At 37.6% G+C, this 72089-nt stretch overlaps 5 protein-coding genes across 8 annotated transcripts; 2 read left to right on the forward strand and 3 right to left on the reverse strand.

Moving 5' to 3' along the window:
- The first annotated feature begins 7284 nt into the window (after positions 1–7284).
- fgf18b (fibroblast growth factor 18b) lies at positions 7285–15296 on the forward strand. Its single transcript, XM_079861163.1, has 5 exons — positions 7285–7748; positions 10487–10526; positions 10630–10807; positions 12037–12143; positions 12322–15296. Exons 1-5 carry the CDS (start codon positions 7717–7719, stop codon positions 12604–12606), a joined length of 642 nt encoding a protein of 213 aa, XP_079717289.1. The 5' UTR covers positions 7285–7716; the 3' UTR covers positions 12607–15296.
- A 120-nt stretch (positions 15297–15416) lies between these two features.
- On the reverse strand, positions 15417–30130 carry fbxw11b (F-box and WD repeat domain containing 11b). Its single transcript, XM_079861162.1, has 13 exons — positions 30022–30130; positions 27304–27363; positions 25301–25541; positions 24198–24384; positions 23884–23974; positions 23435–23572; positions 21857–21975; positions 21455–21704; positions 19387–19505; positions 18948–19058; positions 18211–18289; positions 16344–16508; positions 15417–16257 (listed from the first exon to the last, which is right to left on the reverse strand). Exons 1-12 carry the CDS (start codon positions 30058–30060, stop codon positions 16347–16349), a joined length of 1596 nt encoding a protein of 531 aa, XP_079717288.1. The 5' UTR covers positions 30061–30130; the 3' UTR covers positions 15417–16257; positions 16344–16346.
- A 467-nt stretch (positions 30131–30597) lies between these two features.
- On the reverse strand, positions 30598–37621 carry etf1b (eukaryotic translation termination factor 1b). Of its 3 annotated transcripts, none has more exons than XM_079861164.1 (11): positions 37382–37621; positions 36924–37032; positions 35635–35810; positions 35259–35398; positions 35036–35174; positions 34757–34947; positions 34543–34672; positions 34225–34395; positions 34060–34124; positions 32103–32250; positions 30598–32023 (listed from the first exon to the last, which is right to left on the reverse strand). In XM_079861164.1, the coding sequence occupies exons 2-11, from the start codon at positions 37007–37009 to the stop codon at positions 31941–31943; spliced, it is 1329 nt and encodes a 442-aa protein (XP_079717290.1). In that variant the 5' UTR covers positions 37010–37032; positions 37382–37621; the 3' UTR covers positions 30598–31940. The 3 variants fall into 3 exon arrangements, with proteins under 3 accessions (XP_079717290.1, XP_079717291.1, XP_079717292.1); XM_079861165.1 differs by having other exon boundaries at positions 36924–37029; positions 37382–37490; XM_079861166.1 differs by having other exon boundaries at positions 35946–37032; positions 37382–37483.
- Positions 37622–38586: 965 nt separating this feature from the next.
- trpc7a (transient receptor potential cation channel, subfamily C, member 7a) lies at positions 38587–53909 on the reverse strand. Its single transcript, XM_079860650.1, has 12 exons — positions 53408–53909; positions 46634–47396; positions 43839–44021; positions 43589–43753; positions 43268–43484; positions 42300–42533; positions 41834–42098; positions 40669–40864; positions 40358–40579; positions 40207–40284; positions 39844–39919; positions 38587–39564 (listed from the first exon to the last, which is right to left on the reverse strand). The coding sequence occupies exons 1-12, from the start codon at positions 53806–53808 to the stop codon at positions 39425–39427; spliced, it is 2940 nt and encodes a 979-aa protein (XP_079716776.1). The 5' UTR covers positions 53809–53909; the 3' UTR covers positions 38587–39424.
- Positions 53910–59308: 5399 nt separating this feature from the next.
- Positions 59309–61455, forward strand: avd (avidin). 2 transcript variants are annotated; one of them, XM_079861700.1, is made up of 4 exons: positions 59309–59452; positions 59522–59751; positions 61044–61164; positions 61250–61455. In XM_079861700.1, exons 2-4 carry the CDS (start codon positions 59592–59594, stop codon positions 61290–61292), a joined length of 324 nt encoding a protein of 107 aa, XP_079717826.1. In that variant the 5' UTR covers positions 59309–59452; positions 59522–59591; the 3' UTR covers positions 61293–61455. The 2 variants fall into 2 exon arrangements, with proteins under 2 accessions (XP_079717826.1, XP_079717825.1); XM_079861699.1 differs by having other exon boundaries at positions 59313–59452; positions 59541–59751; positions 61250–61454.
- The last annotated feature ends 10634 nt before the right edge of the window (positions 61456–72089 follow it).

Here is a 72089-nt window from a genome sequence, read left to right on the forward strand (position 1 = left end):
GTTGAATAACACCTGCTTCTCAGCTGTGTCAACTGAAGGATTCCCACAGAAGACAGACAGATATTTATGGAGTGGCTGAGGAAATTATCCAGCAACCACACTGCTATTGACACACATGTGATGCTCTGAGCTATTCCCATCTAAGCCCAACCAACTCACCACCAGTCATGGAGAAAACAAAATATACAAAAAAAAAAAAAAAGAAGACCAATATATATCGCTATTATTTCATATTATATTATTTCCCATAATAAATATATTTATATTGTTCATAAATGATTGCTGTTACCCAATAAACCTCAAGATTGAGAACAAATGAAAAAATAAGCATTTTCTTTCCCCCGAAGAACATTTTGTATTATTTTGCATTTGGAGGTTTAAACAAATATTTTTGGCCAGAAAAATAAATAAATAAAATTGAAAATATAAAATAAATAAACAAATAAATATATATTATTTTATTTGTTTTAAATGTATTATTTTAATTAATTATTATTTTCATTCGAATTTTTAAGAATTTTAAGATTTAATTAACATGCATTTTATATCCTATTGAAGTACATTTGTATTATATTTTGGCATTTGGAGGTTTAAACATATATAATATAAATATATAAATAAATATATATAATATTATTTTTACGTAGTTGTTGAAGTATGTAGAACATATCAAATAAATAAACAAATAACTACATATTTTATTTATTTTAAATGTATTATATTTACATATTTTAATTAGTTATTTGTTTTTTGTTTATGCTGTATGGGAAACATAAACCCTCTGTAGATCAGAACGGAACGCCGTTAAAAAAAAAAAACGCAAAGCATGTTTGTATCTAGAAATAGCGACTTTTTTCATGTCAACAATTATGAAACATTTGGCCAAACTTTTAAAGCAGTTCTCTATACGTCCGAAGGGTGGCAGCAGCACTGCTCCTGACTCAGACTTACTTATAAGTGAAAACAGATGAGGCACGTGGCAAAAAGCCACATGTAATGCATTTAAATCAGATTTTGCTCTCAAAAATGTTTTAGAGCTAAATGACTATCAGAGAGTCGTAGTGTAACCTAAACCACAAACTTATATGAACAGTGAAATCTTATATAAAACTAACCCTGATCTGACCCTGATCAAAACACAGGTTATGTAGATGCTTAATTGCACATGAGAGAATGTAATATTGTAAATAGATACACTATCCTGATCTATGTAATTACAGATTAAGCAGTGTGGATTCTCTAATCCTCTAATGACAGGCATCTCAATAGTTGGATGCATTTGTGAATTGAAGCCGTTTTGATTCCAGCTATTGTCAATCAGAATAACACTTACCTGGAGTTCCAGGAATCCTTTTGTCTCACATCTGCTCATAATTTCACAAAATAGTTGAACATCTCTTTGAACATCGTTTAACGGTTTCAAAATATGTTCTCTTTGAACACTAAATCTACATAATGTGGTGGAAAACAAAGGAGAAGACTAAGATAATTCAGTGTTATGTGCAACATCATCTGCAGGTGGAGTCCAGAGGAAAGCACCACAGACTGGCAAATGCACAGCAGGTGCATTAGGGTTTGACCTTGATACAGTTCACCTTGTGTGTGTGTGTGTGTGTGTGTGTGTGTGAGAGAGAGAGAGAGTGTGTCCGCAGGGCTGTGCATGCGCGTGTCCTCCCAACATCTGTCAAATGCATTATATTTCATTATCTAGTCTTTCACAACAACTGCTCTACCTGCATACAACAAAACACTCCTACACTGATACTTTATTAAAATGCATTCTTTTTAGAAAACATGAAAGCTGTTTCACATCAAATGTTTCATCCGTTTAGTAGGCCAGGAGAGAATAGCATGTTTCTGATTTCGGAATATGTAAACCGCTAAGTTAAATATATGTAGTCCTTGTACTAAAATTTTGTTTCTGGTTTCCTTGTAAATAATAAAAATATAGATAATTATAATACATTTTAAAATGAATAACCACAGACATTTCCAGGCACTTAAATGAGAAAAAATAATTACATTTACAATTTACATTTACAATATTACATTTTAATATGTTAAATAAATAATATTATTTTTAATAAATAATAACCCTGGTGTCTGATTATGTGAACAGCTAACAACATTTTAAAGTTAAAATCAAAATGCTTTGTACTGAAATATGATTATTATTATTATTATTATTATTATTAATAGAAATGTCCAGGTACTTCAATGAGTAAAATAAAATAAATGTAAAATACAGAATTTATAATTATATAATATGTATAATATAATGTATTATATAATTGTATATAATAATATAATTTTATTTGTATGAAAATAAATTAAGGAAAATATTTTTTTTATAAATTAATATGATTTTTTTTTTATATTTACAATTATTTAATAATTTATTATAATTATTTCATAATTTAAAATAATAACAAAAGTATTCAAATAACATCTTTAGATTATTGAATATATTTATATATATATATATATATATATATATATATATATATATATATATATATATATATATATATATATATATATATATATATATATATATTAGGGCTGTCAAACGATTAATCGCGATTAATCGCATCCAAAATAAAAGTTTGTTTTTACATAATATATGTGTGTGTACGGTGTATAATTATTTTCTATATATAAATACACACACATGCATGTATATATTTAAGAAATATTTGCATGTATATACGGTGTATATATATTTATATTATATATAATTTATATTATATATAAATATTTTATATATAAATAACACATTTTTCTTAAATATATATGCATGTGTGTGTATTTATATATAGAAAATAACTATACTCCATACACACACATATATTATGTAAACACAAACTTTTATTTTGGATGCGATTAATCGCGATTAATCGTTTGATAGCCCTATTATATATATATATATATATATATATATATATATATACACACACACACACACACACACACACACACACACACACACACGTACACTATGTTATGGATTGCACCTGATCTAATTTTTGTTTATCCATCTCATATTTCATCTCAGCCTTCATTCTCTTGATTTCAGGGCAGTTAATCCTTCTGAGTCAAAGTTGTTGCTCAAACCGCTGGGTTAAAACAACAGTTCCCCAAAATATACAGACGTACTCTGTAGAATAGCATGTCTGCTAAGGCACCTGGCAGCCGCGCAGCTCTTGCAAAACTTGACGATAATGCAACCCAACATTCCAGCATCAGAAAAAACACACACACAAAAAAAACTGCTCCTCACAAGACAAGAAATTTTCCCTTTTTTTCCTCTCAGCGTATGTGTGTATGTTTATTTGCCAGGAGCCCTAAGGTCAATGATGTTGTAGCAAATTAGAGGTGAGTGACAGCTGGCTAGCATGGCCGACAGATTTGAGGAATTCGGGCAGTCTGTGAGGACGGCCCTGCCTGAATGTTAAACACTTTTTCCACAAAGCTCAAAGGAACAGTTCTACCTATTAGCAATTCAAACGCACACGCATTCTTTTTCCTCTTGCTACTTACAGAAATGGTTCGTTCTGGATTCAGAGTTGTTTTAGGCAGTGCTAAAATCACTTTTGCAGGCAGATTGGATTAATTAGGTGTTGAAAGTACAAAATGCGACGATAATACTCTCCAAAACATGCACGAAAATGAAAGCGCGTCTACATGCGTATGTGTCTGTGTGGTTACAAGAGGCCTGTGGTCGGCAGACTAAAGCAAATCCATCTCCAATATGCAGAGAGGTAGAGAATGTCCATTTACGTACGTGCAGTTCAGTGGCTGCGGTCATGTGCTTTCGCCAGCGCACAGAGAGAGGAGACCTGTGGTTTTAACCCAGCCGGATCACACCAGAGGAGGGGAAAAGAGAGGGAAGGAGGGAAGGGGAGAGGAGTGATGACAGCTCATGATGTTATACATTGCAAATGTGACCGAGTACGGGTTAATAAGCCGTAGAGTGAGGAAAGAGTCCAGAGATGATAATGCAGCGTATGTAAGGACACGGAGAAGCTAAAAACAGGCTTGTGAAAGCAGCGAAAACACGCGAGGTATTTGGAAGGCGTTTTAGGGGCGCAATCGCCAGCATGATGACATCCATCACAGCTGAGTTTCAAAAGAAAAACGATTTTGGCGTCGGGTGCGAGCCAAACAGCGTGTTTCTGTTACCTACAGTGACCTTCTTTCCTTCTGTCATTCCACAATCTTCCTTTCCCTCCATTATTCAGCTCCTCGCTTCCTTTTTCCATCGCTCTGTCCCTTTCTTTTCACACTTCACTCCCTTTTACACCTTCTTCTCCCTTCGGTTTTGCCGCCGCTTCCCCTTCCTCCCTGGCCCTGCTAATCTATTCCAGAAGAAAAGGCTACCATGGAGAACGCATAACAAGTGCTCATACTTCAGCACGGGCCAAGAGAGAAATAACACAGGGAAGGAAAAATGGGAGTGGGGTACAGACAGGCAGAAAAAGGAGAGAAAGTGTTTATTCAAACTCAAAGCTGACTCCTTTGTTGTGGTAAGGACCTGTCTTATATTAGAAGTCTGAACTCCCTTCAAAGTCTGGAAAGATGGAAGATGAGCCAAAAGGAAGAGAAAGAACGAGACAGAGGGAGACGAACAGAAGAAGGAAAACTCCTATTTTGTCTGAAACTGGTAGAATTGGACATGAGAAATGAGTGGAGGATGAAAAAAAAAAGAAGAGTTTGGTACTTCATTGAGAGAATAGACAAACTATGCCTGGTTCTGGACTGCGCGCACATTCAAACCGTTCAGCCAGAGCTTTGACTGAGCCTTTGATTTCAAATATTGATATTCATAAGCACTATGGTATCTGAGAAATCACATAATCAATCTACAGCATGTTGACGTCCACAAAAATTCATTTCCCTCCTTTCCTAAAAAAATCTGGCTTGAAAACATAACTATTTTATGAGGCTTATGAGCAAAAAAACATATTCATGAAGGTCCACGCCTTATCATCAGTTGGGTGTAAAGCAGATTGTATGAATGAGATTGTACTAATTCATATGAATTTGCCAAAACTTAAAATAGTTATGAATTGCCATGAGAGTATGTGGGCTAATTCATAAATGTTCAAATAGTCACTGTTTTGTGTGTTAATATAATAATATTAATAAAATCTTTAAAGGGATAGTTCACCCAAAAATGAAAATTCTGTCATCATTTACTCACCCTATATAAGACTAACCTATCTATATAAGATATTTTAAAGAATGTTGGTAACCAGGCAGTTGATGGCAGCCATTGACTTCCTTTGTATTTCTTTTTCCATTGAAAGTCAATGGCTACCGTCAACTGTCTGGTTACCAACATTCTTCAAAATATCTTCTGTGTTAAGCAGAAGAAAGAAACTCATACAGGTTTGGAGGTGAGTAAATGATGGCAAAATGTTCATTTTTTGGGTGAAGTGAACTATCCTTTTAAACTGTTCTTTGTAAAGTAAGTTATACAACTTTATAGCTACGACAATGCAACACCATAAACCACAAACCTTAAAACAAACATGATTAAATAATTAGCTTTACAGCTCAAATAATGCACAATATTTAAGAAATTGTATGTGTATGTGCCTCTGAAAAGAACTAAAGGCAGATTTTTTGAAGGAATTAGAACACTGTAACCTTGACTTTTTCTTTAAAACAACAACAGATGAGTAATTTTGTGTGTGCATCTGTGTGGCAATCAACAAATAATGTTCCTTTAAGAAAACTAAAACAGATTATTCTGAAATTCAAAGAACTCTGAGAGAAAGTGCATTTGATACCTTTCACATGAAGATCTCTGGACTTCATCTAAAAATTCAATCTGGGTGGAGGGCCTGAAGTCCAGACACTGAAAGACAAAGAGCAGAAAAATGCTGGAACAAAAGGTTATACAATCACAAGTTCACAACGGTGAGTGTCATCCAGTCAACCAGGCTTCCTAATTCAGTCTAATGTGGCTGTTGACACACCCGGGTGTGTATACGTTGAATATCAGGTCATTTTGACCTGCTAATTGCTCAGTATAATCTCCAGTGGAGCTAAAATATCAAACCATTTCGCTAATCAAAAATGTTTGTTGTCTCTGGAAATTGTGGGATTTTTAAAGTGAGAGGAAATGAGTTATTGTATTTTGGAAATGTGACACGGCTCATTTAGGATGTTCAAAAACCGCCAAGCGGCCCATGACCTGTCTAGTTACCCGCTAATTTACATCTCTCTCCTTCACTTGCACATATCTATTGCTCCTCACGGATGGGGCACAGGGGTGCTGGGGCGAGAAAAGGGGGGTTGAGGAGCATGCTGTGCTGGCGCTTGTTGGCTGACCCTGGTGTCTGCGGTTCTGTCGTGGTCAGAGGAGGGGGGAGGGGGGGGGGGGGCTGTGTTTCTGAAATCCCTGTGAAATGTTCATTTTGGAACGACTTGTTGCTTGCATACCTCTCTCACACCCTCTCTTCTATTTTGAAGTGTTCAAATATGGCCTAATATTGCTCAGTACTCCTTTTAGGCTGTACAGAAATCACATTTGTAAAGGATGCACTAAGTAAGTGTTTGTTTAGGTTTGGCTGGTTCTTATTTGCCCCAACATTACCAGTGTTTTTGGAATTTATACTGACACCTGTTGGTGTGGATGCATGAGGTTTGTTTGCTAACGGCTGTTGCTCGTAAACAAGCTTGTGTGTGTGTGTGTGTGTGTTTTTTTTTTTTTTTTTTTATCGTTTCGTTCCTGCTCATTTGTTTTTCTCTATCTTACACTACACATGTCCATATAGTGGACATTAGATTTAATCACAACAGATTTTCATGATTGTATTTGCGGGCTGTAGCCTATAGTTGGTTTGTGCAGCATGACACGGCAATGTGATGTCAACATGGCGGCGACCATGAGGGGGCGCCCCGCTCCATGTAGAATAAAACAGTTTTTTCCCACATGACTGACAGGACTGGAGTCTGTATCGCACATGGTATTTTATAAAACAAAATTAATTTCATAATTAGCAAAAAATATGACTGAATGCACCTTTAAACGGGACGTCCATACTTTCACGAACATTTTCCATTTACGAGTCCTCTTAAAAGGTCACTCGGTTTATAAAAGCAGTTTTAAAGTGCTGAAAGTTTTCATTACTGGACGGTCGAACCGCTTCTCTTGCATCGCCCCACCTTGGTGATGATAAGTGAGCTAGAAACATCGTCCCATCACCATCCCTGCCCCTGCGCGCCGCGCACCCCGCCCATCTCCGTTCCACTTCAGCTGCGCTTCCTTCTCATTCAGCAAACGCACTGTCCTGTGGCGAGAGAGGGGTCCTTTCCACCCCACAGCCAAACAAAAGAAGCCTGGAAAAGGAGAAAATCTAGCAAAGACTTCTTAAAGGGCAGGAGGACCCCTGAATTCTGCGTTTTTGTGTGAAGACAGCAGCGTTCTTAAGGATATTGCAAGAAGGAACACTGGGAAGCTTTTTAATATCCATCTATTGTCAGTGTGTCATGTGGAGTGTGGGGTCACACAGGAGGATGACCTGTTTTTCACCTGTCGTTCTCCAGTGTCCATCTGAACAGGTTTGCTCGCGAGAAGACTCTCTCTGAACAATCCTACAACGCGCGCTCAGATGCTCACCTGGGTCTGTGTCCGGTTTTGGCTCCAGTTTTTAAATCCATCGCCTCAAAGATCTCACTGTCCGGGGTGATTGAAGCGCTGGAGCGATGCAGTCCATCCTGTCCGCTGCTGTCCTGCTGTAAGTTTCACGTGTAAGATCATTCAGTATGAGTTGAAGGCTTTTTCTGGTTAGTGTCCATCTACTGATAGGTCCAGCCTGAGCATTTGTTGTGTTTCTCATCTTTGGCTCAGACGACATAGACTCAGCAGATGCTGTGTTCTCATAATAACACATCCCACCTATAGTCTCCTCAGATAACAGCACTGATGATGATGATGATGATGATGAGACTTTCTATGTCTGAATCCTGCTTGCCCTGTTCTACAAAAGTCATGTGTCAGTCAATTACAAATAAGGATGTCTTATATATATATATATATATAAAAACATGGACAATTAATTCTTGAATAATTTGCTACAAAATATTAACATTTTACATATATTATTTGTAACGTTAAAAAAAAAAAAAAAAAAGTTATGAATATCACAAATATTGGTTACTCCATTTGACCCGAAAAAAAAATTCTTAAAATGTCAATGGATTTTTTTAAAAAGTAAAACAAATGTTAATCGTGGCACAGTATAAAGGGGTCCCTTCTGTTTTATGTTTTTCTTGACACATTGCAACAAAATGGCTTCCTGCTTGTTGGTTACACAACAGTGACTTTAAAGGGTTAGTTCACCCAAAAATGAAAATTCTGTCAGTAATTACTCACCCTTATGTTGTTCCAACCCCATAAGACTTTCGTTCATCTTCGGAACACAAATTATGATATTTTTTATTAAATCTGAGAGCTGGCTCACTCCTCCATAGGCTTCTCTGTAATTGAAAATTGCCAGCCCAGAAAGTTAGTGAAGACAATGTTTAAAATAGTCCAAGTGACTACAGTGGCTCAACCATAAGTTTATAAAGCGACGAGAATACTTTTTGTGCGCAAAAATAAACAAAAATAACGACTTTATTCAACTATTTATTTTCTTCTGTGTGGGCCTCTGACTGAGTTCACATAGTGTAACAGCGCAGCGCTTCTGGGTTGTACGTCAGAACGTAGGCTAACTATTGGTCAGCATCACACACATGACCAGCGTCGGCCAATAGTGAGCCTACGTTCTGACGTACAACCCAGAAGTACTGTGCTGTTACACTACATGAACTCACTCAGAGGCCCACACATGAATAATTAAATAAAGTCGTTTTTTTGGTGTGTGTGTGTGGGGGGGGGGTTGCGCACAAAAAAGTTTTCTCGTCGCTTGATAAACTTAAGGTTGCGCCACTGTAGTCACTTGGACTATTTTGTTTAAACATTGTCTTCATTAACTTTCTGGGCTGGCAAGTTTCAGTTACAGAGAAGCCTATGGAGGAGTGACCCAGCTCTCAGATTTAATAAAAAATATCATAATTTGTGTTCTGAAGATGAGCGAAAGTCTTACAGGGTTGGAACAACATGAGGGTGAGTAATTACTGACATAATTTTCATTTTTGGGTGAACTAACCCTTTAATAACCCTTGATTTTCTTTTCAATATTTTAATAACAATTACTTTACTGCTTTAAAAAAAAAAAAAAATGTAATCATGTTATACCAAAAATGTTCAAGTATTACAGCTTTTTAAATCTCCACCAGTTACACCACTTAGACATTTACTTTAAGTGCCAGAAAAAATATCAAAGTTATGTGAATTCAGAAATTGAAAACATGTCCCATCATAGATTAGGTGTATTCAAGCCATTGCATATATGATTAGCTTTTATTTATTTTGTAATGCTCATACACTGTAAAAAATAATTGCTGTGATTATGTATCACAACTTAAAATTCAACATTAGAATAAGAAATAATGTGTGGTTTCAACTTAAAAAAATGTGTTTGTGCTTGACTTAAAATATTAAGTTCAGTTAACTTTAGTTAAGTTGGATATTTAAGTTACCTCAACAAAATAAGTTGTTATAACTAATTGCAGATTTTCTTTTATTACATTGTAATAGATCCACACAAAAGCATCACATTTACCCATTTATTAAAATCAGTAATAATACTTAGTTGAATAAGAAGCGTTCATAAAATAGGAGAGACCTGTATTGGTTGGATCAGGGTTCATTGATGGGTCATAATCAGGCGCTGTCACAAAAGTGTACCCTTTGAGTGTTTGATCTACATTAATAGATTAAAACTTGCGAAGGTGAGGTCTTTTTATGACTTTTAATGTCAAAACAAAAAGCCCTTAACCCCATTCAGCTAAAACAAGGATTTAAAATAATTAGAGGAAGATAAAATATATTAATAAAGATGGGAAGCAATTATATTATGGTATAAAACTTGAAGGCCTGTGATACATTATGATGCCTGGCTGACATCATTTAAGAAAAGAGAGGGAGTGAGCTTGGTTGGCATATGTACAAAGTATTATTAACAATTCATAGCAGACCTGAACATTGATCTTTAAATACACGCAGACACTCACATGTGGTGTTAGTTTGGGTTAAAATAAACATTTTCATCTTTTTTTCCCCTTGTTGCCTCCCTCTTAAAACTGTAGTTTTTTAACACTGTGCTAACCAACCCTACAATAAATACATTTAAAAAAAGGGGGAAATATTTTGTTATACTAAATGTATGGATTGTATTTTACCTCAGGACTTAAGCTTTCATTTGCCTCCAGTAGGGTTATCTTAATGTTTGATTCACCAGAAATATTCAACAAAGAATGAAAAGTGTGCTAACCAACCTCATTCTCTCCTAAATAGGTTAGAAAAGCAACTCTAATGAATGCAAATGTCACAGAATCACGTGTGTCTTTTCTATTTCTCTTCGGCCAGATGCTTCCAGGTCGTGTTACTGTTCTACAGCCCATTACAGGTGCTTATAGTCTGCAATGTGTTACCGATAATAAAACCATATATCAATTGATAGTTCAAAAGTCAATAAAAGTGATTTGTGGCTGACTCGTGTGTTTGTGCAGGTGTTAGCAGTGGAAAATGTTAACTTTGGAGTTCACGTAGAGAATCAGACAGGGGTGCGGGATGGCCTGAGCCGGAAGCACCATCGGGTTTACCAACTATACAGCCGGACCAGCGGGAAACACATCCAGGTGCTCGGCAAGAAAATCACTGCCATGGGAGAGGATGGGGACAAATATGGTAAGAAACAATCTGAATGTGTCGGCCTACCTGTAACATTTAGATTAACACTCTTTAAATAACTGACTGATAAAAAATTAAATACATTTGTGTGTGATACATATTATAATTATAATGTACATAAATAATATATTTAATAATATTCTGAATTTATATTAAATGTTATTTATTTTTCTGTATATACTACTGTTCAAAAGTTTTAGATTGGTAAGATTTTTTAATGCTTTTAAAAGAAGTCTCTTCTGCTCACCAAGGCTGCATTTATTTGATCCAAAATACAGCAAAAACATTATTATTGTGAAATATTTTTACAATATAAAGTAACTGTTTTCTATGTGAATATATTTTAATATTTATTCCTAAGAATCAAAGCTGAATTTTCAGCATTATTACTCCAGTCTTCAGTGTCACATGATTCTTCAGAATTCATTCTGTAATATGATTTGCTGCTCAAGTAACAGTTATCATCAAATGTTAAACACATTATACAAAGTTCATTATCAATGTTGAAAACAGTTCAAAAGAACAGAATTTATCTGAAATAAAAAGCTTTCGTAACATTATACACTGCCGTTCACAAGTTTGGAGTCGGAAAGTTTTGAAAAAAAAAAACTTCCAGCAAGGATGTATTAAATTGATCAAAAGTGACAGTAAAGACATTTATAATGTTATAAAAATTATATTCCAGATAAATGCTGTTCTTTTGAACTTTTCATCAACTGTTTTCAACATTGATAATAATAAGAAATGTTTCTTGAGCATCAAATCCGCATATTAGAATGATTTCTGAAGGATCATGTGACACTGAAGACTGGAGTAATGATGCTGAAAATACAGCCTTGATCACAGGAATAAGTTACATTTAAAAATATATTCAAATAGAAAATTATTTTAAATTGTAAAAATATTTCACAATATTAGTTTTGCTGTATTTTGGATCAAATAAATTGACCTTGGTCAGCAGAAGATACTTTTAAAAACAAATCATACCAATTTAATATCCATGAATAAATGTATATTAAATAAATCTATAAATATAGTAAATGTTATACCATTATATCCACAACCTTTGTACCACAGCCTGAAAAAAAAAAAAAAAAAATCATCTGCCAATTACAGCTGCCTACAGCTAAACACAGTTTTTATGACAATACATCTATTGCTTGTAAGTATAATTTACGTCCTGTTTATATTCCTGTCCGTCTGTCTTTTTTGTCTTTCTTCACAAGCCCAGCTCGTGGTGGAGGCCGACACCTTTGGGAGTCAAGTGAGAATACGAGGGAAAGAGACCAACTACTACTTGTGCATGAACCGTAAGGGGAAGCTTGTGGGGAAGGTAAGTCACTGAAAAATTACTTAATACAATCATTCCCATTCTGAAATGGGTTCAGACTGTAACTTATTAATGTGAAAGCCCTACAAATTACACATCTTTGTTGAGCTGTTGTTGAAAAAGCTGGCAAAAAAAACAAGCTTATTTCACAATGATTCCAGTGAGATTTCTTCCATTTCAGAAAGACAGCAGCGTAAACGGAGGCTGCGCTTTCATCGAGATAATGCTTGAGAATAACTACACTGCTTGGATGTCGGCGCGCTATGTGGGCTGGTACGTGGGCTTCACCAAAAAGGGCCGACCGCGCAGGGGCCCGAACACGTTACCCAACCAGCGAGACGTGCATTTCATGAAACGCTTCCCTCCAGGAGAGCAGCCCGACCTGCAGCCCTGCAGCTTTACAACAGTCAGCAAGAGAAGCAAAAGAGTCCAGCTGACCTCCACCGCTCCTCCACCACTCCCATAATACAACAAACACTCGTGCGCAAAGATCCCTTCTTACAGAGGATCTAGAGACGCTCTTCTCTGAAACGCAAGTAGGTTAGACTTTAGGACCGACCTCTTCGCAGTCACGGTCAAAGGACGGGGTTGCTTAAACACTGTGTAATCATGCAAACATAACCAAAGACTCCTGGGCAAGTGTCCAGTCACTAAACCCTGTCAATAAGGGGACCAAGCACTTCAGAGGCCAAAGAATTCCCCTCTAATGTCCTTTGCCACAGATTTGTCCCACCATGAAAGAGCAAAGCACTCTACTTGCGTGAAGCTGTATGGCTGGAAGTGCACGTCATGATACGCATCAGCTGAGACTTGCCGACTTGGATGCTCATGACCAAAAGGACCTGTTGTGAACTCATCAAAAAGTCAGCCTCGGGCCTGTAAGAGTTATGAGATTGTAACCAAGAACCAAAGTCTATCACAGTCAGGAAAAACTTCTTAGACTCTCCTTTGGTTTTGCCCTCTTTGCCTTTCACATTTCACCAGGAGCATCGAGGGTCGTTCATATTCTTCAGCGTTGAAGGAACCAGCAACCAATGAAATAAAGTTTCTTTTCAAGAAAGCGAAATACACTACCATTCAATAGTTTGGGGTCAGGTTTGAGGGGCCATTTACACAACGCAAAACATTTAGTGCGTTTAGGCCGTTCATTTACACGGCAACGGCATTCTGGCGGCCTGAAAACGCGAACTTTTGAAAACGATCCCATTATCGTCTCTGTGTAAACTACAAAGAAGCGAATTTGTAAAAACTGACGTCATGCGCATGTGTATTACACGTTTAGTCTATAGACCTTATTCAGAGCAGCGGCATTATAGGTATGAAAGCGAGGCTGTGAGGGATAGAGTTAACGTATTTTCAATGGCATCCGCTGTAAAAAGCTCCTAGATCACATATTTTTCTACAGCTCATATTGCCTGGGAACTTTTGTCTAATGAAGTTTGTCAGAGATATTTTCGCAGTGTTTCATCAGCAGAACAATCTAAAAACACATTAAACAACAGTACAGCCAACTGAAGAGATGTATGTCTATCCCTCACAGCCTCGCTTTCATTCCCATTAATAATCCAAGCTGCTGTGAATAAGGTCTATAGGCACGTAGTGTTTCTTTACACATTAACTTCGATTCGCCAACTACTGGCCTGGCATGAATACAGCGTTTTTAGTCGTTTAGTCGCGGATCAGTGTGAACGGGGATCGTTTTGACAACGTTGTCGTCTGTGTACGAAAAACGCAAAAGAAAAACGTTTGTTTTTAGTACATCGTTGTCATTTAAACATACCTTGAAAGAAGTACAGTAAAAACTGTAATTCTGTTATAATATTACAATATTAAAATACTATTACAACTACTATTACAACCTTCTATTTTAAAATGTAATGTAATCCTGTGAAGCAAAGCTGAATTTTCAGCATCATTACTCCAGTCTTCAGTGTCACATGATCCTTCAGAAATCATTCTAATATGCGGAGTTGCTGCTCAAGAAACATTTCTTATCACCAATGTTAAACACAGCTGTGCTGCTTATTATTTTTTAAGAAAACTGTGATAAATGTTGACCCCAAACCTTTGAACTATAGTGTATTAGCAGCACAGAATGACAAATTCAATATTTTGACTACTAAAAAGAGTATAATGTCCATTAGAGCTGAACGTATTGAAAGACAGCCTATAGAAGTCATATTTGACCAATCGCTGATCTACACTGACGCTCTTGCTTTTTCAAAACAAAATATCCATTACAGGCCACAACGGGAGTTGACTTTCACTCTAGATAGTTAAATATATCAGAGTTATTCAAACTGACCTCGGAGCTTCCAGCCCTGCAAGTGTTGTAATGCAAAACGTTGCTGTAACTGTAGCAAATTACTCTGTCCCTAAACCACTTGGGGCTGGTGAAATCTTGAGAGATATTTTGATACTATTCATGTTATTAAAATATTTATTTTGTGGATGCATTGATCAACGGGTGTTATCTTTCCATGACACATTTAGTACACCTTGTATTTTTGGGGTCAAAACTCTCACTGCATCTCCAACACTGTTTTATCGCCACCTGGTGGAGCCAGAAGGTATCAACTACAGCCCTAAAACTCAAACACCAGCTTCGCATTGAAATGGACTATGCAAACCATCTCACATACAAGAGCTAGATTAACTAGTCATAAGAAAGCTGAACTCTGAGCAGCAGAACTAAGTTAGTCAGAAGTTTTGTTGTTTTGAGGGTTTGTCTGTAATCTGGTCTGCTACATTCTTGATCACCCATATTGGGCAGTAGTCATCTCTCTCTCCCCCTCTGCAGAATGACTTTGATCCTCCCTCTTTATAATGTCTCCATCTGTCTCACGTCCACCCTTGCGTCTCACACTCTGACAGTAGCCTGCCATCATTCATACTAATGCCTTGTTCCAATGGAACTCCATTCTGCAGTTCGCACAGGACAGAATACAGAGATTCTTGAGATTCAAGACTAAAATATTGCTCTGCATTCAAACATTTTAAAATCGTTACAGTGCTGAAATTATGTATTGTGGCTGTTGCCATGGTGGCGATCATAAGACGAAAATGACAGTACTGCCAATTTCCACATATTCGGAGCAGGAGGTAAACTTAAATATTTGAACAGCGGCCCTATGCTTTTGGAAGGTCTTGGCAGCCGTCACGGCAGGTTCCTGAAATTTGGGCCTGTTGGAAAGCCTTTATCTCAAAGGGGCGAATCATGCGTACGAACACGCACACTAAAAACACGACGCGCTTGTGCAAGCTCCTTAACACTCCTTCACAGTCAAGTACTTTATTCTTATTAATAACGCTTTTTTCTTTAAAAAAATCTTTTCAATATACAACACCATTTTAGACAAGACATTTCTGTTTACAACTAAATTCAGATCAGTTATGGGTCATTCAGAACCTAGACAAGCAGACAATGAAAAGGGGAACGAGACGGACAGCGCTAAAACGAGAAATGGAAGGACATATCAGGAGAAGTCAAAAACTACAATTATTCATACGATTTCACAAGAAAAAAAATATGAAGTCAATTTCCCAACTTAAAAAAAGGAAAAGCATTTAAAAAAAAAAAAAAAGTCAGAAACCGAGGAGTTGACCAGCACACATTATACGTCCCATCGCTCGCTCATTCATGCAGAACAGTCCCGAGAGAAGGAAGGCACTCAGACCTTGCCTTCACCCTTTAGTTTTTCTTTTTTTAAATCAAAAACAAAACAAACAAAAGATAGATACAGAGTTCATGGGCCCAGGGGGCGGAGCTGGGGCAGCCGTCACCCTGTACGCAGTGGCGGGGGTGAGAGGGGGGCTCCACGCCCACCCTCAGGTTCTCTGCTTAATGGCATCGCGCTCTCTCTCCACCGTTTCTCCACCTCCTCCTCCGCAGAGAGGGAGAAAGAGAACTAACGCAGTTTGTGTTTTGTGGGGCGGCCCTCAGTATGACCGAAGAGGGGGAGAAATAAAACGGACAGATGGAGAGAGGAGGGTGAAGGGGAGGGGGGTGGTGGTGGCGTTCCTCGACCTTTGATCCTGGCACACTTCCACAGAGACTGGGTCACCCGAACAGTCCCCACACACACTCGCACACACTCCGCACGCCACCAGAGCTTCCCTGTCAAGAGATCACATGCATGCGAGTTAGTTTTAATTTTGACGTGTGAATTTGAACGAAATCGTACAAGTCAAAACATGCGTTACCTGCTATCTGGATATATAGGTATACGTGCGGGACGGCGATCGTCCTTCCGTCTGCCCGTTGGTTGACACGTTGAGGAAGTCCCAGATAAGGATAGTGTCATCGTGGGAGCTGCTGATGATCTGGAACTCATCGAATTGGAGCCGGAACACTCGGCCAGAATGTTCCTATACGCAGACAGACTATTATTGAAGCGACATCGCTGCTGTGGATCAAAATCAGGCACAGACTGGAAATGACGTGATGCAGTTCAGACCATCTATGGTGCTATAAATGCGTCACCATGCAGAGGGCGGGTTAACTACACATGACAGGGATGCGGGACAGATCAGAGATTATTAGGCATTAATAACAGAGTAGAGCAGGTAGGCATAGGGCTAGGTGATATGGCCAATAGATCATCTCTTTATTTTTGGCTGAATGACAATATAGGGTATACATCTCTGCATTTTCTAATTTTTCTCATTTTTAAATCTGCATTTAAAAAAATTATTACTTTACATCCTGCCCAATGTTGTCCAACAAACAATGCTTATATTGAAGGCTATGAAAACAATGTAACCATGTTATATATTGCGCAAAAAAAGGTTAAAAACAAAACATCTAAAAACAAAAATTATCCCTTTTAAAGCAGAAGTTGACTAAAAATGATAAGAAAAGCACTGACTAAATGTTAATTGCTAAGAGGAACACACATTGACTCATCTGAGCTTAATCAAATGTAGGCTAATCTAATTACCTCATTACACTAGGCACTTTACAGTTACCCCTATCATAAAAACACACTTACTTGTAGGTTTAAAATTCTACATATGGCAAATTTAAGTCCAACAAATATTTTAGCAAAATGTATATTTTAGTCAGAATTACTGCGCTCCTATTCTATTGCGCTTCATCTGTTCAATGAAGTCTGTGAAGTTTAGCGGAGACTCGCTTACATAATGTTCGTCCAGTCATGACAGGAAAATAGAAACATTTGCAAGACTGTCTAACATTTACAGAAGTAGAACATACCTATAAAATGCAAGTAATGCCTGGAGGAAAACACCACGTCTCAAATGCATTAAACAGCACAAGTATCTGTCAGAGCAGCTGACAGGGAAAGCTCCTTTAAACTAATGCACTAACAATATAGTTAATAAGTTATTTTTAAGCCCTTAATATAAAGCATGTCTCATGTTTAGGACAAAATGATAAACTCGATATACCGACCTTCCCTAGCACCAATTAATCAGATGATATTTGAGCATTTTGAGATTATCAGTGACAGCGCTGTTTTTCATCAATTCCAAGTGCACACTATAACTGTACATTTTTAAAGAGACGAGATATTAAAAAAAAAACTAAAAACAAAAAAAAAAAAAAACTTTAGTCATGCAGTGTTTTAGCTTGGTAAAATATTTTCCATTGTTTCAGTGATCTTCAAATTTACCAAAATTAAGTAAATATTGTCTAAAGACAAATGTTCACTCAACTTTAATTTTTTTTTTTTTTTACATTTATTATATAAAATACTATATACACACACACTACTGTTTAAAAGTTTGGGGTCAATAAATTCTTTTTTTTCTACTTTCTTATGCCAACCATATTACAATTTAAAATAACTTTATTTTAAGAGATTTTAAAACGCAATTTAACTATGGATTAAACTATGGAAAACAAAAAATAAATTCAAGATTCCTTGATGAAGAGAAAAATCAATGTTGAATATTAATTAAAATACAATATAAATTACTTACCTCAAACGTTATTTTATTTATTTTGTGTGGAATTTACAGAGCACCCATTTTTCAGATTTGTTTAGAGATAATGAATTGAGCCCATGTATATTCTGTAGTGTTTTGTGTCAGGTGGCTGGGAACTCACCACTAGTGTACGTAGACACAGAGTGCTGGCTGGGGCTCGTGGATCGAGAGCAGCTTGTAGGTCCCATACTTTAATTTTACTGCACACACACACACACACACACACATATATATTAAAGAACATTAGATAATGGACAAAAATATTACAATCATAAATCCACAATACATTGGTTAAAATATCCTTCTCATTCTGTTGTAAAGCAGCTCCACAGCCGCATTTCACGCATAATCTACAGATAATCTGTGATTCAATTGTGGGCTTTCCAGGATTAAAAGTGACTGCTCCCTCGGCTGTGTGGGTATAGTGTACTGCTCAAGTATCAGATTAATGACTGGAGCACAGGGAGCAGACAAATGCAACTCCGCAATTAAAGATGTGAGAATAAAGGGATTATTCACATTAAGGCCAGGAATAAACCAGCCATAATCCAGACAAAAAAATAAAAAAATAAAATCTGGCCAAAGTAAATCCTCCAGACTAGAATGCATTTCAACAAAAGCATCTTACTTTGTCATGTGTTCAATCTCCAACGCTACAAATTTTGAAATACTGTTGTTGTTTTATGAAAACTTTTTACAGGAACTTCCTCAGTTTTTTTTTGGCTGTTAGCAAACAGTTGCAAACAGTTGTTTTTCCACATTCTGTTATTCTTCAATGCACTGTAATGCAATGCAATGCAATGCAAAAAAAGCCAATAAAACTCATTTCAACTTTGAATAAATCAGACTTGGGCATACCCGTCATACGCTCCACTCACAATCCGCTTGTTATCAAACCGAATACAGCGAACAAGCTCCTCATGCCCTTCCAAAACCCGCAAACAGGCTCCACACTCAATATCCCAGAGCCTGGAGAAAGAGATTAACAAAGATTTCAAGAGAAAATAAATCAAATGCAAGTAATACTAACTGGGAGAACCCAGGTCACATTATACCCAAAAAAGAACAATTATACCAACAAGGAAAAGAAGAATTAGGTTATATTCAGTATTAAGAAAAGAAAGTTTAATATCAAAACCCTTAAAATGTTTTGGTTATAAAAAAACAAACAAACAAAAAAAAAACTTAAATTGTCCTAGGGTGAACTGTGACCTGGACATATTTTTTCCCCACGTTTCTTGAGATTCACCCAATTACTTTTATATGTAAACTCAATGTATTATTTATTGGCACAGACCTGATGGTGTTGTCTGAAGAGCCACTGACCACGAGTCTGTCTCTGTACTGTAGGCAGGCGATTCCTCGCTTATGACCGTTTAGTGTCCGAACAAACTCACAGGTGCTTGTACTCCACACCTGCAAAACATTAAACACTTTAAAACTTCGCGATCTAAATGTGTAATGTTTAACCCTTATATGTATATTTTCTAACCAGTGCCACTTTTCCTTTAGAATAATCCATTGGCGTATTTAATAAAGCACCAGTACATTCAAACTCAGGAAGTTGTGTGTGCGCACATGTGAAAACACCCCTAGAAAACCCACACACACCAGCCCATACTGCCCTGCCTCATTATTTGGGGAATGTTTTCAGAGGGTGGGGGCTGCAGAATGACTTGGCACCCCTCCCAGAGCGATGGGTGTGCTGGCTCAGGGCTGTCTGTTCCTGGAATCCCGATTGCCCCGATTCCAGCATCTAGGAGAGAGCGGCTGGAGAATACGAGTGCTGACGAGGGCTCTGGGCAAGAGCAGCGGACTGTAGCGCTTCTCCAGTCTACAGAGAATTGAGAAGCCATTACACTGCTGCCCTCTGCTGGGTATTTCTGGCTTTGGACAGATCAAGCGGACACCTGAATAGTCCAAGCCTGGCTGCACGACAAATTAGTCAAGTCCATTGCAGCACAAAACCATTGAACTTTTTTTGGCGGAAAACTGGAGGACCACTTCCCTGCAGAGTTTAGTTCCAAATCGAACCAAACACACCTGAACAAGCTAGCCGAGGTCTGAGTTACTAGAAAACTGCAGGTAGGCGAGTCTGATCATAGTTTGAGCTGAACTCTGTAGAACAGTGGCACTCCAGAGCTGGATTTGAGTAACCCTGCCTTATCCCTTCTCTTTGTTGACAACAGATTTATAAACTATTCTCATGACGAATGTTGCGTTCCCAAATGCAAATTATGAGTGACTCAAAACACACAGCACTTGCAGAGTAGAATTAACTGTGAAACGAAACGGAAAACAAAGTGCTATTACAGTACTCTGAAACATGCAGCGCGTCAGACTATATTTTTATAGAATTACACCACAACCGCTGCAATCTGATGATCGCACTAAGCCATATCACATTTTCACAACCACGCATTGTCAATTCATAAGAAAGTTACCAGGCAACTGCCGAGTGACAGTTTCAACGCTGATTTGTACTTGCATTTGGTGCTTTGAACCCTGGCTAACCCACACACAGCTTGTGCAGTACTGTTAAAAGCAATCTGTGCATTAAATAAAGGTTTTAGAAAACGTAAAATTTTGCAGTTTATTTAATAATTGTTTTAGGCCATTTCAATCATCATACAGTAACAGGCACTAAGGATGTAAACGTGCTAGACAGACATCTGACCAGTGCACTCGTGTCTCGCACAAGAGAGCCGCATGTTTAGAAAGACATGTAAAGGTAAATAAAACTTAAAAAAAAAAATTATGTCTTAAGACTTTGTGGGGGGGAGGGGTTTCCATTCCACTGCATGTCATGTTTTTAAACGCAAATAAAGTACTGTGTGATTGGAGCTTCGAATCTTTGCATTAAACTATGCATAAATACATGATGCTGTTAAGTACATAATTGTTATGCAATTTACGAAATAATATTTGGTAATATAAATGGTAGTTTAAACTTTATGCACTACAAATAGTAATGTTATTTAATTGTCTTGAATAAACAATTTATTGCAGTGCATTAATATTTTGCTCATAGGACCCTCTTGTGGCATGGAGACAAGCAAAAAAGCTCTAACTGAAATTATGCCTTTTAAATTCAAATGTTAGTAATAAGCAAGTATGAAATTCGAATTTAGTTTTTGAGCCGTTTTGACAGCCCTAACCAGCACACCATCCACCCAAAAACCATTTCATGGTCATACTTTTCAGGCCGTAAAATACAGATATCTGTATAAATATAGAAAAGAAATTACCCCCCCTGTGATATGTATTGGGTGCAGACATATTTGAAATCAGATACAACTCTAAGAGCATTGATTTGTGGTTTGATTGACAGCTGATAACAGTCATTCAGAGAGAAGAGCACTGACCTTTATGGTCCGATCACCAGAGGCAGAGACAATGTACTTGTCGTCAAAGTCGACCACATTGACGGCGGCCCTGTGTCCGACGAGGACTCGGCGGAGGCTGATGTCTGTGGGAGAGGCCATGTCCCACACGGCGATGGAGCGATCCTTCGAGCAGGTGACCATCAACCCGTTACAGAATCGCAGGTGGAGCACGGCCTCGTTGTGATGGATCAGAGTGTTCAAAACCTCCCCCGAGTTCACATCCCAAACTCTGGGTAAAAAGAGATGGCAAGAGAAGTCAGCGCCGATTTTATCAGTCCCTTACTCATTCCAGCTGAACAGACATGTGGAGTGATGGGGGGTGGGGGGGTGGAAAAATGAACAGAGGACTTATAGAAAGCGAGAGAACGATAGAAATCTGACCTGACAGTGGAATCAGAGGAGCCGGTAACAATGACTCTCTCATCGTATTGCAGACACAGCACAGAGCCTGTGTGCCCTGTCAGGATCTTCAAACACTCCAGAGTCTGTTTATCCCATATCTGAATACAAACACACATACCACATCTTTTCACATTTGCAAACACCATGAATTTCACAATCTCAAAAATACACTTCTTTTAACGGGGACTCATTATTGGACATTAATTTAAATTCTGCAATAATTTCACATTGCTAGTTGAGATGCGGCAATATTTTGGCCAATGTTGTTGTCAGCCAATAATTATTTATATCATGGCCAATATCAATTAGAATTTTTGATCTAATATATTCAATTAAATAAACTGTGGAACAGTAGTGTATTTTAAGTTTTTGAGGTTGGTAAGATGTTTTAATGTTTAAAAATCACTTATGCTCACAAAGTGCCAAGGCTGTATTTATTTAAATATTAACAGAGTATAAACAGTAATACTGTGAAATATTACAATTTAAAAGGACCTGTTTTCTATTTTAAAAGCATTTTAAAATGTAATTCCTGTGAAAGAAAAGCTGAAATTTCAGCATCATTACTCCAGTCTTCAGTGTCACATGATCCTTCAGAAATCATTCTAATATGCTGATTTGATGTTCGAGAAACATTTATTATAATCAATGTTGAACACAGTATATTTTTGCTTAAACTGTGATAAAATTCATAAGAACAATATATATTTGAAATATAAATCTTTTCTAACAAATGTCATTAGTCAACTTAACACATCTTTGCTGAAAAGCATTCACTTTTTTCCTAAAAAAAAAAAAGGCTATTATACTATTACTATTCTATAATTAAAACCTTTGTTTAATAACAACGACCTTTTAAAAAAATACAATAACATTCATCGTTACTGCTATAGTCACCAACAAGACATCCCTAGAGATACACAAGCTGAATTTCAAGAACAAGAAATAAGAGATGAGAAAATCGGATGTAAGAGTGCATTTAAACAAACCCCTAACACTACATATGAGAAATATACAGTAGTCAACATTTGAAGTGGAACAAAAAAGTTCAAAGTTGACCTAAGACAAGAACCGGTATTGTTCAAAATTCATGTATAACTTTGATGAAAGGTTTTGATCCACTTCACATGCTGACTACTGTAATTAGTCATTCTTGCCTTAAGAGTCACTTGAATCATCTCACTGGTTTCAAAACACTCTCACTAGTTTTAGTATTATAATATATAAGGGGAGAGTTTCAATTGTGTAAATCTAAAACTCGAGTCGTGTTTCTGTTTTGAGAGTTTTAAAAGCATCCTCCATCTGAATGCAGACATCTTGAACGCCTTTGATTCGAGTAACATCAGTTCAGCAAACAATCACAAAATTGTGCATTTGCAAAATGTGATTAAATGCGTCATAATTCACAAGAACACGCTTGATGTCAAAAGTGGTTAGCATTTTTAAATGGCACCTGCGTAAGGAAGGATGCAGTCAGACTGTGGTTTTTACCAGTGATGACTACAGTAAACCCCACACGAGGTTCACGAGAAATACACAGGCAGAGTGTGGTCACACCTTGATGGAGTTATCTCGTAGACCGCTGATGATCTTTTCGTCATCATACTGGAGGCAGTAAACACCTTTGCTGTTCTCCGACCTACACTGGATCCTTTGCAAGTTATGTCGGCCACACCTCCAGTTCGCCTCGATGGTCTGGGAACAGGAACAGCAATTTAAGTAATTATTTTACTTGATTTGATCAAAATGATTACGCATTGACATCAAATAAAAAAAGCGGACCATTTGAAAATGTGATATTTAAATAGCTGATGGTTGCACAATCTGATTACTATGAAAAAGACAGCTAGGTTGCATGAGGCCTGCCGCCCACCCCTGAGGTTAAATCATTGCTCCTCCCTTCCCTTAAAAAAAAAACATTGGCTCGTTTCTGGCATGAGCAGACAAGAGCTAATCTCATATTACACCCATAAAAGACAGAAAGAAACAACGATTGATTTGCCCACCTCGATGTCCTGAATGATTTTCGGATAAAGAGAACGGTAGTATGAGTTCGGAGGAACTTCTGTTGTGCGGTTCTTGAACAGGTATTTTTCCCTGTGAATCAAACAGCAATAAACATCCCTGATAAACTGGCATAAACAAGCCCCTTTATAATTTAAGGCCAAATAAGATGTACAAGACAGTCTAAATGGAGGTTCCTAGAATGTCTGGTGGAGAATTACACCACTGAGAGATAATGACGAGGTGGTTGTTAAACCTCATGTATAAATGAGGGGGTTTGTGGGATGTAAACAGTCATATCAGCACCATGACTCACCACTGGTGTCTCTCTGAAAGGCCTTTCCACAGCGGGTCTGTCCGAACCATCCTCTCGATCAGCTTCTTCCACAACATGCCTTCAGAAATCACACGCTGCCACTCCTTACACACCAGCTCGGCCGAACACAGCGAGCGTGCGTCCAGGAAGGACAAGATATTCTCCGCTATATGATCCAGACCCTGAGCTGGAACACAAAAAGAAAGATTCTTTTTTAAAAGGATGCAAGAGTTAAAAGCTATAAAAGCAGGATAAAGAATATTTAAGAACACCGGTCAAAGAATATTTGTGTTTAACGTAAAAAAAAAAAAAAAATTACATTCACAACACATTTGACTTTACAATCTGATGCATTTTCTAAAAGAAGTAAAAAGTAAAAAATTGTAAAGATGATGCAGGATACACTGTTCAAAGTCTTTAATGCTTACAAAGATTACCATTATTTGATCAAATGCAGTAATATTGTGAAAAATTACATTTTAAAATGACTTTTCTATTTCAAAACATGGTAATTTGCATGTACATTCTTGTGATGCAGAGCTGTATTTCCAGCATCATTACTCCAGTCTTCAGTGTCACATGATCCTTCAGAAATCAGTCTAATATGCTGATCTGGCGCTAAATAAATATTTCATAATATTAAGTTGCGTAATATTTTTTGTGGAAATTATTTTCGGAATTCTTTAATGTAAAAAAAGGTCAAAAGAAGAGTATTTAATTGAAATGTATTTTTGTTGTAACATTATAAATGTCTTTACAGTCACTTTTGATCAATTTAAAGCATCCTTGCTGAAAAATGTATACATTTCTTAAATCTTACTTGCCCCAGACTTTTGTATGGTAGTATGTTTTAATGAAATATGAACATTAACTTTTAATCTTAGAATAACATGCACTGATGAATTATGAACAATAACACCAGGAACATGTGTTAAATGATTAATTTGATTGAAATTAAAGTTTGATTTATATATAATATAAGAGATAGGCTATACTAAAATAGTCTTATACAAACAGGGTCCATCTTTAATCTTAAGGCTAAATTTAATGCATGGATCATCCGTCAAAAACAGCACTTTCAGATTAAGGACTATATGTAATACCTGGCAGTGCCGTAATGAAGTCCCTTTGGAGCATGGGTTTGAGGTAGGAGTTTATGTGGCCGTGTTGGTAATGGCACATGCGTGAGATCAGGTGTTCCACAAACTCCACCTGGTCCGCTTCAGACCACTGATCAAAGAGCTGGATACACACGTCCTTCTCCTTCTCGTAATTTCCTTCCGATGGCCGCTTCCTAGAGCCCGTCAAAGGTCCATTACTCACCTGAGGACAGATAAAGATAGGCTGGGAGAATCGTACAAGGAAAAACAAATAAATAGATATGTTAGATGAGACCAAAAAAAATCTGTATTGGAAAAGGATAGGGCAAAGGGAGAATAGAAACAATCATAGTATTTCAAGGCAGATGCATTTACTCAGAAAACAGTTAAACAATTAACCCCTGAAGGCATTTTTTGAGTATTTTTTTTTTGAGTGACACACAAATGTAAAGACTCATTTCACGTACAAAACTTGCTCAAGTTTAGTCAAAGCCCAAAATAATAATGTTTGTTGTTTTCTACTCCGTGCAATACACTGTACTACTTAGGAGTTAATCAAATTGGTTGCATGCATGTAAAGTTGAGACTAAGCTTTCAAATGATGCCTATTTTGTGTTGATCAAGCCAGTAGTTTTGAAAAATATGATTACTAATTGTTTTGTTGCTAGGTGGTGGCCGCCGGCGGTACAGTACGGTTTAGAGAGACAACTCAGTACTCGTAAGAGTTGATCAAAATGGTTACATGCATTAAAAAGCTGAGTTTCTAATCATTAAAATTATACATATTTTGTGTTATTCCATTCAGTGGTTGTTTAGCAATTTGATTACAAATGTTTTCACGTGGGGTGTAACGCCAGCAGAACACACTTACTTGACTTAAGATACAGAGATAGTTTTTACATTAAACTCTCCTGCTTTTAATCAAAAACAACATTTATGCCTAGTTTCCACCAAGCAGTGCGCAAGCTGGATCAGGGTTTCCCGTCCCAAATCACACTGTACTGTACCGCTCGGTGTAAACGAGGCATTAAAAACACACAAAAAGCAGAAAACAAACTGAAAAACATTTCACAAAAAGATGTTTGATTCTTTGTTGAAAAAAAGATTCTGGGCACTTTCATGTTCTGGTAGTCAAATGTGAGATCTAATTTGTGGTTGCTCTGCTAGGACATCTGTGTGAGCTTCAGGGGAACTGAACATCCACTAAAATAACTTTGGCTTTATTAAAAGTAAATGCACAAATGTCTCGGATAACTGAAGTTGAGTGAGAAAAAAGTTTATCATTGTATGTTTGCAGATGCCACTTGTTTAAATATCAAATTCAGATAGTTTGTACTGAAGTGTGCCTTGCATCATCGTCAGTAAGAGTTTTTTTTTTTTTCAAGAAATTAATACTTTTATTCATCAAGGATGCATTAAATTGATCAAAGGTTACAAAAGATTTCTGAATAAAAATGTATCACGGTTTCCATTAAACACTAAGCATCAATGATTATAACTGATAAGAAATGTGCCTTGAGCACTAAAGCAAATTAGAATGATTTCTGATAGATCATGTGACAGCTTTGCCAGGAAAAGATTTTATCTTAATATAGATTTTAAAATGTAATAATATTTCACAGGATTAGCCTACTGCTTTTACTGTATTTTTGATCAAATAAATGCAGTCTTGGTGAGAATAAGAGATTTCTTTCTAAAACATTACGGTAGTATAAGTGTCCGGATCATTTTGGGCCCACTGTTACTACACAGGACATCTCAAAAATGCAAGAGAGGACACACTGATCCTAAACACGGATGCAATAAAGGCTTGCGGAAATGGTCACAGAGGTTTTCCAGACACAGATTAGGCAGTGCCCTACAACAAAACCCTAAGTCAACAGTACTTCAATATGGAAAATCCTTCATGGTCCAGGGAGAGGCTACTCAACTGGTCCTTATTCTAGTATCCGTTTATTATTTTTACTGGCTTTGACAAACACAGAGGTAAGGCTCATCCACCTCACCTTAAAAATTGTGATCTTTGGGGAGCGGTCTGCAGTCTGCGAGTCCATGACAGAGGTGTTCTGCCGAAGGAAAATACAAAAACAAAACATTATTTCACAGTGTCGTCTTTACATCATTACATTGGACCACAATATAAATCGGAACCACTCCTATACGAGACCTATTGTCGCTGTCGGGCGGAAACCTTGTATCTCCATATTTTGTCTATTTTATTTTTTCATAAATCATTACTATTGGTCACCCTTTACATCTGTATGTGGTTTTCGCAAATTTTAAACCAATGAAAATCATTAAAAAGAGCTTGTGATGGAACCTTGTAACTCCACTGGATCCTCAAACTGTCTTTAAAACATCATAACTCCACCCGCCTCTATCGTGAATGAAGTGCCGCACACCGTCTCTGCTTGTTTGCAATGCAAGGGTAAATAAAGTACTGGTTCTATTAAAAAGTAGCATTTTCTTTACTCAAGAAACAGATATGGAAAATGTTTTATGCATTTGAGAAGTGGAGAAGAGTGTCTTAGTCTAGCATTTATCATCGAGTCATGGCCAATACGGTCTTAAAAAGCCAGTGCATAGCACTTCATCTTTCACAATATGAGATTTCAGCCAAAAGACAGAAAGAAACTGAGTGCTCAGCCGCCCACATAGCTACAGTAAACTTTATAACCTGCAAGTTGACGAACACATAATGCGATGCACTTATTGGCGTTCTAATGACGGACAAAACATGTCAGAAATTCTCCAGTCAAAAACCTTGTAACTCAATTGAGCTTGATTTTGGCAAAATGTAATGACATATGCAAGTGTCTGACCATATAAAGACACAATATCCACTTTGACAATGCAGTGTAGAGCTTTTTTCCATTTCCTGAAAAGCAATTTTTGGAGACACAAGGTTTCCGCTTGACAGCGACGCTAAATATCACATCATCTGCTCGCATGCGTTCATAATTCCATCGCATTGTTTGTTGGAAAGCAGATGAAAGGACTGAGCACCAGCCTACGATCTCTGCGTGCTGAATAATTGGACAGATTCTCCATCAGCATGCCGTTAAGATGTGGGATGGGGCAGGGTGTGTAGGCGTTTGGGTATCGTGTCAACAGCTGTCCCCTAGCCAAGGCCACCACAAGGATATGCTTACATCCCAAACACAGGCGACACAGAGATGATGCCCTTAATATCCACGACTCAGCACCTGCTTTAATCAACAATCACCATTCATATGGTGAATATCTTTATAAACTTGGGCAAAAGCTCTCTGGACTGAAAGGTGTGCGATATCAAAGATAGACACCAGTGTTGTTTTACCATCACTGAGATAGTAGTATTATAGTTTTATAAATATATTGAATTAGTTTATTGTGTTTTTGACATTTGCATGATTTTGTTTCATTATGAGTCCTCTGCTGTGTCTATACACAAATGCACGTGGCTTGTTATCTTCAACCAAAAAGCATCTATCTTTCTCAAGCTTCACAATACAAAGTGGACAAACTCAAGAACATTCACTCCTACCTTTACAGTGTATCCATAGCAACAAGAAGCAAATCCAATCTGTAAAACTGATTCTATAATGATATTGTATTGGCAAGATGATATTGATTCAGAGACAGACTCATTAATAAAGGGCATATTTAAATAAGTCAATACACTTAAATGCACAATAAAAATGTTTTAGATTAACAGAAATGTTTTATTCAATTAAGATTGATAATGAGACTAGACACAGATGGAAATCATGTCAAATGTGATGTTAAACTAGTGAAGGACAAACTTGGAGGAATTCGGTTTATTTTTAGTGTGAGTCTTATACAATTTATATTCATAAAAGTATGAAACAAAAATCAATGAGTTTAATAAGAAAATATCGTAATTAGTTGGCGTAGGCTAATGGTTTGATGCGGTTAGCCACCTAGCAGCTTGCTATTACTTCCTTCACATCAACAATGAAGATTTGTATTTCCCTAAAAAGATGCGTGGTTACCAAAACACAACTATTCATTCACATTAAACCATGATTCTTGTCAAAGTTACAATATTTGTATATTTCCTCATCGTTTGGCTCAGAAATGTCATTTGCAATTGACAGCACGAGCGGTTACTTCCTATTACGCAGCTTTAAACTCCAGTTAAAATATGTCGTGTCACGTAAATGAGACGTTTTTGTGTGAGAGAAATGGTTCTTTTGAAAACTTTAAAACATAATGAAGAATTCCGAGACTGCATATGAACCACAACTGGTCTGTACGATCAGATTATAGCCTGGAGTGAGTGGCGCAGAGGCGCCGCAGTGAAGCTCAAGTCACCGGCTAAAGTCGACGAGCCTCGGACTCACCACGATGCCGCGGCAGCTTCACTCCCTCCACATCCGCCACTAACTCAATAAATATCCTCAACCACCACCAATAACACCTGCTGGTCTTGTCTACTAACGTATCAGCTTTGGTATAAAACGGAAAACAAGGGGGAGAGACGTGAAAACCACCAAGTGAGACAGCGATACATAGCAGGGCCCTCCTTGTCAGCCGAGCCAGCCATTTCTCTCTCTCGCTCCTCACCCCTCCTTCCCCCTCAACTCAACCGATCCCTACCCACTCCACAAGCTGGTTATGTTCTACCAGGCTGTGCTTGTAACCGGTAATACGAATGTATAAACGCGAAAGTCTTTAGGACATACCAGAAAATCTTTCTCGAAGCACAACCGAGTACTCACCATTAGCTCTAAGGTTTTGTCCTCCATCTCCGGCTCCATGTTTGTTCCCCGAAACTCGCAGTGAAAATGGAAACCCCGCCCTGCGACACAAGCACGTCACGAAAAAGAGGCGGAGATAGAATTCTTGATTCGAACTCTCCGATTGGATGTCAAATAACCAAAGCTGACCAAATGGGCGTTGTCCGCGTTGTGATTGGATAATTCCTGCTGCTAAGGTACAAAGCGAGTACAGACGGACTACGTCATGATCATAATCTAACAACATTCGTGGTTGGTCACCGATTGACAAAAAGGGTTTTGTCCGTTTTGTAAAATGTACAGCTATTGGCTGCCGTCTGGTACTAGGGTAAAGAATAGGGTTATCCCCAATGATTCACATATTATTAAGAATATTGCTGATTGTGTGCTGGTGACAACTATGCCAGAAGCATCAAGTAATCAAAAAATATATATCTGCCTTCCCTTTCCTGCTTATAATTAATTGACTTCCTCAACCTGCATGTGTTAATTTGGCAGGCAAACTCAGAATCAAGTAAGATAAAATAGCTTTGCAAAATAATCAAGCTATAAGTGCAATTTGCAAACAATGAGAACGTTTAATGTCTGTGTCCAGATGTAACAAATGATTTATACAAAATAGTGACGGATCAAAGAAAATGAGAAAATATACAACATAATACTTGCTAAAATATTTTGGGCCCGTTATTTGGATATTTCTCTCCTTTTTCATTATCGGGTTATCTGTTCGTTTTAGTAGGCTTCAGAACACCAACCATGCCATAATTGTTAAAGGTCCAAAATATCACTGATTTGCAGCTTGTCTTTCTAAAAACCAATCTGCTAATAAAATATGACTGGACAAAATGGATAGAAATTAGAGGCTTGTAGTCTGTGGCAGGTCTTCTAAAAGGGAATGAAACAGCCAAACTGACGTATACTCACTCACTCACACATCACAGTTAACACAGTAACCCCCCCACCCCATAATCGGTCCGAAAGGACATTCCCATGCATGTGTTCTGCCGGTAAAGCCGTCGTATACCAATGAGTGCTGAAGGCTCGAGCTAAGATTTTTTGTTCAGGAACAGCAGGAGGCTGAAGTTACGGTCCAGATGCTGGTACACTGTGCTCACATCTCACAAACTGCAAAATTCAGGCACTCATATTGTTTATTTCGAGAAGTAGCATCTCCTGGGGGCTGAGGAAAACAAGCGAGGGAAATGTACTGTAAAAGACGCTTCTCGGTCTTCATGGAGGGATGGGTCCAGTTACTAATATGGTCCATTTGAGAGCAAGACACGCCTCAACGTGGGCACAATGCGATGGGGGGAGCAGGTGTACCGCTGGCTCAGAGTGCACCACCACCACACTGGTTTACAGCAGAAACAAGGCAACAAATCAAGTCTGGACTAACCAGGAAATTAAAACGCAGGCCTGGCAATGGGCTTGAGGTGGCTGGGTAAGCAGCACTGGTCTAATAGTTTGCTACTGCTTTCTTCATACACTGAATAAGAGAAAATATAATACATTTGAATAAAATACAACAGCAGCAGATGCCATTATAAAAGGAGAGGCAAAAGGAAGAAAGGAGTGAGATTAGAAGGGAAGAAAAAGTAGATCTGAAAGCCTAGAGTGTTTTGTGAAGAGCTGAGGCAGGACAGGCAGACGGGCCACGGCCATGATGGTTGCGATGACCTGCTAATTGGTGGAGAGGAGAAAACTCCACCTATTCCAGTCCAGAGATGGAGTCACTGTATTCTAAAGCCAGGGACACGCAGACCATCCGCCACCATCTCAAATTCGTATTCTCCCTCCTGCTGATTCCATCTCCTTCGCTCCCCTGCCGTTTGCGGGGTAGGTGAAGAGGGGGGAGGGGGGAGGGGGATTTTATGTTTGAATTTTATGTCAGTCCCGACTACCTAGTAGTCATCTAAATCAAAGAACTCATCGTCATCTCCCTGGTACTCCATGCCTTGGAAATCCACCCGGTACCTCAAGATTCCTGGGGGAAAAAAAAAATGTATATTGATAAAACAATATTGTTCCATTTCCTAACAAATCAAAATCTGTGGAGTACTTACCACCGATGCCTCCGAACCCTTTCACAAACTGCGAGCCCTCCTGACTTTTGTCTGTAACTATTTCCAGTGTGGCCCCAAACTTCTTGTAGTTATTGGCAAACCACTCAAGCAGTGGCATGCTCTCGATCAGCTCATGCTCCTGACCCGTCTAAAACAAACATATATGGTACCGTTAACATTATACATCGGCACACATTGGTTATAGTGCAAAGTAAATATTACGCGAAAGGGATAAGCGATCAGTACAGCCAAGTGTGCGTGTGGTGAATGCATGGATCCAACACTGATACACGTTATCTTTCTCAGCTGTTTACATATAATTAAGACATAACCGACCAAAGGGTTAGTTCACACAAAAATCGTTGTCGTTCCAAACCAGTAAGACTTTCGTTTATCTTCGGAACACAAATGAAGATCTTTTTGATGAAATCTGAGAGCTTTCTGTCCCTCCATAAACAGCAAAGCAACTGAAATTTTAACGCATCAAAACGTTCATAAAGAGATCATTAAAACTAATCCATATGAATTGAGCGGTTTAGTCCAAACTCGATCGCTTTATATGATGAACAGATTGAATTTAGGATTTTATTCATATATAAACATTGATCAGCGAACATAAACAGAGGCTCAACCGAACCTGCTTGACGCACAAGAAAAAACCTCGTTTACACTCAAACGTGCTGCGAAAAACCGCGATACACAACCCACGGTACGTATCGCGATACTCTCATGGTGTACAGAACGCTGCCCGCCCCCTGCCGCCCCACCCAACGGCCAATTGAGGTTGACCACATTACCTTGTCACAAAACAAATTTTTCTTCCTTGACATTTGATTTATTTTCGTGTCTTGTGTACAAGACGAACCGCCATTAACCACCAATAATCGCAATAAGCTAATAATAATCGCTAACTTATTAACTAACTAACAACACCTCATTATACAGGGGAAAATGTCAATATTCTACTCTTATAAAAGGAGTGCTCTTTACTTGCTTTCTGTGTGATTCAGTCACAATGTGACGAAAAGTGTTTGTTTTTCATGAGACTTTGACTTTTCTATATATTAGGGAGTGGAAATTGCTAACAAGCCAATAAGTGCTCCTCTGCTGCCATCTACTGGTTATAGTGGTATTTATGTCTTTTTTAATAAAAGTGTTTGTTTGCAACAAAGTGTTAGTTCTCCATCTATCATCTTTAAACCTTTAGTCTTACAAATCATCACATTAAAAAAACATTAAAATTGATTATTATTTATAGCCTTGAAGTGCTGGAAAAAGTGTTAAGCACTTGAAAGTCATTTCACTCTCAAAAGGTTGTACGAAGCCTGAGATGAATAATGTAGAAACATTCGACTATTTCTGCCACAATGCCATGGTTACAGTTAGTGTAACTACATTTAATCCATGGTGAATGTTGTGGATTCTATAACTTGTTCGTTCATGGCACAACGTTGTCTCGGTTTCCACATCAGCTCTGTTTGATCTAATATCTGTGGTTTATAACAGAATTATTCTCCTCACTGGATCTCCCAGCACTGTGTAGTAACGGTGTCGTGTGATCGAGCTCGCACTGCGTTGTCTAATATTGGTCAGAGCTGATAAACAGTCAGTGATGCGCAGAAGAACCTTTAACATCCATGGAAACTTTCCTTTGCACAAAGGACAATGTATTCAAATGTAGTCTCAGACTTTAGGATCTGCAATGCATAATCCCAATAAATCAAAACAGAACTGCAATGAGCTTGGTACTAATTGGCTGATAAAACCCTCTCATTTCAGGCCATGAGATCATCAATGTTTGCTTGAGTATGGCCCTTTAACTCAAAAGTCATTCAGGGGAAAGAGTTCCAGACAATTGAGAATCTGCACTACTCTTTTTTTTTTTTTTTTATAAATAAGAAAATCTGCTGAATAACATAAAATTAATAATCTGAATTTAGTTGACAGTTTTACATACCTCTTTGTCAGTGAAATGAGACTTGTCCTTCTCCTGTTCTGGTGTCAGATAGAGTGTCTTTTCATCTGACAAAAAAAAAAGCAATGAAATTAAACCGAGAAAGTAATAATTTTATATTTTGCAAATCTTGTGCAATTGCACGTACAAGAGTGAGGATGTGCATACCATTTTCTGGTGTAGTATTTTCTCCATGACAACGTAGGACGTAACGCATAGTGTCCAGGTTCTCGTAAACTATAAGAATCTCCACCGCTCCCATTTCCAGCGCTTTGAGCGTGTCTTCAACTCCAAAACAATACTTCCCTGTGTCCTGACTGATCTCATCAAAATATCGTCCTGAAATCAGAGACACAAGTCACTACACAAGAAAAGAAAAAAACACAGCATGAAAACTACTGAAAGCCCAGTGTTTTAGGCCACATTTTTTTTCCCAGCATGTCTATCACCTTTATCAAGCCTGTAAATGCCTCTGGGATTAACTACCTATTAGTTTCTTTTCTTGGATGAACTTGACATTGGAGAGCACTTCCGCTGAGAGCTCAATGGCCTGGTTGAAACCGTTTTCTCCTCCATAAGATATGTCAACCAGCTTGAGAACCTTTGCTTGTAACCTCTACATGTGCAGAAGAACCAAAGTCAGAAAAGAACCAAAACTCTGAATCAAGTTCGCAAATCATTTGATGCTAAGAGAACATACTGGATCAAACATGTCTGACTGGCTGAGCTCCGTCTTGAAGTCGGCCGATCCGGCAAGAACCAGTCCTGCCACGTTGACTTTGTCATTGGACACGAAGAGTTGCACAGCAGTCTCCGCTACCTTACGCACATAGTTATGTCTCTTCTCCATCCTCAAACGGGCAAATCGAAGAGCGGACTGTCCTCCTCTACCTAAAAGAAGGTTAAAGGAAACAAGTGGGTGAATTCAAAATCCTATAAAAGAACAGGAGTTGAACAAGCGATTTGAAGACACGTTTACCATGTTTTTTGGGCAGGTCCACGGTAAATTTGTGCAGGACCTCCCTTGTGTTGCCTTGTAAAGTCCCAAACAGGGCACCGCTACCATCAATCACAATGAAGCCAAACTTGCTGTCGTCTGACAGCAGAGCTGTTAGAGCCTGTGAACAAAAAATGTAATAACAGTTGTAATGATAAGAATAGAAGGATAGATAGTTAGATAAATAGACAGATAGATCATTTACCTCAGTATGGAACTTGTTGTCACATAAATACAAGGATGTGTTGATTGGTTTAAAAGGCTCAAAATCAATGTTTACTTTCTTCTCTTTGCCTTCCTCAGTCACAATGGTGCCACAATACACCACCAGGCCATTAGGAGGCACTGCAAGATAAACAGCAGACTCGTGTGAGGGGATCAGGAGAGACCACACCTAATGAAAAGATTAAATCAGGCGCCACTCTCTATCATACCCACACATACACAGCAAATGTGTATCAACTGCCAGTTTAATATTTGAACAGCACCAGTTTGGAAAAGTTAAACATACCAAGCATAATGAAATTCCATCATCTGAGAAGTTAAATGGCTCTTAGATTAAACTAAACCCACATATTTACCTTTGTTGTAGAGTTTGAGTCTCTGCTGTACGGAGGTAATGGCCCCTAGAACAGACAGTCTGTTGACTCTGCTCTTGATGTTCGAAGCCGTGCCGAACTCATCGGCCAACATCTTAGCAACACGCGAAATCTGGTCCTTGGGTGGGATGATGAGGGATATCATACTGGTGCCATTTCTGAGGAAGAAGAGGATAGAACAGTCTGAGACCTTTTCATGAACATTCAGTACCGTTCAAAAGTTTGGGGTCAGTAAGATTTGTTTTTATGATCATATTGTGAAAGAATAAAAATTAAAATAAGTGTTTTATTACGTGAATATACTTATAAATGTAATTTATTCCTGTGATGGCAAAGCTGAATTTTCAGCATCATTATTCCAGTCCTCAGTCACATGATCCTTCAGAAATCATTCTAATATGTTGATTTGCTGCTGAAGAAACATTTCTTATTATTATCATCAATGCTGAAAACAGTTGTGCTGCATATTTTTGTGGAAACAATACATTTGTTTTTTCAGATTCTTTGAATAGAAAGTTCAAAAGAACAACGTTTAAAATTGAAATCTTCTGTAACATTAAGTGTCTTTACTGTCACTTTTGATCAATTTATTGTTCCCTTGAACAGTAAGTTACTGAATGAGCATCATGCTAACTTTACATCCAAACTGCTTATGAGTATATTTGTCAAGGTATATACAGTACATTTGAGTCAACATTAAATGGGTAGTTAATAACTTAAAAAAGAGAAGATAACTGAGGCTGTCATTCTGTTTAACATTCACTTTCAATGTAAAAACGATGGAACAAAACATACATACGTCAAGGAGACTGGTTGAATAGCCATAGTACACTAAAACAATGATAATGATAAATGGTACACTCAAACCGTAATGATAAAATCTGACATAAAAAAAAAAAAAAGTAAAAAAATACTAATCTTCTCACAAAAAAAACATAGGATATTTAGCACAGTCTCTCCCATACAGCAGACGTCACCTCCACCAGCCCGTTTTAAAGCGTCATCCCGAAGGTGCCTGACATTTAAAACGACACCACATATTACATTTCCCGCTCTTTATCCCACAACAACACAATATTTAGGAAATAAAGAGCTGTACAATAAGCGGTCTCGTTCTCCGTCCACCATGCTTCTCTCTACAACAGCTGTTAGCAAGCTGGTTAGCATGTGGTCCCCCCCAAAGAACGAATCAAATCGCAGACTAGAGGTGTTATTATGTGTCATTCAACACCTGTATACAAATATAGAGGATCTGACAGAGCGAGCCTCACCCTCGGGCCGCCTCAAGGCTTTTGATCAACTTCTTAATCTTCCAAATTTCCACGTTCCTGTCCGCTGCGCTGGGGTCGTCCGCCATCTTCCTCGCGCTGTCTGGACCTGCTGAAAAACAGAATCCAACTTTAGCTTGCTAGCGCGAAGTGCTTGAATTGTCAGAGATTTTAAAGGCGGGTCATTCACTATGAAAATCTGAATGGATCGGACAGAATTGTTACTTGATTAAAAGAAGGCTTGTGGGTGGAAGAGAAAAGAGCGACTCAAGTTTGATGCGCTAGCTGGCTAACGCAGCCCTGCGCGCGGGCCTCTCGCGCCCGAAAACATCCCCGCTGCTGCTGCTGCTGCTGCCAAGCGCCGCTCGTGCAAAACCACCCTTTTGCAATATTTTCTCTTCAACACGTGATTCAAATAATCGAAGCGATTTTATTAACAGACATTATAGCAGCGTACTCACAGACTAGAATGATCTGCTCCGCCGCGTCCGTACGGCAGGTATTTTGTGGTCCAGAACTCGCTCGCCGCTGTTTCCCAGTGACGTGATATACTTATCGTTAGCAGCCGGTTTGGTCTTGCTGCGCGTGGTGCTTCGATGGAGGCTCACGTGGGGAAAGGCACAAATTCCATTTAGTATCACTTCCTGAAAACGCCACGCGTGGGGGTGTAGTGAGATGCGTTATTGGAGGATTTTGCTGTCAAACAAAAAGGGTGGAACAATGACTTTTGGGGTCTCAACAGAAGTCGGCGAGCCTGCGAGGTGGTGTTTGTGGGTGATTCGTACGAAAACGTTCAGGACAGGGCAGGGGTGCGTTTCTCAAATGCATAGTAAAAAGAGTGCCAGTGGTCTTTACGATCAACTTCGATCACGATGCCTCTTGAGAAACGCAGCACAGTCCACGTTTCGCCCTTGATATGTTGTTTTTGCATCGTTTCGCATTATTTTCCTTAACTTACATTTCCCCTCCTTTATTAGGCTACTGTAATGCATTTTGTAAAGTTTTCATAAATGCTTAATTGTCATGTAAATAATGCCAAAACAATTAGAAGAATGGGTATTGTATCAGAAAATCACGCACAACCAGGAACTTTAGATATAATTTTATTTTCAGATTTAAAATACATTATAGGCCTAATAATGTTCAGTACTACCACACACAGATCTGTTGTTTTCATGTTCTATTTGACATTTGATAATGTTGCATTGTGACATTTTCCGAGAAATTGGAATTTAAGTCTTAAAGGACTTAAAGTCACAATGAAATCAAAATTGTAATATTTTTTTATGGAATATTGCATTATTTATTATAAATTATCTGTGCACAATCATTATTTATAATTAGTACTCATATGCCCTCGTAATCTGTAATCAAAATAACTTCCTTGCAGTGACATCTCTTCTCTTCTCTGATGACACGTTTACTGGTGCAAGGTCGGGACAACCTGTCATTCACATCACATCAATAGCAAACCCAGGACGACCAGCTGGGGGCATTCATAATTCTTTAGTGGGCCATCACAATCCAGGGATGGGGGGATTTGGAGATGAATTAGGCTATGTCCTCCCTTTTGCCCCCTTATATCCTGAGCAAACCAAAACCATCAACTCAATTCCCCATGGACAAAATCAAATCCCACCCTATTTTTATTTTTTATTTTATTTTTCAGTTTGAGAAGCTGTTTCACTCAGATAGACATAACAATAGGGAAGAAAAGACTATCACAACTTCAGTTTCGTGCCAACAACAGTCCTTAAAAAAAAAAGGCTTCATTTTCTTCAGGCAAAATATAATTATGTATTTTTTTTCTCATGTGTTTGGGGTGAAATATGACTTGGGCAACTTCTTGACAGGTTTTGTGAGATTAACGCTTGTACATTGATGCAGTAGTTCCCCATGCACGTTTTTTGATGTCTTTATCATAACACACCTTTATTTATATCATAAGCTCATGAGTCAAGCATCCAAGACCATAATGTGCAGCACTGGGATACTCCAGGACCAGGACTAATGTCATAATATTCAAAACTCATGTTAATTGCTGCAACCTTTTTGTTTTGTTTTTACAGTCAACTTGGATGTTTAAGTCATTACAATAAACTGACTTTAAAAAATTAGTTGAATCTTGTATAGCTTGTAAAAAAAGTTTAAAATTGCTTAAAATATTTGGTGAGTTAAAGCTATGTAAAAACATATGTTGTCATAATAACTTATTAAACATATTTTATTTTTACAGTATAGGTATTGTAGTAATACATTCACCTGAATTTATTGGTATTATTATATAGCTTTGCACCTCTCCCGTGCTACTAGAATTACTTTATTAAATAATGGAATCCTACACCCAAATGGCAACCACAAATCCTACTTCACAAACTAATGTCTTCAGAGTATAAATAGACTTTAAAGTTTGTATCTAAACTAAATATTTCATCAAATCTGTATTCAATGACCTATAGTTTCAGCCTAGGACACTTTCAGCTACATTCACAAGAGTTCATTTTTCATGGTCTCTTGTTTCCTTTGCTGAGTTTGTCTCCAAGCTCCTGGATCAGTTCAGCAAGTTCTTCAGTGGCCTGTGATTTTTCCTCCAGGAGCTCATAACGGAGGCTGGAAATGTCCTGCTTGATTTCCTTCAACTCACCTGTGGAGAAGAGGCAATGCAAAAACAAGGGTTTGACCGGTTTCAAGAAAAACTTGGCTCAGAAATCACAGTTTTTCGGCCTTGGATGCATGAAAACCTATCGTAGGAAATCTCCAAAACAAAATTAGGAACCTTTAAAATAGCATACTAGGGGCAACTTTAATACTTTATGGTTTATCGCTTGACGTGTATGTGATCTGGCATGTAAAACATCAGTCAGTAAAATATATTTTAGGGGAAAAATAAATCACAAGAGACAATAAAACGGATAAATCTTACCTTCATTGATCTCATCACTTTCACTGTCAATTTGGGCTTTCAGGACGTACCGCTTGATGAGACGCTTCATGAGTTTCTATGAGAGAAGGTTTAGAATAAGGTTTTCCCTGGGAAATACTGTACATGAACATTTTAGGACAGGGTTCACCAATCTCGGTCCTGGAGGGCCGCTGTCCTGCAGAGTTTAGCTCCAACCCCAATTAAACACACCTGAACCAGCTAATCAAGGTCTCACTAGGCATACTAGAAACTTTCAAACAGGTGTGTTGGAGCTGGTTGGACCTAAACTCTGCAGGACAGCAGCCCTCCAGGACCGAGATTGGTGAACCCTGTTTTAGGATAATGAAGAAAATCAATTAGTACCTGATATCTTGTGGGGTGTTTGATGGGATTCCTAACTGTGAATCCCTCTTGTGCATGGCAAGGTCGAAACCGATGAAGCTGTAAATATATAAAAATGAAGAATGGCCTTTTCTTGATCAGAACAATTTGAAAAGCCTTGCTGATCTCTGACCTTAGACCGTGAATTGGCCATTCCCATGTCCTGCTGGCCGCTGTTGCTACGGACCCTGGCCTTGCATAAACTCACTAGGCATGCTTTGGTGCGCTGAGCCATGTAATAGAAGGATTTGGGGCTGGGCATTAGATTAAAGGGGGGTGGAAGAGTGCTGCCTTCATCAAAATAGGAGAGCCACAGCTTTGCACGAGCAAACTTCCATTCTACATCAGAATCCTCCTGTTCTCACACACAAAAATAACCATATCTATTATGACAAATGGTCCTTTTAAGTATTAATATTTGTTTGCAAAATACATTTGTCTCACCTCAATTTCCTGGTATGAGTGGTTAATCATGGCTATGAGCATATTAAGCAGGACCACCACCATTGTGACATTATAGACTCCATAAAGTATGTAACCAATGTTTTCAATGAACTTATGATCATACTTCAAGACCACAGAGATCACCTCAGATAAACCAAAGATGGACCAGAACAGCGTTTTAAAGCTTTCCTCTACCCTGAAACAGAGACATACATGCAAAATGACAAGGAAACTATTCACAAATCGTTCTTAAATTGCACCATAATTTATTCAAAACCTGTATGACTGTCTTTCATTGGTGGAACACAAAAAGAGGCATTTTTGAGATATCAAACATCAAAATTTAAGGCATTAATTGTGAGAGTTGAGGGGAAGATTATCAACTTAAATTTAACTTTTTCACACAAGCTATTTATACACTAACCATTCCAAAAGTGTGTTTGTTACTGCTTTTGAAAGAAGTCTCTTTCGTTGACAAAGCCATTTTTTTTCTTAAATACAGTAAAAACAGAAATATTGTGAAATATTATTACAATTTAAAATGACAGTTTTCTATTTGAATATATTTTTAAAAAATGTAATTTATTCCTGTGACGCAAAGCTGAATTTTCAGCATCATTACTCCAGTCTTCAGTGTCACATGATCCTTCAGAAATCATTTTAATATGCGGATTTGATGCTCAAGAAACATTTCTTATTATTATCAATGTTGAAAACAATTGTTCTGCTTAATATTTTTATGAAAACTGTGATAGTTTTTTTTTATTCTTTGATGAATAAAACAGTTTTTAACACTATAAATATGCTAACATTTTTGTTCATTTTTTTGCACCCTAGCTAAATATAAAAGCATTAATTTAGCAAAATAAAAAAAATAAAAAATTGACAGTCCTCAAACTTTTGAACTGTAGTGTATCTTTCAATCGACTTGGAACATAGTGCACAAGTCATATAGACTAATTTTATTGTACTTTAATTATTTATTTTATTTATTAATTAGCTTGGTCATAAAAGAGCAGCCTGAACATTCTGCAAAATATCTTCTTTTGTGTTCCACAGGAGAAATTTGTGAAACCTTTTAATTTGTAACAACATGAGGGTGAGTGAATGACACTATTCCATTAGCAAATCTAAAATCATTTTCATTATCCTTTTATGGACTTACGTGGTAAAAGCAGGGTTGTATTTTGCTCCCAAGTAGTAGGAATACAAATTAAACATGCCGATCATGAAAGCAAGGAAGACCATGATGAATATGACCATGAATTTAAAAATATCTTTAACAGTGCGCCCAAGGGATATTTGTAAGGGTCCGAAGCTCTCGTTGGCTGGCAGAACGTAGGCGATACGAGAGAAACTGAGCACCACAGCGATGGAGTACAACCCTTCAGAGATGAGCTGAGGATCAGAGGGAAGCCACTTGTTCCTGGCTAAGAGAGAGGAAGCACTTTTTGGTGTTACCACTTGATGGCAGCATTATGTTTCATTTCAGACAGCTGCAAGAAAGTCTGCGCAACTTTTTTTAGCATTTCATTGAGAACAGAAAGAAGACTTACGGTCTTATACTGGTATGTTACAGTTCGTTAGATTTTTATGTATTGAATAAACTTTTTTTTTTTTTTGTGACATACCATAAGTGAAGTAGGCCACGTCTGCTGGTAATGAGGCATTGATCAAGTCTGCATTGGTCACATACAAATCCACATACAGCTGCGCATGGGAGGCTCGCAGGAAAGCCATGAGCCGTGCAGTGAATGACGCCACGAAGACTGACAGCATGCCGAAGTCTAACACATTCCACAAATGCATGATGTACTCACGCGGCCCATCAGCCCAAACTTCCTTACACTCAGTCCAGATCATTCCTGTGCAGGGAAATCAAAGAAAAGGCATGAGGGAAATTCATCATGTTTATTGTCATGCCCTACTTCAGTTTTCTTTTAGGTGGTGGTCTGACAGAAACATGTAGTAGAGAGAACCTTAGCAAAAATTGTAAATCACCGATTAATAAAAAAGAGAAAAAAAACTATAATGATCAAGCTGACATCAAGCTATTGTTTTGTCCGATGATATTTGTCAAAAATATTTGAAATGTTTAAATATACTATCATTCAAAACATTTGGGGTCAGTAAGATTTTTTAAAGAGAAATTACTACATATATTCATGAAGGATGCATTAAATTGATCAAAACTGACAGTTAAGACATAATGTTACAAAAGTTTTCTGAATATCAGATTTCAAAGCATTCTGAAAAAAAAAAAATGCATCACGGCTTCCACAAAAATATTAAGCAGCACAACTGTTTTAAACATTTAAGATAATAATAAGAAATGTTTGTTTTTAAATCAGCATATTAGAATGATTTCTGAAGGCTGTGTGACAGTACTAGAGTAAAGGCCCATTCACACCAAGAACGATAACTATAAAGATTTCTAGAACTATATATTTTTTATCGTCATAGTTAATATTGGTGTGAACAGGCCTTAATGATGCTGAAAATTCAGTTTAGCATCACAGGAATAAACTACGTTGTAAAATATACTGACCCATATGATTATCTAACACTGATCTGCAGCTCATGCTTGACTGATGCTCACCAAGTACCCACTTCATTATCAACATCTCTGTCCAAGAGAACTGAGTGGTTTTGATGCGGAAGATTTGCCGCGGATGATCAGTGATGGTTTCGTTAGGAAGGTTTTTGACTCCTGCGAAGCGGTCAGAGGCATTGAGAACCAGAAGACCCAGGAAGAGGGTGAATGACACTGCGTGAGCTACAAACTTCATAAAGGGACTGCGGAGAACCTGGCCCACCTGGAGAAAAGATCAAATGCAGACAATTTTGTAACAATAGAAGAAAAGGGAAGCCTTCCCAATGTTATTAGATGAACTGAATCTGCATGATGATGATGATGTACCTTGCTGCAGGGCATAATCCAATATGCAATGGCAAGAAATGGCAAGCCCACCATCACTCCCAGCACTGTCCAACATTTCACACCAATTGACGTTTGCCTAAGGCCTGATAGATTCTCATACCACAGCGTCAGCAACTGCTGCTGGCAATTAGGATGAGCCACGAACTGTAGGAATATCACTGAATTAGACATTTCCTTGCAAGCACATGGGAAACCGTTCCACTTTAGCCTATAAATCATTACCCAGTACCTTTTTGACTTCGTACTTAATGGCCAGTTTGACCCGGCTAAGGCAGGGCCGGTGGTGTTCGCTCGGAGGGCTCTGGTCAACATCTCCGTTCAGAATGGCCTCCACTTCCTCTGTGTTTCTGCAGAGATCCAGAACGCCAACCACAAAGTCCTTACACTGCATGGAGAGTTTCCTATAATCATTCTAAATCAAAACAGAGCCACAGTATTATGACTTCAGACGGGCTATTAATCACATGTAAAAAATAACTCACTCCAACTGGGATGATAATTGCATCTAGCAAACAGTGAACGCTCTGCTATGAAAGACATAGACGTGCGCAACGCCTGAACATTCGCGAAAATCCCATGTCGCACCTCTAAATGGAAGTCTGATTGATGTTTGCATCGGATCTTCTCAAACAAAAAATGTACCTAATGGAGGGCACCCAAGAGAAGCCCATCCTGCTAATTATAGCATTGCATTGTTTTACGAGAACAAACATTTTATGTGGAATTACAGAAGCGGAATCATTGACATGCCATTACAACTGTCGAAAGTGATCGTCTGTAAAGAAAAACGGTGATGAGAGAATAATAACGGGGTGATTACTGGAAGCTCTCGATGGAGCAGTTTCAATTAATAGCTCGCTTACCACAATAAGGGGGAAAACTGTCTGGATTTGAGAACTCCTGATTAGATATTTCCCCAGAGTGACTTTCAGTGAAGAAAGTCTCTCGTACATATTTAAATATAAAACAACACACATCGCCGAAGCGCATGAAGCTCCCTGGAGGAACGTTTTCTTTTGGAAAAATGTTGTGTACTGAGATTCTACTGAACCAGAAACTGTCATCCAAAAGCCTCTAATTTATAATGAGGCTAATCTCAAGGGTGGGAAATTGGTTTTCGTGTGGAATATTCTGCTGGTCTATGAGCTGGAATGAGCATAGACGTTTCTCTCAGAGACGCAGCACATCACAGGGCCATAAGCACACTCTTCACCGATTGGACACTTCCTAGATTAACTGAGAAGCTGTTTAAAATGTGCTTTGAAATAATCATGAGAGCGCCTTAAAGGAGTTTGCATTATCCACAAAGAACATAATGATTCATAGCAGTGATTCAACTCATTGTACCCGCATCATAAGGGGGAATGTTGTCCCACGTCTTGTGACGAGAGGGGTCAATCAATCAATCAATCAATTTTAGAAACAGTGTTGTCTATACAATACCATGCTTAGTTTTTTTCTCACACAGAGAATTATTATAAATGGGTCTATAAATGTGAATATATACAGCTGCCCCATTTTTATTTTAGGGGATCATCATGAAACCCTAATGTAGACTACTCATTGAACCCATAAATATCTTTTAATAATTTAATAATTTTTAAAACATTTACCAAATTTTATAGATGTAGATTTTTATATTAATTCTAGTTGGAGACCACAAGATAAATCACTATTGTATTCTATTAACAGCCCTATGGCCCTATTTTAACGATCTGAAACGCAAGTATCAAGCGCGAAACGCAAGGAACTTTGTGGGCGGATCTCGCAAATCGAAAATGGGTTGGTTGAAGTAGCTACATTACTCATAGGTGTGGTTTGGGGGTAACGTGCAATAAACCAATCAGAGCGTCATCTCACAATCCCTTTAAAAGCAGGTGCGTTTATTCCATGGCGGATTGCTATTATAATGGCGGAATGTCTTGCCACTATTGGTCAAACAGGTTTGATCCGTCATTACTACAATTAGCCTGAATAATTTGGGTAAATGTGTAAGCTAGATTTATGCCTATTTTTTCACATCTTTATGGACACCACAATGATTTCCCTCATGTGGTAATATGTTTCCTTGTAATTATGTGTGGTTTGCAAAAATGGGAACTGCTGCGTTTGTGTAGATGAGAGAATCAAAGTGTATGCGCGTTGTGCACACGCTACATTATGGCCAAGCATGCGCCCTTAAAATAGCATCTGAATTTTAGACTAGGTTTTTCCTGGTCTGTGGCGGAATTGTTTTCTGAAACTGCAAAATAGCACCAGGGAACGTTTGCGCCGGAACACGCCTCCTCTTTTCGCTGAACCGCCCCCGGGAGCACAAGTTCATTCCCTAATTTACAGACGTGCGTCTGTCACGTAAATAAACAAATAACACAAAAAAAGTTGAATTTTGAGATAAAAAGTCAAAATTATGACATAAAAACAATTATAACACAAAATCCACATTATAAGATAAAATGTAAATTATGGCATAAAGCCTTTAAGTATGATGACCAAAAGTTGAAATTATGAGATAAAATGTATGACTTATGTCATAATACATAATTAAAATTATATCATAATTATATGATTTATATAAAAATAATGACCTTTTTATCTAATAATTATGACTTTTTTTTTCCTAAGTGAGGAAAACGGTACACCCAATGTTGTTCCAAACCTGTGAGACTGACTTTCATCTGTGGAACACAAAAGAAGATATTTTGAAGAATGCTTGTAACCAACCAAACAAGAAAACTGTTTAAACATTCTTCAAAATATCTTCCACAGAAGAAAAAAAGTCATACTGGTTTGGAATGAAATGAAGTTAAGTAAATGATGATAGAATTTTACTTTCTGGGTGAACTATTCCTTTATTATTTTTCTATATGGGTCTTTATATGAATATTCAGATATATATTGCATTTTCTATTTAAGGGGATCATCACAAACTCCTAATGTAACCTACACATCCACATCTAAAAATTCTGTCCTGGGCCCGTGAATTTGAGTGACCCCTGGATATGGTGTAAGTGTGCACCTCCTCACCTTAAACTCAGTCTCAATGTTGGCGAGTTGTGCCAACTCATTGCTGAGCTCCAGGGCTGTGAGCACAGGGTCTTCACTAGACAGTGACAGATAAGCAGCGCTGGCGAGGCCTTTGTAGGCGTTCATCCTTAATCGAGAGTGACTGAAAGAATCCTGCTTCTGTTTCTCCGCACACTCGCCGCACTTGCAGAAATAGTCATGGGGTTTCTCAATGCGAGCCCCCTTGAGTAACAAGATGTGCACGATCTCGTACTCCTTGCAGTGGGCCGCCAGGATCATGGGAGTGATGTCCTGAGAGAAGCGAGTCCCGTCCTCATCGTACGCGTAGAAGTCGTCATCGCGTAGCTCTTGCTCCAGAGGACTCAGAGTCAGACGGAGGCCGCCTTCGAATGCCGGATGGGCCAGGATGGCCTCCACTATCCGCACGTAGCCCTTGCTAATGGCTAACAGCAGGGCATCACCCACTCGCGCCAGCCCCTCTTTCTTCAGCAACAGTTCTGTGACCTCCAAGTGCTCGTTTCCTACAGCAAGCTGCAATGCATTCTGGCCCATGTAGTCCACACAATTTACATTTAGCGTCTTGGACTCTTCAAGCATCTTACGGACCACAGGGATGTTTCCGTACTCCGCGGCATCTAGGAAACGCTCCTCCTCTTCGGTCAGATTGGTGCCTCTCTCGCTGAACATGTACGCGGGGCCACGGACGGCCTGTCTGCGGCATTTCTCTCTCAGGGTGGTGTGTCTGCGCTGCATGGCCTCAAACCTGCAGAACCCAGAGAATGAGGTTGATCATAGGATTTGGTGAAACTACGATACTTGAATGCTTTGGGAGAAAATTGGTTTATGACACCAATTCATCTACAAGAACATCTGGTCCACTGTTTTTTTCCATTCAAAATTAGCCGTGTATTCTGACAGAATGCATTTTTAAAGCAAAAAATATATACAAGACCATTCAAAAGTCTTGAAACTACATATCAACTAACTCTAATTAGAATATTAGTAGACTGTGGCCTGGTTTCACAGACAGGGCTTAGATTAAGCCAGGATTAGGCCTTTTTTTAATTAGGACATTTAAGTAGCTTTTATGAATGTGCCTTAGAAAAAAACATTACTGGTGTGCATCTTGAGACAAAACATTGGCACTGACATATTTTAAGATATGTCAGAGCAAATTGCTTTCAGTTAAAACAGCTCAAACATGCATTTTAGTCAAGGCATACCTTGTCTGTATCTGTTTAATATCTGCTGACACTTTATAATGATGGTCTCCGAACAGACATTGCAACTACATGTTGTCAACTTATTCTTCTAACCCGAACTCTAACACCTAACACTAAACTAACAGTCTACTACAGTCACCTAATAATCTAATGACTGACATGTAGTTGCATAGTTACTTATAGTTGGTAGAATGTCTAAAGTGGACCATCAAAATAGTGTAACCAAATATTTTAATGTTTTTAAAAGTCTCTTCTGCTCATCAGCGTTTATTTTATCAGAAATACAGTAAAAAACTTAATATTGTGAAATATTATTACAATTTAGAATAAGTGTTTTCTATTTGAATATATGTTGTGATGCAAAGCTGAATTTTCAGCATCATTACTCCAGTCTTCAGTGTCACCTTATCTTTCAGAAATCATTCTAATATGCTGATGTGATGCTAAAGAAAAAAATCTTATTATTTCCCATGTTGAAAACAGTTGTACTGTTTAATATTTTCGTGGAGATGGTGATTATTTTTTCCCCCAAGATAAATAGATCAATGGAAAGTTTAGAAGAACAGCATTTGTTTGAAATATAAATCTTTTGTAAGTTTATAAATGTCCTTATTTATCAATTTAATACATCCTTGCCATGTTCATGATAAAGAAAATGAGAAATCTTTTAAAATTTTAGTTTTGCCAAGTTCTTTAAAAATGTAATGACTAAAAAAATTACTAAAAATTCAATCTGCTGTAACCATCAAAAGTAAAATTGTAATCATTAATTCCACAAATGTCAGGATTATGTTTAGTTTTCATTGTGTTTTGTTTTCATTGTTTCCGGTCATGTTTGTCTTCATGGTTTCTGATTGAATTACGCACCTGTTCCTTGTTCTGTTAATTACTCCTGTGTGTATTTATGCTGCCTACATGTGCTATGATCGTAAATACTAGTTTCCTAGTTTAAAAAATGAACATGAGCGACCTCTCAAGTCAAAATTTTTATGTGATGAGCTCATAATCACGACTTCAGAAGTGGTAAGTAGAAAATGTCCGATAGCACATGAAGGCAGCATTAAGCTGAGTTATTTCTGTTCATTGTGTGTCATTTACATTAAATAGTATTCTAAAACAGTACACTGTACAAAGTAATAGTTGACTTAACTTAAAAAAAAGTGAGGAAACCCATGCCGAGATTGTGAAGTGTGCATTCGATGGACAGTTTACTATGCCATGAGGCCACGGGAGAGGCTTTATGAATGGAAGTGAAGAGACGCAACTGACGCTGGTAGGTCACGTGACAGTAACAACATGGCGGAAATGATAAATCAGGACATCAAATGCTGAAAAGAAGTATAAAAACAAATTGGAGCAGGACTTTGCAAATATGAACACCAAACAGGCTTTTCAGTGAGTCTCTTAATGGACAAGCCTTTAAACAGACTATTTCTGTATCAGATCCTACCTTTCTATAGGTTCTAGATTTCTATACCTGTTTTGATACCCCAGTTTTTTCAGCAGAGTGTGATAGCCTTTTAAATTATTTTCCTTCTCAAGAGTTGGATTATGAGCCCCTTCTAACCAAGCAGGATGTCTATTTCCATCTTATTAAGTGCAAACAGAATAAGGCTCCAGGGCCAGATTCAGGTCTTGAAAAACTGTGCCCTGGAATTAACCCCCATTCTCTTTTCCTTCGATCACTTCAACAATACTTCAATAATAATTATGACCGCCGCTAGCGTAGCTCGCGAAAGCGGTCATATAGGGATTGTCAAAGGTTTTTTTTTTTTTTTTTTTCGTCATCTACTGAATTTTTCGTCAACGATACCAGGGACACCGAAACACCGGGGAACATGAAATTTGGTGGGCATGTAGCCCCACTAGACTTTTATGGAAAAATTTCGTTTGGTCCCCGGAGGCCACTCCCCCAAACCCCCCCCCCCCCCCCCCCCCCGCGCCCGCGCTGGGCCCCCCCAAACCCAAAAAATGCAGTTTTTCCTAAATAACTACCTGAACCGTGGCACCGAGGATGAAGAAATGTTTATGGTATGTTGGTCTTAAGGGCCCACATCAACCTAGCCCATAATCGATTGTCAAAGTTTTTTTTTTTTTTTTTCCGTCATCTACTGAATTTTTTCGTCAACGATACCAGGGACACCGAAACACCGGGGAACATGAAATTTGGTGGGCATGTAGCCCCACTAGACTTTTACGGAAAAATTTCATTTGGTCCCCGGGGGCCACTATTTTTTGTGGAAAGCCAGTGCAGGCCTGAGCGGCGGTCATATTTTGTACCGCCATGCGTTACATCTAGTTTCATACGGAAAAACCTCAGTTGTTATTCCTGTCCCCCAAAAAACTCATCCATCATCAATTAACTTCATCATCTGATTTTTTTCATCACCCATTAACCTCTATCATAATGAAATGCTTTGAGAAAATGGTTCAAAACATTATGCTTTTCCCTTATGTTTCACCATTTTTGGATACTCTCCAATTTGCATATAAGCAGAAGAGAGGTACGGAGGATGCAGTAGCTTGTCTTTTGCACTGTCTACTTCAACACCTGGATATCCCAGGAAATTATGCCAGACTTCTTTTCATTGACTTTAGCTCTGCCTTTAATTCAATACAGCGTCATCAGTTAATCAAGAAACTAGTGTCTGCAAGTTCCATCACCACTAATACACTGGGTTTATAATTCCCTGTCTGATAGACCACAAGTGGTAAAGGTGGACAAGGCATTATTGCCCACCATTGTTCTCAACACTGGCGCCCCTCAGGGGTATGTACGTAGCCCATTTCTTTATATTCTCTATACAAATGACTGTCAGAGTCCAGTTACAACTACACATTACTTTAAATATGCAGATGATTATTGCACTGCTTAATAAGGACAACGATTCTTTAATGCTCCACAGCATATTTTAGCACATGGTGTGATGATAACTTTCTCCAACTTAATATTTCAAAGTCTAAGGAACTAGTTTTTAGCTCCTCCAAAACACAGATCCATCCTTCCAGTACTATCATTAACGGAGAGATGGTTGTGAGGTTGGGGTATTTCAAATATATTTGCATTACACTGGATAAACATCTCAACTTTAATCAGCACACTCTAGGTATTTACAAGTGGTCAACAGAGATTACAGTTATCCATAAACGTGAACATCGGTCTGTTCAGCCTAGTCTTCTTTTTCTGTATTGAAGTAATATTGAGCCAGTTCATATGGTGCCGTTTGTTTCTGTCATATGCTAACAGCTACAAATAAGAACAAACTATCTATCTATCTAGTCCGCATTTCATTACTATACATTCATACCATTTAGACTACAGCTTTCTTTTTCAAAGGTTGCGAAGTAAATTCAAATTCAAATGTAGTACCTAATCAGGCAGTACGTGATTTCGGACGCAGCGTCTGATTTTGCAGTCAAAAGTGTTTTTTTTTTTTTTTTATAAGCAGTGAAGCCATTTGTAAAAAAAAAAATTCGTTTTTTTCCTTAGAAATAATACAAATTTATTCCAAACTATTTAATAAGGGGTTTTTTTTCTAATATTTTAATTCTTTTAATTAACATTTTTTTATATTACCTATTTTTTTTATGCTTTATGAAATAAGGACAGGTTAAAAACATGCTCAACACAGAGGTATATTTAAGTTATTATGTCTAGGCTATTTGTAAAAAGAGATAAGAGATAAAATTAGTCACATGACTGACCCATAGTAGATGATGATAACGTATTGCTTTCTCCAAGTGTTACAGATCTCTTTGGGTCAACCACACACTGCATGGCTTTACAGTAACAGTACAGGACCATCAATTACAGTGACGGTCAATGAGATCAATGCAGATGGACTTCTAATTACACGCATCCTTTACTAGAGCTTCATCTCATTACAGGAACCACCTCTAAGAACAGATGTTCTTAACATCCTATTATAGAGTGATCTTTACCTCATGACTTCATTTATTGTCTTTATTGAATTAACCGGAACTGCTTTGTAGTGTCCATTTTCCTTGAACTTAAAAAGCCTTCAAAGACGCTGAACTAAAATCGTAAGCAAGTTATATTCAAACACAAGCCAGGTAGACAGCAAAGGATGAAATCTAATTTTATTGCATTTTTGCAAGAGCCTCGGCACAAATTGTACTCTGTAACGGATCACAGTTGTGGGTGTCACTTGGAATAAAACTCATTCCTTGCTTCGCAACATGATAAATCAAACATTACGATTTTGTAGTGTGCAAAACGGCATTTTGTTCCATCTCTAAATCTTTACTGATCAGTTTTTGGAGCGCACAGGGGACAAAGAATTGTAAGTCTGCAAATGTATCTGTCAACAGCCCTGAAATTAAACGAGATTGAAATAAACAGGCTAAATTATTTATGTTTCAATATGGTCGGTGTGAACTGTGCCAATCTAATAACTGCAATGTTCATTCATGAGAAGGCCAAGGAGATTTCACTGCTCAGTGCTCTTTCACAACTCACTTTAAATTAGGAATCAACTTTGTCTCAGATGAATTTATAAAAATAGTAACAAGTGATACTGTTGACATAAATTAAGAAGAGTATGAAACTATAATATTAACTTAGACCAGACGATTACTAAGACCAGGTCTTGAAAGTATCTGGTAAAATACATTATTGTTCAAAGCTTGAGGTGCAGAATTTGTAATGCTTTTGAAAGTTGTCAATAAATCAGAATTTCATGTTGAAGAGTTGAGAATTAAAGGGATACTCCACCCAAAAATGAAAATTTACACCAAGTGTGAACTCATGAATGCACATATTAAAATTAGCCGAAAGCGATGGTTTTTAGTTGAAAAAGTTTAAAATGCTAGCATTTTTCTTACACACACACACACATATCATTTCACTACAGAAGACACTGATTCATCAGGTTATATGGATATTTGTAGTATTTGTTTCATTGTTTTTGAAGTGTCAACTTTGGGGGTCCCATACATTGACTCACAGAGATGGATTATTTTTCTAAAAATCTTTGTTTGTGTTCATCTGAAGAAAGACGACTGCATGGGACAGAGTAGAGTGCTAAGAGAATGGTAACACTTTATTTGTATGATCTCCTTTAAATATTCTGTTGACAATAAGTAACTTTGCAACTATGTAGAATAACTCTCATTAGAGTATTAGACTGACTGCTTAATATCTGCTAACCCTTTACTGTGATGGTCCTCCAACACATTCTAGTAACTTTGCAACTTGTCAACTTATTATAACCCTACCAGTCTACTAATACTCTACTAACACTCTAATGACAGTTAGTAGACATGTGGTTCAACGTTACATATAGTCAACAGAATGTGTTAAAGGGACCATCAAAATAAAGTGAAAGTTTAAGGTGCTTAGCTGCAGTTTATGAGGTAGAACACTTGAAAAAATGCCTTTAAACAAGAAAATAATAAATGAACTGCAAAATGCTAACTGAACCCAAACTCATGTAGATCAGACAATCTTGTGAACACAGTCATTTCCAGAATTCCAGACCAAATTTTGTTACGCATGATGACAACTGATCACGTGATGTGTTCTACTTACGAATAGTGCGAGCTGCTATCATGAGGATGCCAGTGATGGTGCGCAGGATAGTCCAGGTCATCATCGCTGTCGAATAACCTGTGCGCGTGATGGCCAAACTCGTGTTTGGATCCCTCAACTTCATGAATATCTGGTAACTCTGACTTGGTGGGGTCGTTTTCTCCTCGACTGTCTATCAGAGTACCAGGAAGAGTCCTGCACCTGTTTAACATGGGTACTTCAGGGCGACAGCAGGTGTCTGTATCGCTGTAGGGAAACTGTTCTCCGTGAGTGTCGGTCTCCGCCGAGGGGACAGCATCATCTCCCGCGGTGAGCGCGAGCGGTATAGTGCAGAGTGCGGCGTGAGATATGATGAACTGCTCCTTAGCATGCATATCGCGCTCGTCTCTATCACTCAGCATTTTAAAAGCAAAGAAACTGCTGTTTAGCGAGAGATCCGGTGTTGTGCCGGCCCATGTCTTGTTCTGCAACAAGTGTGACAGCCTGTCCCTCGCCTTTTTGTAAAATACGCACTTTTTCTACTGGTTCTCCCTCCCCCACCCTTCAGGTTAACACCTCCCACCATTTCAATACTATACTTTTGCTTTAATTCATTAAACGTAGTATAGTTTTTATACGTTTTAATAATTATTCATTTAGATTATTGTTTATTTACTTTTTAATAATTCATTCAGATGAAAATTCTAATTTATAATCATATTCATGTATATATATATATATATATATATATATATATATATATATATATATATATATATATATATATATATATGCGTGTCATTAATTAATTGTCATTTAAGTGAAATTACTTAACTTAAATATGCAAGCTTTATAAAAATGATCAATCTAGAAGAAAATTTCAGATGGCACTTAGAGGCTTTTGCATCTGAACTCTTCATATATATATATACTCATATATATATATATATATATATGTGTGTGTGTGTGTGTGTGTGTGTGTGTGTGTGTGTGTGTGTGTGTATAGCTTTTATATGTTTTAATAATTATTCATTTAGATTAATTTTTTTATTAATTTGCATTCATTTAATTCATTTATTTATTTTAGAATATATATATATATTATATATATATATATATATATATACTAAAATAAAAACAAATGAACAACTAGCCCCAATCTGTTTTTTATTCTACCTATAATTTAACAGCCCGTCATCAATTATTCCTTACTTATATTATATTAATTATGCCAGAGTTTTATTGTGTTATTGATAATAACTAATTCATAAAACAGTTTATTAGAAATGACCAAAAACTCTTTAAGTGTTAATTTATGAGATTTTTTTAATTAGTCGTTTGAAACTCACATTAGAGAGAACAACGCATATTTGAACCTTTGAGCTACTGCGTGACAACTAGACCCGGTCTCATTGAAATCAACCCACAAATAGACTGATTCTAAACCCCTCCAGGCTAAATGCAGAGCAGCTGTTAGATGGACATCACCTGTTGAGGTGCTTTGATGCTCATCAAAGGCTTCATGCAGGGAGTTCTTTCTCTGAGATCTGGCCCATCTCATCTCATGCAGCTCGCAAACTTAATTATGTGATGTCAGAGTTTACAATTCAAAGGGACAGAGATGAAGCCAACTGATGCTCAGAAATCTCAAAAGCAAAAAAAGTGAAATCTATCTCCATGTAACACAGTGTCCTAAAGGTTACAAATATACTTAACATCCAATCTTATTTATTTATTTATATTACATGGACAGTGCATATTAATAAACATTTCTGTCAATATGCCAGAATTAGCCAAAAGGCTATTTTTCATCTGCAAATCATGTTGTAACCACAAATAATCTCAGAGACCAGGCCTGATCGATATAAGTTTGTCAAAGTCTTTACTCACAGTGCTGCTCACAATCTGGAGATTCTTCTGCAATTGGGGAAATAGAAGAGGTGTCAATCAGGGAAGAGATGTTGCAGTAGAATCTCTTTCTGCAGATGGAGGTGAGATGAGATGAAGGCAGGTTATAAGGGGACATTTCTACTGTTTTAGTGGAAAGAATGGCAAACAGCGGGAGAGAAAGACAGAGAGAGTGTTTTTTAACCATCATGACTGTAATCTTGTCACTGATAGATTTAATACTGTCTGCTTCAACTGGATTTACACTGGAGTTCAACTGGGGAACTTTCTCTGTTGTTTATTTAAGTTTTTTAAATAGCTATACGTTATCATATATATTATGACATCTTTAAACTTTTTTACTGTCTCCTTAACTTTTAAAAGTGTTGAAAAGTTACATTTGACAATTTGGGCTTGTTTCCTAGACTTTTCCCCCCTGTGAAAATCAAGAGAATTCTACTTTGCATTTTTTTCAACTTATGGATGGATGGACAGACAGATATTCAAAAGTTATTTTTTAAGAATTGTTTTTTCATCAAATATTTTGTTATAAAACATCGGAAGATGTATATTTCAAATAAAAGCTAAACGTTTGAACATTGTTTTCATCAAAGAATCCAGGAAAAAAATGTTTCACGGTCCACAGAAATATCGTTTTCAACATTGATAATAATAAAAAATGTTTTTGAGCACAAAATCTGCATATATAATATTTCCAATTTCGAACTCAACTTTTGATTTTCCATTCAAATTCCTTTAATATTTTCCTCTGACCTATAAGTATTTATACTATAAATTAAAAATAATAATAACCTGAATAACTAAATTAGATGGAATATTAAAATTCGTTTTTAGATAATGCATCTTGAATATTAGCAAAGTTTTCACTTGTTTTAGGCATAGACTCAACTATATTATTTTATTTTTCTTCTTCTTATTATTATTATTCTTGGTGTCCCGTGACCCGACTGAATAGAAGAGGTGGAGAATGGATGGATGGATTTTTTTTTTACTGTGTATTTTGAGGTTTGTTGTTAAACTAGGAAATGATGTCCAATGGGACAAGGATTACTGATGCAACCATTGCCCAAGTGACACAATAATCCTTTCAGAGAGAAACGAGAGAAAGCAAAGGTGCAGAGATACACACACCTGTTCTTCCAAAAGGAGAGGGACAGAAAAAAAAAAATCAGGCCAGGCACAAGCTGCAACTTCTATTAATATTTATACATCAATCTTCTGCACTCTAGCCTCCCAAAAACTTGTATATCAGGAGAGCGCAGCTATTTTGATTCAGCAACATCGCATGATAAAATATAAATAAAACATGTCAGATGACCACTGCTGTGATGTTACTCACATGTGTGGTGGTTTCATCCATACTAACTCTGGCCGATTCAAATTCACAGAAGAAATTCTAGCAAAAAAGAGAAAAGAAAGTGAAATAAAAAGCTGGATATGAGCACATGACATAATGTTCTCTGAAATGCCAGATAAGAATTGCTTCCTCTCTGCAGCTGTTGAGTGAAAACCCATTAATGGCACACAGGGCCGGGCAGCAGCCTGGAGTAACCTGTCATTTCGCACAATGTTTACTTGCTGAGTCATTACAGGAAGATTTTCTCACACAGCGGAAGCATATACTTTAAAATCAGCCGAGGCAGACTCACATTAAATACCAGATGTACTGGGAATTGAAAAGGTCAATGGCACTGGATGATAATTACTACTACAGAGTTTGGGATTATATGTCACCTGCCATTTTTGCTTTCACAATTCTGTTTAATTAGTAATTGTATAGTTTGTTCATAACTGTTTTACCATTTAAAATCAACTGAAAAACCTCAAATAAGATGTTTAATGGCAGGTTCCATTGTGACGACTTGCCCCACTATTGGTCTACACACAAAAGTTCCATTTGTTTGATCAAAAATGCAGTGAAAAATAGTAATACTGTGAAATATTGTTGCAGTTTAACATAAGTGTTTTCTTTTTGAATATATTTTTAAATGTAATGTATTCCTGTGGTGTCAAAGCTGAATTTTCAGCATCATTACTCCAGTCTTCAGTGTCACATGATCCTTCGGAAATCATTCTAATATGATAATTTGATGTTCGAGAAACATTTCTCATTATTATCAATGTTGAAAACAAGTGTGCTGCTTAATATTTTTGTGGAAACCATTATAGGCCTGTTTTATTTTTTTCAGGATTATTTGAGAAAGATAAAAAGAAAGATACATCATTCATTTGAAGTATCTGACACTTTAAATCAATTTGAAAATGTTACTGTTCTGTGGTCTATTGGGTAAAAAAGGGTGGAAATGTTCATTCGATTTTTTTTTCTCAGTAGATTTTGTGAACATAGTGACTTTCTAAAACTAAACGTACCCTGATAGGCTTTTCATCGGAGTAAAAAGTGTGACAACTATCCCCGATCTTCCTTATATTGTGTAACCTTTTGTTTATGGGGCGCCGTTTGTAAAGCGGCTCACGCTGAAAATAACAGCAACATTTTGTCACATTTGTCACTTTTTAGCACATTTACAACAATATTTGTCAACTTAGAGATATTTTAAATAGTTAAATCTAAATATTAGGCCTAAATGTTACACCTAAATGTTAAATGTTAAATCTAAATGTTAAATCTAAATCTAAATCTAAATGTTAAATCGAAATATTAAATCTAAATCTAAATCTAAATGTTAAATCTAAATATTAAATCTAAATCTAAATGTTAAATCTTAATGTTAAATCTAAATCTAAATGTTAAATCTAAATCTAAATGTTGAATCTAAATGTTTCGGGTGAAACTAAATATTTAACTAATATGCAAATTCAAAAAGCTGGTAACCGGAAGTGCCAAAATAAAAGCTCGAGGAGGTCAGTGTGTGTTTATAGCATGGTAGTGTCAAATAACGAATAAAAACCATCTCATCCGAGGAAATGGACTCTTGGACATGGATTATCGTAATAATAACTACCTTAAATAATGAGCCGGTTGCTGTCGTTGTTGAAACATTTTGAATAGCCGCCAGGACGGCTCTGCCGATGCTCTCGGCTAACGCCGATTCGTTGGACATTTTGAACAACAGTAAAGTTACCGTACCTGGTCAGGGGCGGGCGGGGATACAGGCTCTTGCTGGCCTTTAAGCAAGCGAACATGACAGAGAGTGATGACAGAGTGATGACATGACATTCAGTCAAAGTGAGCCCCCTCGTGGCTGGCTATTATGGCTACAGGTCATAAGTCCCGCACTTTTCATAAAAGTGACACTAGCCTACTCTTCAAATACAGTTTCTCCAAACGTGTTTATTATTTTAGGTAGTTATTATCACGATAATCCATGTCCAAGAGTCCATTTCCTCGGATGAGATGGTTTTTATTCGTTATTTGACACTATAAACCATGCTATAAACACACACTGACCTCCTCGAGCTTTTATTTTGTCACTTCCGGTTACCGGCATTTTGATTTTGTATATTAGTTAAATATTTAGTTTCACCCGAAACATTTAGATTCAACATTTAGATTTAGATTTAACATTTAGATTCAACATTTAGATTTAGATTTAACATTTAGATTTAACATTTAGATTTAGCATTTAGATTTAACATTTAGATTTAGCATTTAACATTTAGCCTAGGTGTAACATTTAATATTTAGATTTAACTATTTAAAATATCTCTAAGTTGACAAATATTGTTGTAAATGTGCTAAAAAGTGACCGTCAAAAATTCATACCAGTTTTTTAAACATTGTTTGAAGCTAAATGTGACAAAATGTTGCTGTTATTTTCAGCGTGAGCCGCTTTACAAACGGCGCCCCATATTTGTTAGTCAGTAAATAACAAAACATTATTAATCAGTCATCTTAAAATTCTTTTTAAATATGTATCTTCTGAGACAACACTGCCTCCCTCTGGTAGTTCTAATTAGTAGGCTAGTTCCCAACAAGGGAAAAATAAATACCCTAATTTAAATGCGACCAATGACATGATTACCTGCATATGCAAATTAATTAACTCCAAATTACCATAGGCAGGGTAAAGAGTGAAATATGAGTCTGACCCACAGCTTTTGACCAAGATGAGCTCATTAATGTGGTATATGCTCTTTGTGACTTTGATAACCTCTCCAACTGTGCCTGCAAATGAGTCCTCAACGCAGGACATGAAGGTATTTGACTTTTAAATGTAAAGAATGACGTTTTGAAAAACAGCCTTTTTTTCATTTATGTGATGAAAGTAATCGTTGATCACCTAAGGTCGACGCTTGTAATATTACCGGCGTTTGGCGCAATGAGCTGGGCTCCACGATGCGTGTGAAGGCGGAAGGGTCAGAGGTCAGAGGTGTGTATCAGACCACAGTGGAGAGTATGAGCGGCGCCGCTGGGTTAGACCGCACAGCCCAAATCCTCGGGATAGTTGGTGATGGGGCTCAACCTACCGTGTCATTCTCCGTGCTGTGGGGGAAAGGTACAATGCACTTAAAGTAACCACACATTCCCTCAACAATATTTGGTTAGGGGTGACTGGTCAATGTAACGCATATAACGTTAGGGACTATAAGCTGCTGCATGGGTCAGCATCACATTCGTTATTAACGTCCATACCCTTACCCCAAACCTAGCCAAGTGTTGGCATTATTCGGCAGAACAACGTCGACCGGAAGTAAACTGATGACTCTTGACTGTCCTAGCCAAGTAACCACAATAAAGATTGCGGCGTAACGGATCATTTAACAAACTACAAAAAGTATTTAAAAAAAAAGTCATTTTAAAAGCAAGAGAATGGTTGCTTTTGGCATCAAATTATATAGAGAGAGGCTACAATTAAAATATTTCATAACCATAAAATACAGCATTTAATTACTTGTCTAATCTGTTAAATCAGCTGTTTTCCTGTCGTAGACTGTCACGCGCACGCGTAGTAGAACGCCGTTGCCGTTCTATCTGCAAATGTTGTTTAAAGTCACTATTTTGTTTCGACTAACTCGACTTTTTTTTTTTGCGCTATATGTCTAAGACTTTGATATACTATTCCCTTAGGCTATCTGCTACAAATTAATATTTTCATGAAGATGTAGAATTTATTATACTCTTTAAGTGCATACAAAGATACACTTAATTTAATTTGTAATCGTACTTGAAAATGGCAACAAAAGTCATATTTCAGCTGGCAGATGTTGTCACCAACTTCTAGAACTTCTATAATGTTCTAGAACATTATAAGCCTTTATTAGCCTACTTATTTTAAAATTCTCTAAACTAAAGGGCATGAAAATATGCATGTCTAAATATGCCAATTGTAATGTGGTGATAGACTATTTTTTGAGTTTTGTCAGTTGTTAATCAAATAAAAAAAGTATTGATATAAAAAGCTGAATGCATTCATTGTTGAAAGATAATAATAAAATAAAACCGATGAAATGCCACCACTTTTGTAGAATGGCTTACCATGGCAACCAACACACTAGGCTATATGCCAAACTACCTTGCTTTTTTTTACATTTAGTCAAGATGCATGGTTACTTTTGAATGGACGTCATTGGGGGAAAGCTTTTTGAAAGCATAATGATGCTGCTACTGCATTTATCAGCAGTGCTTAAAAAGGTGACCTTTTTTCCCCTCGCTTCCTGCTGGTAAATGGTAATTTGTTAGAAACTTTGGTTTTATTTTTATTTATTTTTTTCTCCTCTGTATAATTTTGAGTTGACTTTGGTTACAAACACAATCCTATAATTATGTGTTGTTTTTGCATATTTGCAGGTTCATGCTCTGCTTGGGTTGGTCAGTGCTTCATTTTAGGTGACGGTGCACAAGTGCTGAAAACTTTCTGGATGTTGCGCAGTGTAGCCGACAACTTGGCTGGTGACTGGGGAAGCACCAGGTAAGCTGTGTGTAAATTCAAGGATTTATTTTGAAATGTCTATTGAATGTCAATGACTCCATGTCTCTCTCTTTTTGTATTCTAGGTTGGGAGAAGATCTTTTTTTCAAGACTTCAATTTCAAATTAACTCCGTGATAGATTCAATGTCATTTAAATTCCTTAAAGGTGTTTTTTCAAGGAGCTTGAGCTTGTAGAGTTTAAACCTACTGAGACATTTAAAAGCCTTGTATAAAACCTTCAAGCTTAATAAAAGACAGAACAAAAAAGAAACCACTAAATGGTTTGTGACAGTCTTTACACAGCTGATATTTCTTCACCTTTAGGCTGACATGTCTTCGTTTGAGCTTTTAATACTAATTCTATACCAAGTGTTGCTGGGTATAAAACTGATTTTGTTAAAGTACTTAATTTGAGCTGAACATGCAGAGACTACTATACAAGTAAAACCATTGAAGTGTAAACTGGCGCTGTGTTTGAGCCTCCCTACCAGGTCTACATAGCAATGTTGACACAATCAGTGGTGTGAATTTAGGGATTCTAGTGGTTCAGAAATGCAGCACCAAACAGAATTGAGAAATTGGCTTCCCAATTCCCAAGCACTCCACCGGCTCCCTTTGGCCACCGAAACCTCCAACTTCTCTGCAGGTAGTCTAGTTCAGTTTAAATTATGCATGATCTTGTCATTTCAGTTACAGATGCTGCTTGGAGATGGGGGAAACTAGAGTTAAAAAAAAAAATCATCCAGTTTACACAGTGGGAGAATATATGATGACCTGCACTACTGTTCAGTTTTTCCAACCTAGTCTCTACAGGCCACCTTCTTAACTGATCTAACCTGAGCTGGACATTTCATCCAGCAGCTTCAGGATTTAAGAAGGTTACATAATCCATTTGATTAAAATTAAATGAATGCAGAGACTTTAGGTGATGCCAACTTTGGTTCGACATACATACCTGTCAAATATTATCTTCAAATTGTAAGAATGTGATCACAATCTGTATTCATTGCCTAACATGATAGTAATAGTGCAGATGAGTCTTTGGCAGGGCAAGAATGGTTCTTATGTTTTCTTCAAATAATTACACAAGCTATAAATGTATGTATGCATGCCATACAAATAAACTCGACTAATTTTTTTGATCTTTTAAAACCAAGTATACACAGCAGCATTATGGTTTTCCGTTAACTTATTCCCTAAGCTTGATATTCACAAGTGTATTGCCTTATGCATGTTTTGACGTTGAGATAATGAGGATCGAGTAACTTTTAATGGCCTAATGAACTCATTTCTACACACTTTTGTTTCTCTTTCACATTCTGTGAACGTTCTGCAGCCTATTAGTCAAGATCTCTAAGGCCTTCGGTGTAGCGCATGGCTTAATACAGCTATCAGTGCACTCCCATTGAGAACAGCATGCTTCAGGTGATGCGCTCTGATGGATCTGAGCTGAAACTATTGCTATATATACCCACAAAATAGGCGGATTTTTAACTGCAGTTGGTATGTACAATGCACTTAGTTGAATAAGTCCCAAAAGGGGCCTAATGTAACCAATTAATCATTGTATTCTTCAGGCAGGATACTTCATGAGCATTTTAAGTACACAGGTTCTTTGGTGGCTGGTTATAGATGAGATATGCCAGATATTAAGGCACGCACATTCAATTTCAGAAGAATCTTATGAGTATCAGTAAGGTACGCTAAATAAACTATTGGTGATGGTAACAGTGCAAATGAGTCTTTGGTAGGGCAAGAATGGTTCTTAAAATCTTTTGTTTAAATAATTACACAAGCTAAGTCACAAATCTTGTTGCGCATCTGCGCTAAAATAAAATAATGGGTGAATGCATCTATAATAAATGTTGTTTACACACACCAGTTCTTTTGTGTTATTGCTGTAATGTTATTTATTTGTCTTAAAGCTTGGGATGGACCAAAATTAAAATTGTAGCTGGTAATTATTCAAATAAATTGCCATGGCCAATATTAAAATTCATTAATATTTTGTAAATGCTAAAGTTAACTTGTTCCCTGCCATTGAAGGGAATTTCCGTCATTTATGACACAATAATTATATGAAACTTAGCAAACTAACAGCTCCAGTAGTAATGAAAGGATTCATCTTGAACTCTGTCATGGAAACTATGTATAAATGGCTGCCTAGCCATTGACGTAATTTCCGGCAAACCATGTTTTCAATGTTACCAGAGAATGTCTAATATGGCGAGAAGTTTCACTCTCACTACACTTCCGGCTTCTGAACTGGTTGCAGTTCCACTCTGATTCCACAGGACGAGTGCAGAATGAATGGAGGTCAATGGCGGTACCCCTAAAAATCCACTTTTCTCAGGATATAATTTTTTGTCTAGTAATTTGAATGTTGTATTCGAAAGGAGATGCAAAGAAATTACACACTGCTGGGTGTTAGATTTTTTAGAGTCACTTATTTGCTTTAAAAAGTCTTTCAAAATGTCAATGACGTCAGAATGCTGACATCATTAGCAGAATGCTAGCGTGTTATGGGCAACAACAACTCAACCTGTAAGAAATCAAAACGACATAAGTACTCGTTCATTCAACTTTCGACCTAAAACCCATGTTGAACTTGCAAAATCTACATTCAGATCTGAGATTTCTCAACGGCAATCGGGCGAAAGAGACAAATTTAGCCGTCTAGCCCCATAGACTCCCATTCATTCTGCACTCCTGGCGATCGCCCCCAGTGGAACTCTGGTGGAACTACAACCAACATTTGGTACAATAGGACTTAATAGGGAGTGGGCAGGCTCTCCGTAGACGGGCTCTGATGTTACGCAGTACAGAATCTCTGGATCAAAACACAGGCGAAGAAGCAGAAACGGAGGCATAGGCAGTGTACGAAATTGCCCCCATACCCTTAAATAGGGCACCATTTGAAGGGACAGCCATTTGTAGTGGTGTCCAAAACCACAGTGGATGTTATTAAGTGAACTCATTCAATCGCCCAATGCACTGCAACCATTGTACGCTTAACCGGCTCAAAGGCTAGAAAATACCCATAATGCACTGTGAGAGTCACGTGCCGAATGAATTCCCATGACTGACCAGAAGATGGCGCCCGCAGCTGAATCATCCATCCATTTATCAAACCGTTGGTCAAATGCATAGACAGTATAAGAAGTGGACAGAGCCATCTCATTGGAACTCAATTGAGACAAGTGAAGCCCATTTTTAGCGATTTTTTAGGACTTCCGTTCCTGACGCGCAGACTCAAACCGACCCAAACGAGCTTGACGACGTAGATGTGACGTGAGCAACCCGTCTGTCTTCTAGTGGCTGTGGCATGAGAAATCTGAATCATTCCCTTCCAAAACTTTCAGAGACGGAGAGTGTGAGTAGGAGGTGTCCATGAGCTTGGAGCAGGAGAAACTTTTGCTAGGTATTCTGATTAATTATTTTGTCATTTTGCCTTCACGTCTCCCCGATTGCCCGCGAGCTTCTCCTCCCGTCCATACGGTAATCTCTCTACTGTGCGACAGAGAGTCGCGTGGTTATGACGCAATCGTTAGCCTACTTTTACAAAAACTGCTTCTACGGGGCCATAACATAAGCAAGGTAATGGAGCATTTTATACACTGTCGTGTTTCTTTAGAAATAAATAATGGACAAATGGAGTCTTCAAATGCCTCAGATGTAAAGTTATTCGCTGTTAAAGTGACGCCAAAATGAATGGGAGTCAATGGAATGCTAACAGCAGGTGAAGTTCTGCTACAAGATGGTGGCACGCGGCCGGCTTCAACTTCCTGTCGACTTCCTTCCCGCTTGGTCAAATGTGGGTATGTTGTAATATCATCCAGGTATGAATTCCTTTTTGATCCATTATTAAATTGTTTAATTAAGGTTTATACATGACAGAGTTCAAGATGAATTCTTTCATTACTACTGGTGCTGTTAGTTTGCTAAGTTTCATATAATTATTAAACGGCAAGCACAAATTAGGCAATGGCTGCAGCCCTTCCGACACACTCAGTGTCTAAATTTGCTCACTTGTTTTCATTCACTACTTCAAGTGGACTATATTAGTGGAGTAATGAAGGGAATAGTGAATGAGGGTATGGGGGCAATTTCAGGCACAGCCATTGGCTGCATCCAAAATCACATACTTTCCTACTAAAAACAGTATGTGACAAAATATGTATGTTCGAATTCACAGTACTCATAAAAAGTAGGCAAAAAGTACCCAGATGACCTACTACTTCTGCCAAGATTCTGAAGTGTGCATACGATGGACACTTTACTTTCCCATGAGGCCACGGGAGAGGATTTGTTAATGACAGTGAAGTGACGCAACGCTACTGACGCTGGTCATGTGACAAGATGGCGAATGTAGTATGTCCATATTACATTCATACTACACATATTCACATATAATACATTTTATTTGTAATGTGCCTTTCTTAAACTCAAAGCACTAATATAAAACATATTTTTTAGTGGTTGTGAAGTAATTACTTATTCAAATACCTACTCAGGGCCGGTGCATGCCTATTGGCAAACTAGGCAAGAAAGAGAGAGATTTAAATTTGCATTGAATTTATTTATTTATTTTTTTGGACATTAGTTTGGAATTAGTGCACTTATATCAAGTTATCATCCAATGAATGAAATGTTGAACCCAAGAGATAGCGACTGTGCAAACTTTGGGGGTGTTGATGGAATTACAACATTTACAATGTGCCATATTAAAACGGATATTTTGCCATTTGCTGAAGACTAAAAATGTAATAGCATTGATTAAAAGTGTAAAGATTCATTATAATTGAGTATTTGATGATGGGGCGGTAATAGGAGAAATGATCATGCACAAATAATGACATTCTATTATAAATTATGTATCAAATTAGTGTTAAATATTACTTACTATATATACTTCTTATATAATACAGTAATTTTAACCAATATGGTAAAATTGTGCATAGCTGGAGCTTTTGTTTTGTTTGAAAAGTTTGATATCTTCAGATATCCTCTCACATCACTATCAGATTGATCTTTTCTACTGCATTGGCACTTGTAGTGAAAGCTTTGACTTTTAAATGACAGCAAGGTTTAGGTTTTTAATTTGTTTGGAGATTATATAAAAATCATTGTAAATAGAGTGATTCACTGCACCACAGGAGTCATTTGACTAAGTGACTGAATATCAGCGGAAACACTTTATAAGTTCTGTGATTAAGGACAGACTGATGCTTAAATAACATTCCATTTTCCATTTTAAAAGGTGTCCAACGTTTTAAAATCTTCAAATTGAAAATATCATGAAAGATGTATGAGGTGACAAATAAATTTTTTCTTTCTGTATTATATTTCAGTGCATTTCGTTTTGAATACAAAAAGCGAAGACTGTCTGATCCTTTAGTAACTGTGAGACGTGGGAGTAAGATGCATTCAGTATAGAAAGCAAGAGGACATACAGTCACAATATATTCTCTTTTCATCTTCAGACCATTTATCCATTGCAGACGCTTTCAGCTCTCCAATCATATTTGTTGTGGAGCTTGACTTGTCATAAAGATTTTCCGTGACTGACAGCTCCTCAAACCGACTCATCGCAAATCATTAATTCTGTCATATGTCTGGGTTCTGTCATATAACACGATTTTGGTTTGTTCCAGTTTCTTTCTAATTAGATTTTTGCCCTTGGCTCTCAGGATGCAAGAAAGAGGTGATCTGTTTAATAAAGATGTAGCAGAATCTGATTTACCCGCAATTCCTATCTTCAGCATGTCAACTTCTCCCTGGAGATCCACCACCCAATGTCTTTGAGTCTTTCAACCAGACTCTTCCTCCAGAAGCTGCTCCCATCATTCAGGGTTTTTCGGTTTCTTTGAGCTGGAAACAGAGAACGAAATTATTTTTGGAAGATAAACTAACAATACCAAAATGCCTTGAGGATGACAAATGCTCGCAGGCAGATGTCTCTGTGAATATTCGCCGCCTGACTTTTACTTGTGTTCTGTCTCCTCAGACTGTCAATATAACAGACTTCTGTCTTGTCACTGGAGTTGGCCTTCTCATCGATCGTCCTAATGATTTTTTACATTTTCAACTTGTTAAAGGGGTGGTATAATGCCCCTTTTTACAATATGTAAAATAAGTCTCTGTTTGTCCCCAGAGTATGTATGTGAAGTTTTAGCTCAAAATACCTCACAGATAATTTTTTACAGCATGTTAAAATTGTCCCTTTTTGAGGGTCAGAAAAACGCGTTGTTTCGTGTGTGTCCCTTTAAAAGCAAATGAGCTGCTGCTCCCGGCACAGAGGGCGGAGCTTCAAGAACTTGTGTGTGTGTGTGTTAGCAGCTCTGATTACCTCACGAAGACAAGCACTAAAATGTCAGAAACTGTTCTGCCTTTTATGTTTAAACTGGAGTCGGACAATGATGGAGAGACTCAAGAAGAAGTGACAACATGTAGAATGCAACAGGACGTTTCTGAATGGTTAGTTAATGAATTTCTGTTGCTGATGTGGAGTATTCTGTCATGATAATCTAGATGCCTAGAGTAACATGCATTTGTGTTACGTACTGTATTGCATGTGAAAAGACGGACGCGACAGCTTGAGCAAATGTGCTCGACTACAACAACTCTTACTCTTCTCAACATGGACTGTGTTCTCGGGGGTGGGGTTTATGTAAATTTTATGGTTAGTGATGTCACTAACCCAGGAGGAATGTCGTGTAGTCCCTACCAGCCGTTTGTTGTAGTGCTTAAAAAACGATTTCTTTAAAAGCAAATATCTTCCTTTGCTTTGAACTTTGAGCATTGTAACTTTGCAGATGTTTATGCTAAAACAGCAACATTACACACTAACTAAAGTTAGAAAAGTGAAATCATCCGCTTTAAGTGTGTTTTGTTGCTGTTTGAGCATGAAAAAGGTCTGCAAAGTTACAAAGTCCACTCCAAGGCAGTTATTTTCTATACCAGCAAGCGTTGTTTCTGAACTATTTGAAATGCCTCGATTGTAGTCTTGAGTTTTCTTCCGGGAACGAAAACATTTCAATATTCCTTATTTAAATAATTACCGTCCAAAGCATATGCAAAAAAAGGGGCGAGGCCTGGTTGAGTTGCATTAGTAGTGTGTTGAAACTCAGAGTTATGATAAGAGGCGTAACATTTCTGAAACACTCTCAAACGGTTGACCTATCACAACACAATGTTCCAGCTGACCAATCAGAGCACATTGTGCCTTTCGGAAGGAGGGGCTTCATAGAGTATGGAAGCTTGTTTCCGCCACAGAATAAAACATTTTAAAAGATAATAGCAATTTTTTTTCTTACATTGTGACTTAACATCTGAGATATAAAGTCAGAATTGCATGTTATAAACTCACAATTGCGTGATATATCGCAAATATAACTCGCAAGCAATTCAGAATTTTTTCTTGCAATTGTGGATTTATATCTCACAATTCTGACTTAACACACAATTGGGACTTTATATCATGCAAATCTAACTTTATATGTCCCAATTTCATGTTAGAATTAGAATTTAGTTAGAATTGCGAGATATAAACATGCAAATCTGAGAAAGAAAATCAGAATTGCAAGTTTATTTCTCACAATTCTGACTTTATAACACAATTGTGACTTCATATCACGCAATTCAGACTTTATAACTCACAATTGCAACTTTATATCACACAGTTCTGAGAGAAAAAGTCCAAATTGTGTGATAAAAAGTCGCAATTACCTTTTTTATTTTTTTATTCTGTGGCGGAAAACAAGCTTCCATAATAGAGACCAGAACTGAACAGACTGTGAAGAAGCCTCTTTAAGCTAAATTTAAATGCTTATAGGGAAACTTTGACAACAATAAATGAAAACTGATCATGCTGTTCTCATTTATAAAGCTGCTGCGTCAGTGCTTGCTTTTGTCCACCGCTGCAATGAATAATATCACACTAGAATTTCACCTCAGGCTAATTCACCTCCGGCGGCAGGTTCACAGTTGGCCGTCGCTAGAGACCTCACATGGAAGGGTCACACAGACACCATGTTCACGGTCTGACTTAAGATTTGAAGCAGATTGGAAAGAACAGCTTGAGAGAGAGTAATCTAATGGAACAGTACGTCACAGTCTATTAGTGTACAAGTATAGCACGGTGGTATTATACTTCACAGAGCTAGCGAGTTTGTCTTTTAGTGCTGCAAGGCTTTGCTGGAGTATTTGAGTTGTGTTCTGTTACACATACTGGTACATTTAGTCTACCTTAATATTTGTTGAATCTTCTCTGGTATCTCGTTAAAGAGTTTTCATACAGTTTGCTTGCTCGAGGCTTTCCCGTTTATAGTAAGATCCATCATTACTGCTTGAACCTCGATAGTGTTGGACCTGATCCTCAGGGCATCTGTTCACACATTCCAGGCTGAAAATTTAAGCTCTTAAAACATTTTTTAAGCACTCCCACTCAAGCAAACTAAACATTCTTTACTTGCACTTGCCCAGTGCTTTTCTCCCTGATGGTCTGTGAAGAAAAAAAAAAGTTTTATTCAGCAAGGACACATTAAATTTATAAAAATTTGATAAAACCACAGTTTTAACAAAAATGTATAAATATTGATAAGAATAAGAAACAGTTATTGAGCACCAAATCAGCATATTAGAATGATTTCTGAAGGATCATGACACTGGATGATCATGTGATCACAGGAATAAATAATAGAAAAGTTATTTCAAATATTAATAATACAGTATTTCACAATATTAGCCTACCGTTTTAACAGTATTATTGATCAAATAAATGCTGCCTTGTTAAAGGCACACTATGCAGTTTCCGTTTTTCTCAAACAGCGACCCCTAGAGTCGCTGTGGAGTACTTGTATTTAACGTTACTGTTGTAAATACCACTCACGCAGAGCCGTCTCTGCACTCTTCTGACCGTGCTTTCTTCGTTTTCTTCGTCGACTCTGCCATGATTCACGTCTGAAATGCGTGCTATAGTGTCTTCCATAGAGGCTGCTTCATATGTTGTTGATGTATGTGACTTCGTGCCGTAAAGCAAGTTTCTTGCGAGATTTGTCGGGGCGCCACCTCTCAAACCTGCATTGCTGGTTTTGCCAGCTCCTGCTTTGCTATCGGGTGTCACGGTGTGGTGCAGGCAGAAGAAGACGAAGGAGAAATAAAAGTTCCAATGCAAACTTTTACTCACAGAAGAATGCAAACAGATACATCGAGGACAGGCAGAAGGTACACACACACTTAATACAACGGAGATCGGACCATGACTGACTGGATGGATGGAACTAAATACAAAAGACAGATGAACACTGATTAATGGAACACAGGTGATACAGATGTTGATGATTAACTAATGAAGAAGGTTACCATGGGAACAAATGAGTGGCGGGAAAACAGAACAAAGGAAGACATGTGACTAATCAAAATACAAACAAACACTGACCCGTGACATCGAGATGATTCGCCCTATACGGGTTCGTTTACCATCAAAATGATTTCGAAGCGGTTATATTAAGGTACAAATCTTGCAAGTGTGCCTTTAAGCATATAACTTCTTTTAAAAAAAAAATACTAAAAATGACAAAAGCACATGAAAATATTAAACTATTTACAAATTCACGGAAATTAGACTGAAATGAAAATATAAAAAAGCTTAATATTAATATTTTATATTATTGCTGCAATAGTACATTAATTAATAATACTGAAATAACTGTCGATAGCACAGAGAAGTAATAACACACTTTTGCATAATAACAGCATCATTAGCTCAAAAATACTTGAATATGTTTGTGTACAAAATAAGGAAATAAATAAAATGATGCAGAAGCTGCTTTACGAACAAAATGAGTATTTACCTGCATTTCTTCAGCTTTTCCATTTTCCACAGTTTGATTTTAACCTTTGAGTCATTCAGCTGTGTGGTGTGGTCAGCCAGCTGGCTCTCTCTGACCCACCAGCTTGGGTCCAGACCTCACACCTTTGTCCTCTGACCCGGCAAGCCCCTCGCTGCACCACCTGCCCACTATCATGGCCTGCTGCCACGCCACCTCCACCTCTCCAGCTTCCAATGTTGCTTCTCTCTTATACTTGGCTTTCCAGAAACTTCCCTTGAGTCATTATTAGCTTTCTGACCCTCATCTTCAGCCCAGGTGTTGGTTTTGCTTATTGATGCTTCAGAAGAAGTTGAACTTGAAATCTCATTTCATGGCTTTGTTTTGGGTTTCGCCAGCCATTAGAAACGGTACCAGAGGAGTTGCCATTAATGACTCTCGCTGCTAAAGGTACAGTCCAGATCCCACAGTGCACAGCAACACCTCCTTTTCAGACCAGATGGATGATCATCCAGGAAGAGTGACGAGGGTCACCTCTCATTCTCCCAATACACCCTTCAGAAGTACTCTCATTGGTTACAGTGGCCCTAAGTATTTGGATATTTAAGCTACATTCTAAAAACATTTTTGGCTTGGTTTCACAGAAAGGGTTTAGATTAAGCCAGGATTAGGCCCTGGTTCAATTAGAACATTTAGCTTTTATAAACTTGTCTTAGAAAAAACAAACATAACTTGTGTGCACCTTGAGACAAAACAATGACATATTTTAAGATATGTCAGTGCAAGTTGCTTTCAGTTAAAACTGCTCAAACATGCATTTTAGTCTGGGACTAGCTTAAGCTTTGTCTGTGAATCCGGAGGATGATTTTCACTGAGTTATTTGTTTTTTAAACAGCTGCTGTCAAGGTGAAATTTATTTTTAGGATGTAAGTCAGTTCGCTTTAATTTCACGCATGAAATTTTTAGCTTGACGTGCTTTTTTTCTTTTTAAAATGAATGCTCAATTTGATATTTTGTTATCCAGTGCAATGAAAATATTGTAAGGCTTAGATGTTAAGACATGTTTCGGTGCCAAATTGTGTCATGTTCCTTTCA

The sequence above is a fragment of the Squalius cephalus genome, assembly GCF_949319135.1.
Source record: "Squalius cephalus genome assembly, chromosome: 24".
NCBI lineage: Eukaryota > Metazoa > Chordata > Actinopteri > Cypriniformes > Leuciscidae > Squalius > Squalius cephalus.

Bases quoted from the DNA above. Each gene is read 5' to 3' on its own strand.
- etf1b (XM_079861164.1), bottom strand. From the start codon at position 37,009: ATGGCGGACGACCCCAGCGCAGCGGACAGGAACGTGGAAATTTGGAAG. The intron at 35,811-36,923 runs GTGAGGCTCGCT...CTTCTTCCTCAG, and splicing joins AGCCTTGAGGCGGCCCGAGG to AAATGGCACCAGTATGATAT. The intron at 34,948-35,035 runs GTAAACGTGTCT...ACCTTCTTTTAG, and splicing joins GGACCTGCCCAAAAAACATG to GTAGAGGAGGACAGTCCGCT.
- avd (XM_079861699.1), top strand. From the start codon at position 59,363: ATGAGCTCATTAATGTGGTATATGCTCTTTGTGACTTTGATAACCTCT. The intron at 59,752-61,043 runs GTACAATGCACT...GCATATTTGCAG, and splicing joins CTCCGTGCTGTGGGGGAAAG to GTTCATGCTCTGCTTGGGTT. The intron at 61,165-61,249 runs GTAAGCTGTGTG...TTTGTATTCTAG, and splicing joins GGTGACTGGGGAAGCACCAG to GTTGGGAGAAGATCTTTTTT.
- trpc7a (XM_079860650.1), bottom strand. From the start codon at position 53,808: ATGCTGAGTGATAGAGACGAGCGCGATATGCATGCTAAGGAGCAGTTC. The intron at 43,485-43,588 runs GTACATCATCAT...TCTTTTCTCCAG, and splicing joins GGATTATGCCCTGCAGCAAG to GTGGGCCAGGTTCTCCGCAG. The intron at 42,534-43,267 runs GTGAGCATCAGT...TTCCCTGCACAG, and splicing joins GATAATGAAGTGGGTACTTG to GAATGATCTGGACTGAGTGT.
- fbxw11b (XM_079861162.1), bottom strand. From the start codon at position 30,060: ATGGAGCCGGAGATGGAGGACAAAACCTTAGAGCTAATG. The intron at 19,059-19,386 runs GTCTGTGCCAAT...CTCTTTCTCCAG, and splicing joins TCTTCAGACAACACCATCAG to GCTCTGGGATATTGAGTGTG. The intron at 18,290-18,947 runs GTATGCCCAAGT...GTGTGTGTGCAG, and splicing joins GTGAGTGGAGCGTATGACGG to TAAAATTAAAGTATGGGACC.
- fgf18b (XM_079861163.1), top strand. From the start codon at position 7,717: ATGCAGTCCATCCTGTCCGCTGCTGTCCTGCT. The intron at 10,527-10,629 runs GTGCTTATAGTC...GTGTTTGTGCAG, and splicing joins TGTTCTACAGCCCATTACAG to GTGTTAGCAGTGGAAAATGT. The intron at 12,144-12,321 runs GTAAGTCACTGA...CTTCCATTTCAG, and splicing joins AGGGGAAGCTTGTGGGGAAG to AAAGACAGCAGCGTAAACGG.